At 40.5% G+C, this 72089-nt stretch overlaps 1 long non-coding RNA gene across 1 annotated transcript; it reads left to right on the forward strand.

Annotated features, from left to right (window-relative positions):
• Window positions 1-7359: 7359 nt before the first annotated feature.
• Window positions 7360-56265, forward strand: LOC116447665. The gene is made up of 3 exons (XR_004241650.1): window positions 7360-7715; window positions 55049-55189; window positions 56101-56265. It is a non-coding gene; the product is annotated as an uncharacterized LOC116447665 (long non-coding RNA).
• Window positions 56266-72089: the final 15824 nt, after the last annotated feature.

Here is a 72089-nt window from a genome sequence, read left to right on the forward strand (position 1 = left end):
GGAAACCTCTGCAACAGCGAAATCACCCACTGGGGAGCAGAGATGACAAATTTTTGGTAATTCCCTGAGGGGCAGCACTCTGCAGTTTCTGACCATACTGTTTCCCACTGGGACTGGGGATGCTGGATTTTTGATTTTTAATTAAAAAATGGGGGATTTCCCCCTCATTTCTATCAGAGTGAAGAAGGACTGCTCCGCACCTTACTGGAAAGCAATGGAGTGGAACAAGTGTTTTGATCAGTTTTGACAGGGAAATCTTTGAGACCCTGTGGCTGGACTGGTACAGCAATACTTTTTTCTGGGAAATTTGTTGACTTAAATGTATATCTGCAAATTTTATTACAAGACAGGGACTTGAAATACTTATTTTTTCTCGTAAGAGCTTCTAAATAAGCCAAAGCAAACTTACCTTGTCTCTGTCTCATAAACGAGTGCTATTATCTGTGGCTGTCTTAAATCACGTTTTCAAAAGTGGCAGAATACATCAAAACCCTGAGCAGCTCACAGAAAAGCATTAAGTTCTGATACTTGTCGCAGTGACCGCTGCTGTCCACTGGCTAGCTCCAGCGGTGTGCGGCAGGAATGGGGAGCAGCCGGAGGCACGGAGCTTTAAAGCTGCTCCTCTGAAGCCTCAGCTCTACCCAGGGGAGCACAGGCTCCAGGCACTGTGGCAGTCAGCAGCCCTGGACAAAGGGAAAGATAGAAAATAGCAGGGAGGCGTGCCACTGGAGGCAACCCAGCCTCATCGACAGGGATCCACGGCGAACAAGCGAGACTTACAGTGCTGGTACACCTTATAAAGGGGGTTGAACAAGGGGTGCAACCCAACTAGGGGCCAATAGGCGGATCAGGAGGGGGGGACGCTGGATGGAAGGACTCACATCTGGTCCAATGGTCTTGCTGGGTGGAGGGAGAGGGGTCACATGCCCCAATGGGGCATCGAGGTTTAGGGGATCTCCAAGAGGGGCGGTATCAAGGGGGGCAGGGTCTCGGGGGATTGATGGGGACCATATTAGGGTAATTAGGGAGGGCTCCGGTGACAGACACAGAACAGTCCAGAACTCCAGGAGGGGTTTGGGTGATTGATAGGGAAGGTGCCAGAACAAGGGGAGGGGATAACCATTTTTGGGAGCACCGGGGGAACGGCTTGAATCTGGGACAGGCCAACTGAGAGTAGAAGTGGGGGAAGTAGGGACGAATCATTAGGGTACAAAGAACATACAAAAATACAATAAAAACATCGCATCACCACAGATACTGTCCTAACACAGTAGCTCAGCAGACAGGAGTTACAGAATATTTGTAGTTGGAAGGCACCCACAAGGATCATCAAGTCCAACTCTTAAGTAAATGGCCCACCCAGGGATCAAACCCACAACCATGCTCTAATCAGTTGAGCTAATCTTAGGGATGGATTTTCAGTATTTGTTTTTTGCCTTGTCATGGTATTCAATGAAGGTTTCTGCCTATATTATTTAAGTCAAATTCAGCATGACCTTCACCCTCTGCTGTAAATTGGGATTGAAGATATCTTTGTGTTATTCCTTCCTCCCACATGGAAGTTTATCTCCCCCCTGCAAAGAAGAAACTCTACCTCATTTGTTAATATACTTAAATCTTTTAATAATCAGCATTTAATTTGGGTTTAATCTAGACTCTCTTATTTCCTCTGCTGTAATAGCATAGGCAAGGTCCTTAACCTGTGCCCACCTTCCGTTTTTCACGTCAAAATGTTTATCTAAATAGCAGCCTACTTATATTGTTAAGGATCAATTAATTTATTAAGTAATTAACTGAAAGCACTCTGAAAATATAATGTGCTACAGATGTAATTATTGTCATTAACACTGCTTCAACACTGCTAATGCTAAAACATTCATTGGCAAAGTCTAGTGGGTACTGAAAAACTATTACATCAATTAAAAATGGGAAGGTGTGTTATCTGGATACGTGTGAAGGCCATTACAATACTGAGAGTGGAAATGTCCTGATTCTGGGCTTCTCTCATGCCAGCTCCAGTCAGGGAAAATACCTTTTGTTAATACTGATGTACTCTAGTGTAAGTCTGGTGAGAAGTATATGAACAGTTGGGGCTGATTTTCAGCAGATATAGATTTATATTATGTAATAATGTTAAAGTTTATTCCTAGTTTATGGTTTGTTTGTATTTTCCCTCTGATCCTATTTTGGGCTGCTTATTTGACAACGTGAAAGAATTAGCAGGAAGTAGAATTTGTTTCTCAGTATTAATTGCTTCAATATGTGGTGCTCCTTTGCATGTCTGCCTTCTTCAAAGTTTGCTCCTGCTCAAAGTGTGTGCTTCCTGCTACGTTGTGTTAAAGGGCTTTTAGCAAAGGAACTGCGGCATGCTCGATGATGGGGAGGATGTCACTCTTTGATCAGCAGCTTTTGTGCCTACTGAACACCCTTGCTCTGATCTGAATGCTGTCTGCAACCCTCTGGATTCTTGATCTGTGTGGCTTGCTTGCTGTAGTTCTTGTCACAGTATTATGCAAAGCTTGCTAAAATGCTGACGCTTCCCTCCGCCCTCGTATTATTTTTCCTGTGTTATTTTTGTGACCTCTGGCTGAGGCATAGCCCCTGTACACCTCATCTACTAATTTGCTGCTGTTTAAATCAGAAATAGGATGCTCTAACTTGTTAACTACGTCTATCTAGGTTATGAAAATATATATTCAGCAAATACATCCTCTCAGTTTTGTTGCTTTTTTGCTTTCTCTTCAGTGCTTAAGTACAACTCAGACTGACCAAATCCTGCAATAGCTGCCTACCCCTGGCAGATTTTAACCCTTACAACGAAGCACCAAATTTCTTAACCTTGATGTCTCTGAAGCCTGTATACACACCCAGAGGACAATATTCACTACAAAACAAAACTTCATTGCATTGCATCCAAACTAGGCGATGATGCCTAGATAGCCAACGTGTATCCCTGGGCAACAGGGAGAAACCAGCATTTTTTCTTACCCTGTTGAAGCGGATTTTGTGGGACAGAAGTGCTTGCCACATGAGTAATTTTATGCTGTTTGAGGACAGGCCCCAGATGTCTTTTCCAAGGTGCTGAATGTTGCCAGCATTAATTTTTTTAACCCCACAGTATATGTCACACTTTCATGATCTTGAAGAAAACATAAGATACCTTAGTTTTACCCTAAGATAAATTTAATGAGATAAGGGACAGCATGGACCTCATGTAATTTATCTGCAATAAAATATAAATGGGAATCACCTTGAGATCTAGGCTGTAAGAAAGCAGGTGTTTATTACTTTTGATATATATTTGCAACAAAAGATCCATTTGCATGTAAAATGTATTGCCAAGATTGATCTGGATCTACGGTATTGGCAGCAGTGATAAGGCACTTGATCACATGGTGTGGTTTGCCAGTCACAGAGAAATTGCTGCTCTATTCACCTCTTAACCTTTGCAGACACAAGATCAAGGTAGTGAATGACACAACAGTAGATCTGACTCTTTTGCAGAATCACAAACTCCATGTTTGCTCTTATTTGCCAAATACACAAGAAGCAGATTTTATAATTTTCTGAGCATCTCAGTAAAAGAATAAAACGGGAACTTTTATCTACCCTTTATATGCCATGTACTGCATTCGTTGCCCTTTGCTGCAGCTGAGCCACCTTGTGGTACAAAGAATAAATGTTCTGCCTTTACCCTTAAATCCTGTTGGTAGCAATAGTGACCCTGATTCTACTCTCACACCAGTGTCATTCTGAGTGCAGGTCATGGGAAAAACACTGTCTTTAGAAAGTCTTACCTACTTTATTAATCTTAAACTTTTATGTATTACGTCACTAAAAGTCCCTCTTTCTGTGAGTTGAAATAAATCCTAACAGTGTATGAGCATAAAGAGCTAGCAAAGAGTCTGAATAGTTTTACATTTGCAGCATAAACTCTAGCCGTTTCTTATGCAAGAGGTTTGGGGTACAATAACATGGACTAAAGTGATTTGAGAAAGGAAAACTCATCGTTCTTAGGGAAATCTGTTCTAATTACTTCATCCTTACACACACTACTTGAACTTGGCTGTGGAAATACTGCAGGGTGCTCATTCCTGTGGTCTAAATCAGCAGCGTGGGAGCTGGCTGCTCTGCAACTGCAGCTCAAGAGACAATGTTTGCTTTTCCAGCTCTGTAGCTATGTAGAGGGGGACTCCAGAACTGTAAAATCACATCTCGTGTGCAAACAAAATTTAAAAAAACCCCAACCACTAGCATAAATGCTATTTCTTTTAAAATGGGATCAAGAGAACATAAGTAACCCTCTTCTGCCTGCTTCTGTTACTGTAGTAGGACTCTGGTATTAGTTTTATAAGGCTGTTCAGACATATAAACACTCTTTCCTTTGCAACCTCAAATTATTCCACAGTTCCACTGGAAGAGATTTCTTGTGCAAAGAGATATTCCCAAATCCCCTAATAAAGGAGCCAGGTGGATTAAAAAAAAAGAATAGAGATAACCCCTCTGCCTTAAGGCAGCTGGATATTTAGCCTATTACATTTTTTTTTTTTAAAGCCTTATCTTCCCACAGGTCTCCTTTCCTCCTCCCTTTCCTTCCTTTTTTCATATGAAAAGCTCAGTAAGACTTAGGCAGCTGGCAACCTCCATGTCACTTGGATGCCATTGCTGTCTCAAAATTATCTCCTTGATGTGAGCAAGATTATTTTTTTTTTCCTCAGGAGAGAATCTGGTCCTTTTCAATCTCATCTGTTAATGCTGACTCTTCCTTCTATCTTGGAGTCTGTAAGAGCATTAATTGGGACCTAGCACATGCAGCTAAGGTGGGTACAACATAGGTGACACTCTCTGGGTGCAGAGAGATGTGGAAGGCTGGTGGAGATGTAATGTGCTCGTTATTTAAGGCTCACTAATAATCACAGTAGTTATGTCTTGGTTGCCAGTTTTTAGATTTGTGTGTTGAAACATCTTGAACAAAATGTTAGTGAGAGCAATTCTGCAGCATCCTGCTGACTGAATTCAAGGTGCTGCCTCGTTTGCCATCTGCCTGCAAGCTCACAGTAGTAATTATAGCGAGTCTCGCAAGTGCTGGAACAAGAGGTATGTCAAATGCATTTTCCTTCCATTTGAAGGTAATTTTCATTTTCTCAACTCATTTGAAACTACATATGATTATGAGCTGCAGGTGTGAGAGCCACACAGAAGAAGACAGACATGTGTACACACCCACAGAGCACGATATCAACTCCTAGAGTGTCCAGAACAGCTTACGTACTTAGCTCGGCACTTTTAAATCAAATGCAGTCCTGGAGAAAACTCCCTTGTTATTACTGCTCCTATCCTTGCGCATAGAATCTTAACATCTCTTATTAGTGTGACAATATATATGTAAAAAAAGCATGTTTGATTTTGCAGAGCATCACTGGAATAACAACACACATAAAAACTGCTGAAAGTGAAAGTCACTTGCAGTTTGTTGAAGCTTCCATGGGTTTCTAGTTTTAGATGAGTTGCTGCTGTTACTTGCAGGTCGTCTCAGATCCTTGCAGGGTTAAAAGGGATTGTGGATAGCAGGGAGCAGTAACTGCAGTAGATGTTACTAACAGCATTCCGCAGGTTGCTGTAGGCATTTAATTTAGCTGCTATTCAGAGCACCCAACTGGATTCAGTACAGTCAGTGGAGGAAAAAGGAAAGTCTGGAAACTCATCCAGAAGACTTAAGTTGAATGTGTGTTGCAGTGGGGATACTGCAACACGCATATATCAAACCAGGAGTCCCGTGGAAAGGAAATATATATGGACAGACAGATTCTTGCTAGATGTTTCAGAGATGTTTATTTCTCCAGCCGCATGGCCGGAGCTCTGCCCAGGAACTGTTCCAGTCACGGGACCAAGGGTCCTTCTGCCCGCGCAGGGAACACAAACCAACCCATGGGAACGAGGCTGAGCAGGGGCAGGGAAACCCCATGTCTGTGCCCTCAGGGCCCCTCTCCCAGGGCTACACGGCGGGGGAGGGACCCCAACAGATGTGTGTATTCCGTGCATGGTTGCTGGGAGCATGATGTACAGTGATATGTACTGGATCCTTGACCATCCTTGAACTAGTGCTAAAGCTGTGTTCTTCACAGAGCAGAAGGGAGAGTAGTGGCTTATGGACACAGCCACAGTGAGGATAAGCAGGGTGAAAATGTAAAATTGGCACTATGTGATGAACAAATTCATTTGGTGCTTGAATTCTGCTGAGAGCTGGGGTCCTGGAACTGACTTTTGTTTGGAAAGTGATTGAAGACCCAGTGCATTTGAGCACTGGTCACATGGGAGGAGGAGGTTTGCATCTGGTATAACACATGGGAGCAAGGCAGAACCAGGGACCTGCTCCAGTTCTTTAGGTATCTGCCTGTCTTCATGTCAGGGTGTTACAGGGAACCATCTTTCAGAGCTGTATCTGAAATTCATTTTGAAGCAGTGGAAGAGTAAGCAGGCAGAAGGAAGACTTGTCTTTACATACCATCTATACTGATCCACCAAAGAAAACTGAGGGAAAAGGAGAATGACCAGACGTTTGCTTTTCCTGGATTTCCTGGTGGGACCGGCTTGGTGTCACCCACTGGAGGAAACAGCATTCATACATCCAAGCTGCACATTCTCCTAAAGGTGTCTGTGTGACTCTCTGAACCGTTTCCTGCTCTGCTTACCCACATGAGATTGGAAAGATAAGGGCTGTGCAGGCAAAGAGCAACTGACGCTGATGGGCTCCGTGAGGAAGACTTACACGTCATCCAGGCCATGAATAGGTTTTAAGGAATATAAAGAAGGGTTCTTTAGGAGATTATGAGCACCAGATCTCTCTCAACCTACTTAAACAGGACATTCATGCATGCCTTGAAGTAATGCCTCTACATTTGTACTTGCAGGTTCAAGAGTCAGGCATGCTCAGCAGATTTGTGGCTTGGGTTGGTATTTTTAGAATCACAGAACAACCTGAGTTGTATGTTGAAGGCAAGAGCAGATTTAAGCTTTTCTCATTATATGCTTTAACTAAAAGCACCACATTATGGTCATCTTTCTTGTTCAAGATTGAAACTAATTCTGGGCCAGTGGAATATCCTGTACTTTTCAGACAAGAATTTCTATAAGCATCTGGACCAATGAAGTCTTGTTTCCCATGGATTTGTGTTTCATGGGAATTCATGAGCTCTGAATGACAACATTTCCATGACTGGGGTATGTACCATCATCTTTCCTCACCTTAGTCTGTGGCCTCAGTCAGCAGACTCTCAGGTGGCTAATGCAGGCTGAGCTGATCCAGTTCCACAAAATGAAAGAGGCCACCATTCTGTCAGAAGCAGCTGAAATTATCCAATGGGGTAAAACTTTATTGAGGAGCATATACAAAATGTGATCACATAAGTCACGTTTCCATAGGAACCGACTAAAAATACATCTGTATGAACACTCAGCGTCTATCGTGATGAACTATTATGTAAGCAGGATTTTTTTTCCTCAGTAAGAACATTGCAGATGCTTGTTAATAATTTCTGGCAGAGTTTACAGACAAGTTTACAAGTCATCATGTGTGCAATCGGCTGTGTGCTTATTACATCGTTTGCTTTCACTCCTGCTGGCTAAAATGGGAAATTAACAGAGCATCCTTTCTCAAGGCTTAAAAAGATCCAGAAGATTAAAAATAGCCTGAGGCTTAAAAACTTCTTCACCTGGTAAGACAAACAGAGTTCTGTACTAACAGTCATCTAAATACGAGTGCTGTAACTATAAGTGCTGTATGTGTAAGGTAGAGAGGAAGGCTTGGAGGCCTGTACCTCATGGAAAATGTGCCATATTGCACCAAGGAAATGTGTGAATGTTTGCTATTTGCAAGTAATGAGTCTCTGCAGAGCAGGAAATTGTCACCAAATAAATTATTCAAATTATAAATACATTTGTACCTTGGGATAAATGTTGTTAGGATCCAGATTTTTGTGGAGCGGTGATTTAGGTTGTATGGGATGACACAGAGGAGGTATTTTTACCATGAGGTCATATATATCATAACACCACACATCCTTTATGATTAAGTTGAATTTCTGTGTTTGTAACTGCTTTTGTCTTTGTTTCCAGAAGCCACTTAGAAATTGTCTATTGTGCCAACTAAGACATGGGACTGGATGGTGGATTGTTAGGAAAAAAACCACTGACAATATCTGGCCTGAAGAATTGCATAGAAGTGTCCACCACTGGACTTCTCAAAATCATTCTGTAGCCTGTTACAATACTTTTTATCAAGTTCCAGAATTTATTTTCTAAATATCTGGAAGCAATTTTTATCCTGTTCTAATTTTCTATTTCATTTTCCTTCAAAATCACAGCAGGGTTAAACAGAAAAGCTTAGCATCAGGGTGGGTTTTAACAATAAGACAATCTAAGACTGTATATGTAATAATAAAATTTTAAAAGTGTACATGATACTGTACTATGCATATGGCTCCAAAGAGGGAGGAGGAAAGAGTCCATATGTCCTCTGAGCCTCAGAAAATAGCATGCCACTGGACAAATTATGAATTGTGATTATTAGCAAATGATGAATAACTTACAGACCTATAGTTAATCATCAAATGTATTATTTAAATTAAAAATGAATTCAAGAATTTAACATTCTGTCTGTGGACAATTCATTGATAGAAAAGAAAAAAGGATGAAATTAATCAAATAAATAATTTATTGTAAATCATGTGGTTCTAATTATAACAAGGTGCTAAAAAATAGATCAGCTTCTCAAAGCATGGCTGAGTTCTGCTATGCATCCCTATCACCACAAATGCAGCTGTCAAAGTATAATCCCTGCTTTAATTGCTTTTGGTTCAGGACAATAGTCAGGTACAGGAGTGGTAACAAAAGCATTGACCTACCCCATTTATTAAAAGCTGTTTTGTTTGCTTGCTTGCATGACAGAGCAGCCTGAGCTAGTGCTTCTGCAATGAGAAAAAGACCAGCCTGCCCTTCCCAAATCCTCAAAGCAAAAGTCTGCATGAAAGTGAGGTTTTATGACCTTCTCTCTCACTGACTGCCAGCTCAGAGGTCTGTACCTCTCTCTACTGAGGGGCTGGTTAATAAAAAGGGTGAAGAGCAGGCCTTTCCTGGCTCTCTTCTTGCCCCTCATGAAGCAGCTCTTGCTGATGCTCCTGTGGGACACTGGCTGGCTCCGGGTGGAGCAGCCTGCAGGGAGGATCCCTTCGCTGGCTGATGCAGGAACCTGGTCAGGAGCATTGCTCAGCAATCCACGTGCTGCTGAATTTTAGATGGAGGATGGAGAGGCAGCACAGGAACAAATGAAACCTGTGTGAGTACATTTGGTCTGAGACCTCTAGAACAGTCGATCACCAGGCACTTCAGCTTCCTGACGTCTTTGATAGCTGAGACCTGGGTTTAGCAAGCCATACTAGTCCCACTGTGGTTCTGCCAGTGGGTTGGATCAGATGATCCTTGAGGTTCTTTCCACCATGGTATTGCATTCTGTGATTCATTCCCCCATCCAACTGAGCTACCAGCACCAAAAAAACCCCTGTACCATGAATAGGCAGCATCCAGCATTTATTACTCTTTTTTTTTAGCTTTGGCTTGTCTTCCTCCCTATCAGTAGAATGATGAAGTCTTCTTCCTTGAGACTTTTTTTTTGTGTTTGTAAAGCAAGTCAGGGTTGGATGGTGCTCATTTGCAAGAACTGTGTTATCTAGCCAAGGACAAATCCAGTGCTGTGCCCTGCACTCACAGAGGTCCTGGTTCAGTTGCTATTAAAAGAAGGGCTAGCAGCAGTTGCAGTGAGAAGATGAGAGTATTTTTCATGAAATACCTGTATAGATTTTGAACAAAACAGCTTTTATTGCCTTAACAACTTTTAGGGCAAAACCCAAATATTTCTCTCCTGGAACAAAGGCAGGAGAGAAATCCTGAGTGCAAAATAGCTGACACGTGAACTGGAGCATCCACTTAAGTACAAGCGGTACTTTTTCTAGAAAGCTAAAAAGTCCCAGTTCTGTCAAAACTGGACTGATGGTTGGAAATTTGACATGCTTCATGATGGTGGGTTCAGTATTTTTGAGTATTTGTTCAGTCTATTGTGTTTGTTTCTTCATAAGGTCAGGCAACAGCTGGTTGTCTGATCCTGTGACCATGCTGCAAAAACATCCAGTCCTTTAACCATCATAAGTTGCTGACGATGCTAGTTTTCTCTGCAGCCAAATAATAAAGCAGAACTCACCTTGTGTACAGTACCTGTAAGATGGTTGAAAAGCGAGGTGGAAGAGCAAGATGAATATAAAGAGGGTTAAAGTTGCCTTTATGTCATCTGTGCTATACCATATTAGTAAAACTAAAATCATTAGAACAACACAATCTCACAAATATTTTTGCATCAGCATTTTGTCCTCTGAAAATATATTAGAAGCAGCTTTTGCACTGTCCTAGTAAAATCTGCAGTGGCAGAAAATTGCTTACCATTAGTATACAATAAGTCTTCCTTTCTTCTCCTTAAATTTCAGATCCCTAAATACTACACAATAAGCCCCCAATATGGTGGTGATGCTGGGATTTTTCTAAGGTTAGCAATTTTGAATATACTCACTATTTTTTTGCCTTAGTGATATGAAAGCAATCAGCACAGAAGAACAGGAGAAAAAGAATTAAGGGACCAATACCATGTATTAGTCAGACTCAAAACATGACAAAATTCAGATTACCCCATGCTGAATACAAATGTGGTAGAAATGTTCAGAAACTGCAATCAAATAGCTTTGAATGTCAAACGAAATTACTTTGGGAGTCTTCTAAGCCCTTTTCTTACAGCACACTGGAACATAAATCCCCTACTTTCATTTGATTAGTCCAAAAGGCTATAGGATGTATTACTAAATCTAGAAAACATGACCAGAGTCTTAGTCATTAGCGTCACTGAACACACAAATTCCTTTAGGTCTTTATTTTTTCTTGCTCTGTATCTTCTGAATGGAGCATGATCAGTGAACTTTTAAAATCAAAATATACCTGAAACTCACAGTTATAAATAATTTATTTTTTAAAGAAAATGCTTTGAGAGGTTTTTAATCTGCTCAATTTGAGTGCCACAGCAAAATAAATACATATTATGTTATTAGTGAATATTAGAAGCTGTGGATGAAGATATTTTGTTCGTCATCGATTATAAGAATCTTTGGTTGACAAACTCCCCTGCAGTACAGGGGAGCTATAATCAGCTTGGCAACAACGCTTTGATGTAATTAAGTCACAGAAGTCTGCCCTTAATGAATAGTTGCAACAGTGTGCACATTTTGCTTTTTTTACACCTGAAAAAACGATAACAGAGAGTGAAGACAACCGTGCAAAGACATTGATATAAATAATAATAACAAGACCTCCAGTCCCAGAAAACACCTCAATTTAAGAAAGGATTTATGCTTGTGCCTTAGGTCTATTAACTTGAAGAATGAGCTGAGAACGAAGCATGTAGTTAAACGCTCTCCTTGCAGACTCTTGAGTCTGCAAGAAATCTCTGCTTTCCTCTCACGGCTCCTTTTTGAAAGAAGTTTAACTGATCATTAACATGACTGCATTGGACCATGTGGCACAGTGTCTTGCACTGGGCAGACATACAGGATATGCAAACCACGTAAGTATAGGGTGTTTAGTCCTGCTTGCTGGCAAACTCTTCCAGCCTCTAGTGGTTTGAGGTCCTCAGCATGGCACGCTGTCATGATGTTTGAGAGCCTTTGATGGATTTATTCATTAATTTATTTTTCCCTCCATGAATTTTTTCTGAGCAGTTTTTTACAAATGTGCATTTTTAGCATTCCACAAGTTTGATAACAACTTCTGAAGCTGAGCTGTGCATTCTTTGTTTTGAAGGTACTTTCTGAAAACTTTGTTTGGTGCCTACTAGTTCTTGTACTAGAAAAAAAAGAGCAATTTTTTCCTGTTCTTTTTATGCCTTTTGTGATTTTTCCAATGCCTCCTAATCTCCATCTTCATGATCACTTTTTTTTTCAGATTGAGGAATTGCAATGGTTTAGTTTTTTCTTGTTTGGAATCTGTGCCAAAATCTGCACCTTTATTATGTTTCTTTATGTCTCTTCTAGCTCAACAGATGTTCTTTCTGAGTGGCTCTTAATTGAACACAGGAATTAAGATGTGGGCATAATGATGGGTTTTGGTTTTGTTCTCTATTTCTTTTCTTTCCTAGTAATTCCTAACATTCTTGTTGCTTTTTTTGACAACTACTGAGCACCAGGCTGGCATGTTCATGATGCTATTGATTACAACTCCAACATCTCTGTCCAAAGTGGTAATAGCTAGTTCAGAGCCCATCACTAGACCTTTAATATTAGTAATCTTCTTTTTTTTCCCCTCTTTATGTATTTTTTGTTGTTGCTTTCATACCTGACACAGAAAGTAGTAGTGACCCCTTTGCTAGTGTTTGTTATTGTACAAACAGGAGGCCAGAGTTTGAACAGAGTCAAATGCATCTCGGTCTTGAGGACTTCAATGGAGCCACGGCCCTTTGCCTTGACAGACAAGCCATCTGCTGCTTGGAGTCCCTTTAACTTCTTGGCTAAACCAATAGTTTAAATGACATGTGATAATTGAATATAAAATGGAAAAACTGGTCTGTGTGGCAGACAAAACGGGAAGATATTCTGGTATATCACACATTGCCTCATGATTCTCACCAGAGGATGTGATGTCCCTTTTGGTTACCAAGTCCACAGTGCATTGTCACTGACTGCTAATTTTACACCTGTGCGGGGTGCAGCTGTATATCAGCTGATGCTGTGGAAGGAAGGGGCTTGAACATTAGCTTCGGGATCAGACCCTGCAGTTGTTGGTCTTATAAGCATAAAGGAATGCACCTTCTTGAACAAGTCTTCAGGCATGCATTTTCTTGACATGCATTACTAAAGGCCCCCCTTAAAGATCTACCTCTGTGTGGATGTCTTACAGAAGTCTAATGTTAGAGTTAAGGTGTAATTTCTGTATTATTTTGCACACGGATTCTTTATTGAGGAAGCTTATTTTTGGTTTAACATACTCCATTTACATCTGCATCTTTGTTGAGGCTGTGACTATACAGCAATAATAAGCCATCGATTCTATGGAGTGGTTAAAAAAAGGTCAGTGATGGGCTCTTTCCACAAATACTTTTTTTTTTTTTTGTGGAAAAATAGTCCATATCTTCAGGAGCGAGAAATTATCTAGCCTCAGCAAAGGGTACTATTATTATTCCTAGCTGGAATACAAACACAATATTTTATGCAACACTCTTCTTATGTTTGCACATAAGTATTAGGATGAAAAGGAAAAATAATAGCGTCCAGACATGGGCCTGGTTCTGTCTGAAGATGCTACAGATTCCTTTATTTCAGTTTATTTGTACTCAGAACACAGGTTCTCTTTGTGGAAAAAGATTAAATCAGCACTTTTCCTCCAACCAAGATTTATGTGTATTTTGCAATTACAGCAACAGAATATGTCCCCAATTCTAGAAAATTTTAAGTTTAAAGTTGCAAGTGTGTGTACACCTCTACAATATTTGATATCTGCTTGAACATACAGATATTTGTTTTGACACTGTGACAGTAGCAGAATTTTTTTTTTTTTTTTTGAAATGCATCAGTGCAATAAGATGACCTTAATTCTGATTTGCCAGTTAGAGAGATTTTGAAATTAAGGATTTTCTGATTTATTTCTGACTATTTTCTCAAGTCCACACCGGTTGCTTCTGAAACCTGTGGTATTTCTGTAAGGTGCAAATTTTATTCACTAACCTGCTCAGCCCCTCTTCCCTTACTGCCTCCCCTTCACACCTTTCAAAGTCAGGACTTCATTGTTTCCTGCTATTTATTTACTGATTAGTGAAGGATATATGATCTCAAGAAGTCTTACACTCCAAAATACAAGATGACCTTTGTCTTAGTGTCTGAGTCTGTATAAACATGCTATAAAGCCCTCAAGTGCCTACTCCTTTCCAAGCATGCTAGATGTGCTTCCACGCCACACAGCTTAAATCACATTAAGTCCATCCATGAGCCCTATGATTTTCCAGTGCTTACATCAATTTTTGCCTAGAAGGGCATGCACAATGCCATGCAAAGCCACAAAACAGAAGAGGATTTTCCACAGCTAACCCAACTATGTTATGACCGTAAGATGCAGCCTTTCCTATGTGTTTTCTATATAAACTTGTCTGTCTCATATTATGCCTCTTGTGCTGTTATGCCTCCTGTGCTGTTAGTGAGCTGTAACCTGATGGTGTTCTCTATAAATTACTGTGAATCATTTCAATTTTTTTACCTTGTCTCCAAGTTCCTGGTATTGTTTATTTCTCCTGATTTTGCTTGGTGATTTCAGGAATTCCATTCAAAATGTGCCGGTTCCTCACGGTTGTGATGAAAAGATGATTTTCTGCTGTTCGTAACCTTCAGCATTTTGCACTGCTCCTGTAGTCATGGACATCTCATGGATAGTTCCCTCCTTCTTACAGATCTTTTTTCTTTCTCAAAAAATAATCTCTCTCTTACTAGAATCTGTTTTGAACAGCAAGGAAGACCTGAATAACATCATGGCAAAAGGCAAAGGCAGACAGAGACATGTCAGAGATAAGTACAGTTCTGGAAAGGTTCTAGAAGCAAAGTTAGGAGTTAAGGTCATTTGTGATGTCAGGGGGAAAATATCTTTTCTTACACAAGTTTGGCATTATAGGATTATTAGTGGATAATTCTGCTCAGACTTGAGTCTTGAATTCTTTTTTACTTGCCTTGTAGTATTCTGCAGCATCTTGGTGCTCCAGAGCTCTGGCCAAGTCTTAAAGGAGAGTCTCACAAGGTGTAGATTTTTTGGACCTGGACACAGGAATAGTTAAGACACTTTGGAAAGTTCGAGTCTTTGTTGAACTGTTTGGATGAAACAGTTCATCTTTCCAAACTGTGTAATGCTCTTTCCCTTTGCTCTGTTTGGTTTGCAAGTTCTTTGAGGCCAGTCTGTACGTGTGTTTGTGTAGCGAGTGGCACAGAGGGCTGTAGGGTCAGTTGGGTTCCTACTTCAGCAATTCACAATTAATCTCACTATTTCTTTAAAAATGCGATGAATACTCAGTCCCCCGAAAGTGCACTATCAAATTGGTGCCTTACAGCAGACATGTGAATCTCTTTACTAAATTCTTCCAGCCAGGTATTGTGGTTATAAGAAAAATAGGGTTTCTAGTTTACATTATTTTGTGACAGACCTGGGACAAAATTGCCCACTTCTAGGGATTTTTTCAAACCACTGTTTTTTCTGACTCTTAGAAAGGGAAGCAGGAGAGGTATGTTTAAGAAGCTATTTTACATGTAGCTGCAGAACATCTGTTCTTCCTCCTTCTGCAGCCTCCACTCCTGCTGCTGTTCCTTCCTATACTCTGACGGGGCAGCATTTTCACGGGACTTGTGTCCTGTGGATGTAGCAGCTAAGGTGCACAGTCATGGTAGTTCCATACACCAAGGTGGCATTAGATCATGGTGTAGAGAATATGGAAGGATAATGTGCTTGCTTAAATATGCTTACTGAGGATTTGATAAAAGTAAACTTTTCTGTCTCTGTTCAGCACTGGTGAGCCCCCACCTGGAGTGGGGTCCACTCCTGGGCTCCCTAGTTCAAGAGAGACATGGGCACACTAGAATAAAGTCAATGAAAGACCACAGAGATGATTGAGGAGTTGGGGTATCTCTTTTACATGAAGAAACTGGGAGAGTTGGGGTTGTTCAGTCTTAGAAGACAAGATTTAGGGGGACCTCTTCAGTATGTGTATTAATGCCTGAGGGGGGGAGTAAGGAAGGGAGAGCCAGACTATCCCAATTGTACCCTATGACAGGACAAGAGATAATGGGCACAGGTTGAGTTACAAGAGATTTCATCTAAGTGTAACTTTTTTCTCTGTGAGCACTGGCACAGGTTGCTCAGAGAGGTTGTAGAGTCTCCATCCCTGGAGGTATTCAAAACCGGACTAGACATGGTCCTGGGCATTCTGCTGTAGCTGACTTTGACTGAAAAGGACTGGACTAGATGATCTTCAGAGGTTCCTTCACCCCTCAACCATGATGAGATTCTGTTCTTCATATTGACTTTAAGTTATCATAGAATCAGAGAATATGCCAAGTTGGAAGGCACCCTCAAGGATCATTGAGTCCAACTCCTGGTCCTGCCCACGAGTCACACCATGTGCCCGAGAGCATTGTCCAAACACTTCTTGAACTCTGTCAGGCTTGGTGCTGTGACCACTTCCCTGAGGAGCCTGTTCTAGAGCCCAACAACCCTCTAGGAGAAGAACTTTTTCCTAATATCCAACCTAAACCTCTCGTGACCCAGCTTCATCCCATTCCCCCAGGTCCTGTCACTGGTCCTGAGAGCAAAGGGATCGGTACCTGCACCTTCACTTCCCCTCACAAGGCAATTGATGCTACAAAGTGCTAAAAGATCTCCCCTCATTCTCCTCTTCTCCAGGCTGAAAGACCAAGTGACCTCAGCCACTCCTCATATGGCTTCCCCTCAAGGCCCTTCACCATCCTCATGGCCCTTCTTTGGGGGCCCTTTAATAGCTTAATGTCTATTTTTATAACATGGTGCCCAAAACTGCACACAGTTGTCCTTAAATGGCTTATTAAATAAAACTTGGCTATTATAAAGGGAAAATAGAGGTCTGTGTTGCTTCCAATGGTTATAATGTACTACCAAGTGAAAGGCTCAGTTCTAGTGAATGTGATTTATTTGCTGCTGTAACTTTCATCCTTTTTGTGAGGACTTTCTTTTCCCTCTTTAATTCTTTTGAGAAATTAGGGAAGGCTTTCAGTAGAAGACTAAAATTCTTTTCTCTGCTCTAGGGGAAGAATCCTGGGTCCAAGTGCTCATAAATTTTGTATGATGATACCCAGATATACATTTAGGGCTATTAAAAAGAATAATTCAAATAACAGAATTGTTCAGTAACAGAGTAATAGAGTGCATTTTACTCTTGTGCTCCAAGTAAACTTCTTCCTGTATGGAGAGAGGAAAGTGTTACAGTCCCACCACAGGTTCATTTTATTCTTTTAGCTCAAAATTTACCAGCCCTATTTCAGTTATATAAATGTTTATTAAAATGGTTACTTCCACAAAGCCAAGTATTCAGCTTTTCAACATTTTATAGTGCTTCAGGTATATTCACTGATTAAGCCTCTCGACATCCCTATGATGGGGATGAGTTGGTATATATTGCAAATTAATAGCTAAGGAAGTTAATAATTCAGTCACACAGCTTTTTTATTTAAGCTTTAGTCCTTTGACTTCTAATTACATGCTGTAGCAACCACACTATGTTTCCCTGGTAGGGAAAGTCCTTTAATGAAGAGCTTTATTCCAGGAAATATCTTGTTCCCCTCCTGCTGATCAGGAGAGCTCTGCTGGATGGATTTCTGTATCAGTGTGGTAAAAATGATGGATTTTACTCTGAGACAAACTTTGGAAGGCACACTTGAAGTTTGATTGGCAGAAAGAAAGGATTTGGGTACATGTGGCATTAAATGAGGGCAGAAGTTGGTTAAAGTGTATGAAGCACTGTCAGTCATTTACTAAAGACCTACTCATGTAACAAGAAAATATGCTGGTAGTAGCACCTGGGTAATCTTTCCTCTTGCTTCCCCTCAAATCCAGGATTGGATATATTCAGGAGCCTTTTGGCTCTGTCTTCTGGAGAAGATCATCTGCACCCATGGCTTTCTTTCTGTGTGAGGAAGGATTTGAGCTGTGGAAAAGGAAATCCTGACAGTAGGTCTGATAAGGGCAAGTGTGCAATATTAAGCTGGCTGGTTTAGCTCTAGGAATGATTCAAAGAAGCCTTAAGATTATTCTAATATTTTCCAGGTCAACACTGGCTCCAAGCAGCTGTTCCAGCAGCTGGAGAGCTGCAGTTGTGAGCTGCTGCTGACATTTGCCTACATCACCTCCACAGGGAGGAAGAACGATATGGAGTCGGTGTTTCTGACTTTGCTGTGCATGAATTCCCCATGCAAGGAGAGTCTCTTGCTTGCCAGCCAGTGTGGCTTTACGGCTCCTTTGGGCTGCTGCAGAGGTGTTCATCAGAGCCACGATCTGTGCTGAAATAAAACAGGAGATGGTTGCTACTACCTGTAAGGGCACAGCTAATTCTTTTCACCCATTTCCATCCTTGCTTGAACTCTAAAAAGCAGCCTACTATGTCAGTTCCACATTTTGCACTCTCTGTAAAGATACATGGCTGAGAAATATTTCCAGGTGCTCTTCCAAGAATCTTGCAGCATCGGTGAAGTTGTATATAAGAGTGCTCAGATATGATTTTCATCACTGTTCCTTGTAAAAGGTGGTCAGGTGTGAGATCTGTATTGATATAGATGTTTATACTGGGTGGTGATGATGGGGCAGGACCTGGGTCAGAAAGGCGAAGACCTGTACAGTTTCCTTGATGCCCAGACTCCAGATTTTTCTCCAGTGCCAGATGTATCAAACACTAAATCAAAATTTGAATACTTCCGTGCCTGCTTTTCTCTCAGAATGCCGACAGGACACTTTCTGATGTCAGTGTGGCTGCAGTTTATGTGATGCAAATTCTCAATCTCTGCTGTCAGGCAATGACTCTCAGGGGACCTATTTCATATTAAAAGACTGGCCTCTGCTCTCAGTAACCTCGGTATAAATCTAGAATAAATTTTATTTTGTCAACAACAATTATACGTGCCATTCAGGGCACAAGTTATGGATGCGGGTCCTGCCCGAAAGTTGATTCAAAGCTGTGTGATGATTAGAATGTTTCTCTCACTGCTTGGTACAGATATTTCCCATCAGCTTAATTTTTGGCATGGGCTCATTCTTTCCTTTGGATCCATGTTTTCATTCTGTGGTGCAAAACCAAACTTGCGTATGAGTGCTAAGTATGACCTGGCCATGCTCATTTCCATCCATTTTCTTGGATTTGAGCAGACTGTCCATCAATAACTGTGACATTCAGCACTTTATTTCTTCACCTGACTACATTCACCTTGGGTGGCATATGTTGGGCGCATGAATACTGCTTTGGATGGCTCTTATTTTACCCATAGATCGGGAGTGAAGTTGTCTAGCCTCTCTTTCAAACTCTACTTTTTGTCCAATTAATTTGAAAACAAACAGTCCTTTCTTAAAAGAAGAATGGCCACCAAAAATGAGCAACAAAGAAACTTAGAGCCATACAAGACTGCAAAATAAGATTCATGAAAAATGTAACAAGCACAAGCAGAAACTGTTTCAAGTTTGCAGGTGCTGTGATATCCCGCCAGGTTTTTATGTCAGCCAAGGTTACTACCAAGCTGTAAGAGTTCACTGAATAAACCACTGAACACGGTGAATTCTCCCACTATATCACAATTACAGAAGTAGAGGCACCAGGTAAGTTTATGCCGATCCTCTGGGAACATTTTTAAAAAGTTTAATAGCCCTTAAAATTTCTCATTTCTAACCTGTCATAGGTTTACCTCATGACTGCTCATTTACTGTGTTGTAAAAGCAGATAGAAAATTAGATTTCAGGCTCAAGATCTCACTAAAACCATCATTCCTGTTTAAGTCAGCAATAGTCACATAACATTTAAGCCTGGATAGTAATTTCTTTCTACATCCACTGCAGCAACAGAGCAACACATTGCATGACTTGAAATGCTTCTGGTCTAATTAGAAGAGCTTACAAAATCCTGTGGAAAGATTATCTGAAAAGATCACTGGAAATAATAAATAAGAGGAGTCTAATTTCCCATTCTGGGTATCTCACAAATGAGAAAGGAATCTTTTAAATATGGATTCTGTTGATAAGATCATTAAATAGCTGCAATGATTACATGGGCTTTGAACCCCAATGAGGAACTTCTGCTATAATTCACAGAAAAAGGGGGTTTTTAACTGTCTGATACACTTCCCATCTAGTAGCTCCAAGTATCTGGATCCTGTCCAAGTGCACCTGAGCACAGCACCTGTTGTGGCAAAGAGCTTAACAATGCACATAACTTCAAGTACATTAATTATCCCCCCTTAATAGAGAGCATTACTCAATTGAGGGAAGTGTCCTTGAAATGAAGGACATTCATCCAGCCCTGCCGGATCGGAACAGAAGCACCCAACATATTACGGGATCGCATTTGTGGATTAAGGACTCATTCATAGTTTCTTTACATACGTGACTGAAAACACAAACTCTTATTAGTGTATTCAGTAGTCAGTGGAGAAATTTGGAAACTAGCCTATAAAATCATTCCTGTTGGGACATTAAACAGCTATTAAAATTGAATTGATTAAGGGTTCAGTATAGTTCTAGAGAAAGGTTGTTAAAGACTTACATATCTGCCTTCTCAATAGGTTGACAAATCAAAAGAAGGGAGAGCTGCTGGGAAGCTGCATTCAGAGAGTGCATTTTTACTTTTAAAAATTGAATGTATTGTCAAATATATCAGCAAATTGAGCTCACAAATGGAGTTTATTTCTCTGTGATTATTTTCCCTTCTTTGTTCTGTACCTCTTGGGTGTCTCCTGTCCAACTGAAGCAAAATGCATGTGCAGAAGAACAGGGAAGCTGGGAAAAGGCAGAGATCCTTTTAGGATGAGCAGAGTACTACTCAGTATGAGCCCCAGTTTGGGGCACAAACTGAACGTGCTGTAAGGGAATGGTTGGTTTTGGTTTGATATTTTTGGTGGGGTAGAAGAAGAGTTTCAGGTCAACTGTCTCTCAGCAAAGCCTCTGTCACCACTCCAGGAATCCAGCAGTAGATGGCCTTTATTCTTTTTCAAATATCCAATGCGGCTTTGCACTGTTCCTCCTAGAGTGGATGAGCCACCCTTTAAACCATGCCAGAAGCTGAGTCCCCACGACTGTAGCTGTGGTAGGTGGTATGGTAGTCTGATTGGCAGGTCTAGATTTAAAAACTGGTCATTAAGTCTCACTTCTACAAGGAGACACGATCTGGTACAAATCTCTGCTTACCTGGAATGCTAGGGCCTACCTGAAGTTCTGGATGTACCCAGGAATCTGCTCTTCTTCATTTAAGTAGGAGATTCTATCTGATGAAAACAAAAAGCTAACACACAATTTGCATTGTTGGCTGAGTATTTTACACCTGTAGGGGATAAAAACTGAAGCAAAAATTTCATGCGGTCCCTTAAAATACCATCCTCTCTCATAATTTCATAAATTCTTACTACATTTCTTTGAGACTGCAAGTCAAGGACATATCTTTGGCCTGGAGGTTCCTTATAACCTGCTCCTGATGATGCTCTGGTTGACCTATAAAGGTCCTTCCAACCAAAACTGTTCTACGATGTTCTGGAGTGACTTCTGCATGGAAAATAGCCTGTAACCTTAACTGAACAGAATCATAATTAATTAACCAAGGGTTAAAATTCAGCCATATTTAGACCAAAGAGGAATCAAAAGTGGACAAGATAGAGGAAGCAGTGATGAAGAGTTGTTAGAGTTCTTAGAACATGTTTCTTGGCTATTTTAAGTCCCCACTTTTCCAGGATGGGCTGTGGGGAGCCAGGGTCTTTTTGAGGTGCTGGTGGCACACAGTTTGTGGGAAGGGACAGTTTTGGATGGGAAGCTCCTCCCACTCAAATTCTGTGTTGGTGTGTCTCTGCCAGCTTTAGCATGGCTTCTTCTGGTGAAAAACCTCTGCCTTGTCTCACATTTTCTCTTCCTCTGCTATCCCTTGAAATCTGAGATCTGTGTGCTTTAAGATTTTTCTTAATCTGTGTTTTTTTTCTATTCTGTTAGTTATTGTACCCAAACCATAGCCAGCAATGGGGAATGGTTTTCACTTACATATATTTCCTTACTCATCTGAGAAGGAGTGGATTCATGACCAACGCAGGTATCCTACTTGAGAAAAAAGGTCTCAGTTTCGTTCAGTGCTGATGTTAAGAGTGTCCATCCACGATATAACCAGCACTCACTGGCACTCCTGTAAGTCAGAGTATTCTTGGTGCCAAAAAAATTGAGAAATTATTTCTTGCTTCTGAAATGTAAAAAAAAACCATGAAAGCAACTTACTCCCAGAATAATCCATAATACCAAAGGCCTTTCTGGCCATAAGTCAGACTGAAAAAGAAGCCTTATACAGTAGTGTTGGGTAAAGACACACTGCAAGCAATAATAATACGACACTGAACCCTGCCTTCACTGAAAGGTTTTAAAAAATATCAAACTCTTCTCACAAGGTCTTCCAAGCCATTAATAAACAACTTTTCAGCTGTTATCTGCTTAGATTAGTACTTATACGTTAGAAGATTCTGTACATGTAACATCACAGATTATGTAAAATAAATCTTTGTAGAATTGCTATAATCTGGTGATATATAAAGCTTCGTGGATTGAATAATTTTTAACAATCTTTTTTGGCCTGTTTGTTTCTTTGCTTTTTTAGAGGAAAAGTACATCCATTCCTGCTATGGTGTTTTATTTTCTGGTAACAAGCATATTTTTTAGCAGGATTAAAGTCTTAATTTCACCTGTTTGATTTATACCAGTACTCTATCAGGTTACTTCAGGTACTCATAGCAGTATTTATACTTCAGATGGTTCAGAAAGAAGGGCTGAAAAAGCTACATAAAAAGGAAAGAATATCCTTTTTGAGCTCTTAAACATCCACAGATTTCAGAACACTGGCTAAGTCCAGCTACTGATACTTGAGTTGGGAATGCAAATGGGGGAACAGGAAGGAAATATTATTTTTTTAAGAGCAATGCACAGAGATATGGAACTGGAAAGGTCCACCTGGGCTGTTTTGCAAGTACTCAGGTCAAATAATCATGCTAGGAAGAGGATCACATTGCACCCTAAAACTACAAGGAGATTTTGTTCCTTTTTGAGTTTGTTTTACTACTTTCCCACAGGAAGAGGGCTCTTCTGCCCATCTTCTGATCTGTGTCTTAATCTGTGATCATGACAAATTGATGATTTTCAATGCATGCGTTGTCCTTTAGCTCTTCATGTTTCCTAGAAGGTGTTTATTCTCTGTTATCCTTGTGGACACCATTCATAGCTCCTGAAGCCTTTGTTTCACTTCTGTTCGCAGCCTTTTGGAAGATGAAGCTGTTCATTTCCTTAATTATCCTGATTACCTTGCTTGTGATTCAAATTTTTTTTTCTGTACAAACAAGACTGCCTGGAAGTGTGCTGCAGTTGGTACCTCTGTGACGCCTATCAGCTCTATAATGGCACTAACACTTCCCTGTTTCTACCAGAAACGTTTTTTACCTGATAACAACAAGGACTGTATTTACACTTTCCGTCATGGCTGTCATCCTGTCTTCCATAAATAACCCTCAGGCCTTTTTCCCTGTCTGTCGTCACTGACTAATGAGTTCTCAGCTCAGAGAAAAGCTTCTTGTTTCTAGTTTGTAAGTGCAAGCTGATGCCACTTTTGTACTAGATAATTTGATTCCATTTCCACTACTCCTGTTCTTGAATGTCGCAGGTACTTCCCACGCAATATGCTAATGCTCATCTTTACCAATGATATCCCTCAGTAAATGTCATAGTTCAGTCCTGTTTCTAACTTAAGTCATTGTATGAAAATACGAAATGTGAACGGTTCACACTGATTTTTCAGCTACAGCAACAGTCAGTGGAGGGGTTTTCAGCCACTGGGAGCTGGCAGAAGGGGGTTTTACCCCTTGCGTGCCAACACAAACAAGCCCGGAGGTCAACGCTGAAACCCCTCTGGAAGGCGGCACTCAGTGCCCAACACACAATGAAAACGGGGTAGAGCTCCTCACCCAAAAGGCGCTGTATCCTTCTGTCACTGTTAAGCAGGCACGCAGGCAAAGGCAAAGAAGTACAGAGAGGGGACTCTCCCTCTGTGTTCCGTGCAGGTCTACTCCGGTAAAAAGACAGGGACGCAGAAGCCAAGTAGTGGGAGGGTCCAGGGGTCTTATACTGGGTACAGAATAGGTGGGGAAAGGGATCTCAGCCAGTGGGATAGAGACAAGCAGGTGGGATTGACAGGAAGGGAACCAATGGGAACAACACATAGGAGGGACTCAGGGAAGGAGCCAATGGGGGGCGTCGAGGAACAAAGAACTTTCTAGAACTGGTACATATTAAACAAGGGAAATGAATATACATAACTTCATACATAAAACAGGAAGGGGAAAACATTAACCAATTGGGAGAAAACATGCAAAAAGCAGAACAAAGGACTCATGGGTTCTCACCGTGACTGAAAGTTACATGCTAAACTTGGGTTGCTGACCGCCACAGCTGGTTGTCTGAGCTCTTCTCAGGAGACAGGGTTGCCTGCACTGCCTTAGGTTAGTTCCATCTTTCCCAAGAACTTCCATTTCCAATCCATACCACTATATTTCTTCTGCTAATCTCTGTCTTTTCCTGCTTAATAAGTATTTTCCCACAAGACATTTCATCAAATGCTTTTCTCATGTCAGATTTGATGAAGGCCCTGCATTTTTTTCATCTGGAAAGTCACCTATAAAATAAAACTGGTAATTTTATTTTGTGTTGTCATCCAAGCCATGCACCCAATCATTAACTCTTCCATGGGCTCTTTTTTTCATTTGTCTGCTGCTGCTGTTGGCAATATACATAGACATAAATGTCTCCTGGCAAGACAACTCAATTCCCTCATTCAAAAAAATCCCTTGTTCATTTTTAAAAAACTTACAGTGATGTCTTTTTGTTCCCTTTAAAAATCCAGTTTCTTTCCTTTTATATTCTGATGAAGGTTTGCCATCAAATCCAGGTTGCGGGAAGACTAGAAGTCATGATCCTTTACGATAGAAATGTTTTAGGACATAAAAGTCAATTTATCTCATCTTCAAAGTTTTAGGCTTATTTAGACTGCCAGATGAAGTATTCTTTGTTGATTTCTACTACTGCCAGATGGATATTTTTCTGCACCTATGTGCCTCAGACAGCTAGAAGGACATTAGCTAATTATCACTAGATAGATTAGCTAAAGGACTCCTAGTTGCGAAATAGATGAGTTTTTTTCCTTGTTTTTGTGTTCTGATAAGTTTTAAAGTGAAACATAGAGGCAGAAGAATAAGTTTGAAATAGCGTCTGCCCAGGCTATGTTTGGTTTTATCCAGGGCTCTACACACCAGCCTTCCTGAGCTGCTAAATTCATTCTTTATTGCGAAAGAATGAATGTTAACACTACCTTTAGTTTCAGTCTTGGCATTTCAGCAATTTTACCTCTCTGAATCACTAACTGAACTCAACAAAAGGTTTTTATCTGCTGATAACTTTCCATTGGAGAGCTTTAAAGTGCCAGATGACATTAGCTCTAGCTCAATGATGTTATTAAATTCTCACCTTAAATCTCACATACAGAAAGCTCTTGTCAGGTCACATGAATGAGATGATTACATTAGTCATACTACAAGAGTGATACTCATTCTACTAAGTTCACCGTACTCAGACTGAAGTTTCATCTCTGAGAGGGTGCTTCATATCTAATATGATGTCGTTTCTTTATGTTGCGGTGTTTCTACTAGTTACATTCTTGTCAATGCAATTCGTACCCTCTTTGCTCTGTAGTATGCAATCCTCAGTGTATTTGCTGCTTTTGTTCAACTGTAATCTACTACAATAAAAAGAAAGACCCCGTGGTTAGTTTACTCAAGACATTTCTTCTGTTCATAATTCAGCTTGAAACTAACTCTACACTTTTGAAGTACAGTGTCCCTGAACTGGCCTCTGAATTGCAAAAACTAAATTAGCATGAATGGCATTTTGCATGTGGGAATTTATGCAAGGATCTACTTGTGAAAAGTTTAAACACACCAGCTGAAACATTGATGAATTATGAATGATTATAATTAAATGGTTTTATTTCTCCATTGTTTTTATTTCTTTTCCTCTTTTTTTCTGGCTTCTCTTAACCCAGTAATATCCAGATGGCTTGGGATAGCAAGATTTCTGTGTGCGTACACTGATCTTGAAGGAAACCAGTGCCATTGACTAGATATGGGGATTAAAATGAATTTATCTATGGATTAAGAACTCCATATGCCAGTTTCAGTGAGTGTTATGAAATAGGAATCAGCTAGCTACAGAATTCCTAATACACTTATGTACTTTTATAGCTTAAATCATCTTAGTATCAGAGCTCTTCAGCAACTTGAATGCACCTACAACACCCATGTGAGTTAAAAGGGTTATCTCCCGATTCTCCTAATGGGATAACTGAAGTGCAGAAAGATTAAACAGCTAAGCCAAAGCCAGTAAGAAATTTGTAGCAGTCTCAGAGCTAAAAGACAGTTCTCTGGGTTCCAGGTCATTGCCTTGAACAGAAAGTTGTTTCTCCCTCCTTGCAAAACAACCTTACTGAAACCAGCAGTGCACCTCCCAAAGTGTTCTGTGCAGGAGAGCTCCTTAGTCAGGGCAGAGCAGGGAGGCAAATGCCTGTCCTCCCTGTTTTCAGACCTGTAAATCTGTCGGTGGCTTCTTTTGTGGAAAAACACAGGATGCTTTACAGACTTGAATTGTGCCTTCCAGCCCTTCTGGTAATTACAGGAGGTTTGTAAGTATCAATGTTTTATAGCTGGTGAAAAGGGAAGATGTAGTACTTGGTCATTTTATTGCTGTAAAATGAAGCTGTGTGTGAGCCAGGCAGAGATTTTTGCCTTCCTGAGATTGTCCTGTGCCTCAGCTGCCAGACCCAGTGTCATCACTGGAGGAGACCCCACTCCACTGGTCATGCCAAGGAAACAGCAGCAATGCTCAGCAACGCAGCAGGAATCTTGTAGTTAATTAAGATTTGTAGATGGTTTAAGAGCAGATTTTTAAGTAACATTGGGGTATCTGTGTTGCATATAAGTCTCATGGAATTGTGATGGCACTGTTTCCCTGTGTTCCTTAAATCAGTTGCCCCAGCCTCCTGTTAGCATGTGTGCCACACCAGCTTGTAGTACAGCCTTATTTCCTGTGACTCAAAAGCATGAAAACTGTATACCTCCATATACCTGTGTCACATTTGTGTAGTGAAAATGTCGTTGGAATTCTGTGCCGACCAAAACCAGATATGCTTATTTTGCTGTCTTTTTTTTTATGTCACAAGTTCCAAACAAACACCACAAGGAAATTTCTGGGAGTCCCAGGGCACACCTTTCTGGTGCTGGGGCTAAATGCCTTCTTCAACGAAGACTATTTTGTATTCAGCCTTTCTTATCATCTTATCTTTTCTTTTGCTGTTTAAATATTTTCCCCTTGCTCTTTTCTTTTTCCAATTTCTTTCCGAGATATATCAATAATAACAATAGTAATAATAATAACAATAATAATAATAATAATAAATCATTTTGATGCACACCACTGGCTTATTCAGTATATTTTCCATCAGCCCTGGGACTGTTGCTTCTGAGTTTCAGTCCTCAGCTAGAGTACTTCTCTATGTCCCACAAGTGCGGGTTTCACTCTCTACTGACAGCCCAAGCTCTATTTTCTGCTTTAATCTGCGGCAGGACAGGGCAGTGAAAGACCTAATTTTTGATACAGTTTTCCATCAGTGTTACCACACAAAGCTGGAATTAGCCTGGGTTTTCTTGGTTTCTCACCAGCTGTAGCTGAATGGGGGCTGTCCTAATCTGTGGACCCATATTGCTGCTGAGGAGCTTCCCTCTCTTGAAGTGCAGTGCTGAGACCAGGGGGTGACTGGGACCATACTATGGGCTGGTTCCTGCAACACCCTCCACATTCCATGAGCCCAGGACCGTGCCTTTGCACCGAGCTCCAACAAGAGCAGCCAATTCTGAGTGCTCCAAAATATCCATGCAAGCAGGATTAAATGGCTGCTGCTGCCTCCAGAGCAGTGGTGCAATGGTGCCGGGCCCCACAGTATGCCATTTCTCCTTCAGCCTGCTTTGGCTATGTGGACTGTGAGCCAAATGGGTGAGGTTTAACCTTTGTAGATGAACAACTTTATTCTCAGGATAGAGCCAAATCTCTGCCCCGTGGTGGTGCATGAAGTGGCATAGGCTGTGGTGTGATGTGTCACCAGTCTCCTGTGGGTAAACTTTGTGCTTTCAAGCTTTTTGGCCTTCCTGGTTGCCAACAGTGACACTCTCTCAAGCTTTTTCAGCTTAGTGTACTGGCATTTATTTACAGCTCTGCCTTGACTGAGTTTTATGTTATTCTTTCATGGGGAAACATGTTGTTCACAAAAGCAAGGGACTAATAGCAGACTAGAGCTAAACCTAGTAAAAGCAGGTGTTATGCAATTTGTCACTGCATGACTCTGCTAATGCATCTTTAGTCCAGGACTGCGGTACCCCTGCCATGTTTTAAAGTGCAGAAAGATAAGCGTACGCTGTACCCTGGAGTGCCTTAGTCTATAAATGTAATTCAGAAATATGGGAAACAGTTCTCTGAATCTCATGGCCTTTTCTGACACAATTACAGGAGCAGCGTGAGGTGCTGAACATTTGCAGCAAGGGTGCACACAGCAAACGGGAAGTTGGATGTACAGGCTGTTAATTCAAGCCTAGATAAGCTTCTGACTAAGAGGGTTTTAATTTGTTTTTTACCCTAATATGATGCTTGTATGATAGCAGTTTTACTGAGAAGAGCCTATTACAACCTGTGCTCATCTATAGAGCCACATTTAATGAGGAGGATACCTCACAGCTTTTAATGGGCCTCCACAGACTTCAAGGATATGAATCTAAAAAAGCCTTGAAAATCAAAATGTTTTTATTTGGCTGCAGATGAAGACACTTTAAACTGGAAAAAACTGTGTGCGGTTTGAAATGAAAAGGGAAACAGATAAAAAAGAGTATTTTCTCTTGAAATAGAGAGAGACGGAGACAGACAAGGCATTTGATCCCTTAGTGCCTTGTTTGTGTCTGTGCTTTCAGGATCACTTTCAGGGAATGCAGCAGGAATATCCCTCCAATACTCAGTGTTCCTGCTGAATGAATGGGGATTGAAGACTTTCAGTACTGTAGAAGGAGAAGCGTAATTCCAGGGCTCACAGGTAGGAAAGCATATGCCTGGGCTGCAACCTCCAGATGCACACCCTCAGTCTTAAATCATATTGGCAAAACTAGCCAGGCAAGGTTGTGCTGGCCACTAACAATTTTTCAAATGGCTGAACAGCAACAAATCATTCCTCTAGTTACCCACTGAGACCTCAATGAATAATCAGAGCCTGCAATAAAGCCTGGAAATCAATAATCCCTGGCTCATGAATAGTTAAGAACTAGACAGAGGATGGGCAAAGCAAGCATCAGCAGGTACCCTTACCGGGAAGGCACAGTCTCCATGATTTCATGTGTGTAGAACCAGAGGAAGCTTTTTTCTAATTTCACTCAGCAACAGGTGGTTAGCTGGTGCATGTAACAAGTCGAGCTTACTGGTGTATTTGGCTTTCTGTTTCTTCAGGGTATAGAAGCAGATTGTGTGAACAGGTAGATTGAGAAATCAGTTTCTCATACGTGGTTCTCTTTGATCCTACATGTTGGAAGTATATGATGTCTAAGCAATTTTCGTGGCAATGAGTTATGACACCATCTGAGGAGAAGCTTTTGGGGTAGGGTAGAGTCCTTTGATCTACGTGTGTGTGCAAATAAGTGTTCATACAGCAGGATGGCAGCTCTTTAAAGTAGTCTCATTGGAGAAACACAATGCCCTTGCTCATGGTATATATGTGAATCATTCTTTTAGTAATAATACTTTGAGAATTTTTGCTCCCCCTGCATTTTGTATTCAGCAGAGTGTGTGAGAAGTAAGATATTTTCTTTGCATTCTGATGGGGAAAAATTCTCAGGACTGCTTACCTTTCAAGTGTTTATCAGTAGCAGATGCTGGACCTGATATTATTGCGCTTTGCTGCCTTTTTTCTGATTGTGCAGGTAGTGTATCTCCCAGCACTGTGAGTGCTTGACCAGGCACTTTTTTCTATGAAGAGCAGAGGTTGTATTCCCTGGAAGAAATCTCATCATCAGCCCCAAGTGTTGCTCTGTAATTTTCTCAGCTGTAAGGGATGTGGTCCTTCCAGGCACTGCTACCAAGCATGGCAGGTTGTGTCCCTTTTCCCCTCGTGCACTTGTGTTGCTAAGCCTTCATCAGGAATACTTATTCCTGACGTCTCTTGCATAAAGAAGTAACAGACATGCACTGAGGCAAGCAGAAACACCATGTGGCCCTCAGCATGACCAAACCCAAGGTCTAGCTCCTCTTCAGAAACACTGAACCTAGATGGGCTGTGTCTGTCTTGAATTTTGCTAATATTTTGGCCCAGGTTTGGATGATGCTTTAAAGATATTTCTGCAAGAAAAGCTGAACCTGCTAACTTTTGCCCTTCCTCAGCATTGTGGGCCATGCAGAAATAGGGGTTCACACAGTCATTTGTCCTGGCTGTGGCTCTTTCTACACAGCATAAGGCTTGAGCCTATGCTAGTGACACACATGCAAAGGAGAAGGGATGTGCCTGTTGCTGGAAAAGGAAGCTCCTGCCTCTGAGGATATCCTCTGTACATTTCTGCTTCAATCAATCGTTCAGATACTGCCCTAAAGATTATTTGCCTTCTTTTGCTATGCCAGGTAATCCCAGTGTTTAACAATGAAGTATGCTCTTCCTGGCTGTTACTAATTAATATATTTTAACCTGTCAATAATTAATGCGGAAATTGGGAAGACTAATACCATGGAGGCTACAGCCTGAGATCTGCTGCCTGGCAACTGTGGTTGTGCATATCCGTTATATCAGGAAATTAGAAACTGGAGCAAGAACTGATCTGTCTGAAATTTTGTGAAATGATATAAATGGGCCCACTCAACAAACACTAGATTTATGTGAGGGTATGAGTGATATGTGTCTGGGGAAAAGATATTATCTCTCTTATGAAGGTACAGTTAATACCAGACATCAATTAAGTATAGTTCATTAAAGCCTCTGGGTAATATTATTTTTGGATGAGATCAGAGGAGCAACTTAAAAGGACTGACAGAGGGGTTATCTTGGTAATAATCTCCACTTTTGCATCTAGCATCTCATAGGATGAGCTAAGTGAAGCAGCATCTAGACTGTAACAACAATAACCTTTTCAGATGGAGAGACTGTGCAGTGAAATATAATAGTGGCTTACTGTGTTTGAAGTAGTTGCATTAGATAGGTTTATTGAGATATGCCTGCAGTAGTGATACGATAATGGTTGGTTTATGTGCTCACTCCCCATCCTCAGAGTGGTAGATTTGCCATGTTCATGGGATGTAGCTTTATCTAAAACATTTCATTTGTACTGATGGAGTGACTGGAGGCAGGGAAAATTATGGTACTCTTAAAGATAAGAGGGTGATATTTTATTGCTTCCTCGTATTTTGGTTAAAATATTCCTTTATATATTGAGAGATACAGTGCTTTAATGGAATCAGTTTGAGCATAGTTTTCTTGAATTTGACCTATTGTCTCCACGTTTTGAACCCCAAGTGTAACGCACTGGTTGCAGGAAATAAAGTAAGTGTTCAATAGGTGAGGTGCCAATGGCAATTGAGATCCAACATCTTATTTCCAGTTAGTGATGTGGCTGTCAGGCAAAGGGACAGAGGAAACAAATTTCTTCAACACACCTGGAAGAAACAGGGTAAAGCTTGGCATGGAGCCTAAATTTGCAGGGCAAACTTCTGAGAATGTCTCGCTTTCCTAGGTTCTGCTGCCAAAACAGGCTCCACACTTGCATTTTGACATTAAAACTAACCACTTCTGGAAATGATTCCTCTTTTCTATTTTTCTGGTCTTTCTTGTGAAATCTTCTGTGTCTCCTTGCTTCTGCTTAATTTGTGTCACAGCTGCTCCTGTGGAATGAAGCATGAGGATTGTTTGCAGAGCGGGCTTGGGGCTGCAGGAGGCAGCGAGGGGACTGAGCATCGCTGGAGGCACAGGGCAACAAAGACCCCCAGGGGGCTGCTGGAAGGTGTCAGGAGGGAGAGAGAAGTAAGGATGGCCTGCGTGCCTGTGGCAAAGCTGGGCTCTCTGGGGTCATCCTTTCACCAGGGAGAGACAGCTAAAAAGGAGAGAATAGAGAAACACTCCTCAGGATAGGGTTGTGATTTTAAGTCTCTAGATGCTAAGACAAACAGTGTGCTGCCTTTCAGAAAGTAGCTTGCTGAAACTGCAGCTCTTTAAGTGGGATGATTTTTCCATGCCACTTTTTACTTCTTTGTTTAAAGTTAAAGCTGTATCAGTGCTTAGCATTACCAGCACTGGTGCTTTAACTTGCAGACCCTATTTTCAGGGGAGAAAAACCATCTTCATTCTCCTCAGATACCCCACCCCCTTGAGGTGAGAGGTTATTGGAGGGATTCTTACCAAAAGCTGCCATCCATGCAGCCCACAGGGCCCTGCAGAGGACCAGTGCTGCCAGGCACTTCTCGTTAAATGCTGTGCCATTGTCATCCACCTCTTCCTGACTCACCACCTCCTTCCTATTCCCTTCTCCCTGCAGCAGGGAGCCTCAGCCTTGCTTGCTCTGGGTATAATAACGTCTACAGCTCTCCAGAGCTTGACACAACGTAAAGTAGGCTAGGTTTATGGCACTGTATTTCAGCTAATCCTTGTTCATATCTGGGGTTTTCTGTTTCAGAGAAAAGTCATGTCAAATACCGTATAATGAGAGAAAACTGGAAATGCTGTCTTACTGGAAGGATTATTTCCCATGGGCTGTTCGTACCATCATGCATGGTGTTCGAGTTTTCTGCTTCCCACAACTCTCCCCAAAGCTTTTGGGATCCTCAGAAATCTTTTTCTAGTAATTATTCTTTTTTGAGGATTTGGGTCTTTTCCACTACCTGTGTTAATTGGACAAACAATCGCACACCACATCCAGAGGAAAGAGATAATCCATGGAAGTTCTTAGACTTGAGGGGGATATTCAGAATAGCATAAAAGCAAATCTGGTGATACAAAATGAGGCAAAGCAGAGTCATTTCCCAAAAAACCCAGCTTGAAACATCCCTATTAACAAAGTTTCTGCACTCTACTTAAAGAGCTGGCAGTAATATAGCCTGCTTCAAAAGCACTCAGTTTTACAGTATTACCTGCCTTGCTGCACTATAACCAGCAGAGTTCTTTGTCGGGCCATGCTGTGCCTCAGTCTGAAGCACCCATCATCTCCTATGGAAGAGAAGATAAGAGAGAAACGTATTTCATGGTGCCAGACTCTGGCCGATGCCCAGCTTGCCCTCATTTTCAGGGCAGCCCTGACGCAGATGTCTGCTGTGGGGTTTTGAAGTAACAGTGCTGGAAAAAAAGGTGTCTGTGGGGCTGCTTCACCCTTTCAGAGCACAAAGATACTCACAGCTTCCTGAAATAGAAGGATTTTAATTAGCTAATCTACCCTTCTCTCTCCCCCTCTCTGCCCTTTTCTTCCAGCTTTTCAGAAAGTAACTTGCTGAAAGTGCTTTTCTGTTGTGGTCTTACCCGATGTTGTTTTTCAGGTTTATTTGCTTCTGTCTACATATGTGAACCTGATGTTTTCCTTGCCAGAGTGCTGTCCTTCACATGAGAGCAGACTAAGCAGGCTTTGCTGAGCTGGGTGAGGCAGAAGGACTCTGTATCTCTTCCTGACGCCTCTACTTTAAGCTTAGCCTTGGCTGCTGCTGTTACTTCTTACCACCTGAGGTCCCACTGAAGCCTGAATTCCTCTTCCCTGCAATGTACAATTAAATTAAGTCAGCATTGTTCCCCAGAGTGTGCATGGTGCAGAAGGAGGAAGAACAGGAAAGGTTAGATGGTGAGCTAGTTATCCTTTCTATTTATGCTCTTAACGAGATGAATCAAGAAAGGCACATTTAATAGCGAATCTCACTACAGCTTTTTCTGAAACATCTTTTCTGTGAGGCTGAGAGAGACTTCTGAGGTTGATATTCTCATTAGACAGTGTGCTACTGAAGGGCAGCTAATTAGCAAAGGCACAGTATTTTGGCTGTTACGGTAGGTTCAATCACATATTGCAAAAATATGGGAGAAATGAGCATCTCCCAGTCTGTTTTCAAAATGCTTCCTTTTCTTCAGGCTGGCTAAATACATAATTTCAGGGTTTACTCCAGTTCATATCAATATCCCAAATTCTCACAAAATATATATGTAATAATTTGCTGTTCCAGCACAATTTCTGTAAACATTTAATCTCCCACGGTTTTTGTGTGTATGTGTTGCCTTTTTCCCCACTGCTTGCATTCACTGGACATCTATTAATGCTCCATAACCAATGGAAAGAAATAATATTTTGAAGTCGTGGCACTGGAGGCAGGAGCTTAGAATGACATAAAATTGTCGTGATGATTTTTTTAAAATGATTAAAATTTTTCCAGATTAGTTTTTCAGTTTATGTGTTTGAACCAATTATAAAAACAACAAGAAAACAACCAAACACACCAAATAAACAATCCCCCTCAAGACTCCTGCAACCAAACCTCCATAAAATAAATGAGTATGAAAATATGATACATTCATTAAAAGACCCACAGACCTTTATATCTTCATCAAAACTTTGTGCAGGTATGTTGAGCATGGTGAGTTCATCTCCTTACACTGCCTTTCCAGATTTCTTCTTAATACATTATTTTTTTCAACCACAGTTCATCAAGATTTTCTCCTCTGTAATGTCAGAATCCAGATGATGACTGTCCAGCACATGGTCTGTAAGACCCTTTATGATCTTACGTTTCTCATCTAGTCCTGTTGCATATCTTAGGGGTCTCAACAAGCCTTGGAATAAAAAGTAGGAGCATATGACAGCAAACCCCATTTCTATGGAAGGCATAAACCAGAAAAGACTTCACAAGAAGTATCTGCATCCCTTTTACTGGGTGGGTCATTGAGACACAGCAAAATGCTCCAGCCTTGGTCACCCAGAAGGTGAACAGCAGAGCCAGGATGAAGACGCATGTATTCTGAGCTCTGATTTAACCTACATCCCACTGGACAACCCTGACTTTGAGGCCCTGTCATCTGGAGAATGTTGTTTTTTCCCTTAGTAAGCAGCAGACCCCCACAGAGATCTGTGAGAGCAATCCTACTGAAAGCAATGAGGATGACTTAGGTCTTATTTTCTTCCCCCAGTAGTAAAGACAGAAAAAAACTTTGAATCCCCCTATTCCAAATAGAGTTAATAGATGGAAGTGTAAAAAGATACTGTCTTACACAAAGAGTGAAAGATACATGAGCCAAGAAGCAGCAATGAATTGTATGTTGATGTTAAGTATCCTGCTCATAGTAGTGTAACTTTGTGGATCAGGAAATTCCTGCCCTGAATATGTGTGCTGATTCACCAAGAAAATGTGCAGTGTTAAATCACTGTGTCATATTTCTTACCCACGCTGGGGTTAGACCAGAGGTTGCAAACTGGGTTGTCAAAGCAGCACATACGGGATTTCACCTGTGAAATCTGGCTCTTTTAAACACCCATTCAAAATCTATCTTCACTTAAAGAAGCTAGAAGGTGGGAAGATATGCCAGCAGAAGGATCACCCTGCTGCGTGTGTGTTTTACAGCTCTATTTCCCCCATCATCTTCTTCTGGCAGCCATCTGAAAGCAGGCTACAGATGAAGTGAACCTCTGGAGTGAACCTAAGGAGCCATCCATATATTTTTATGTGATGTTTCAAGGACCCAAAGAAATAAGCAGTGAACATCCACAGCTCTAGAGCTTGTAAAAGCAACACTGTTGTATTTAACATGTCCTCTGCAGAGTACTTCAGCATTACTGTAAAAGTAATAGCAGATTATGCCCACAATGTGCAGTAGACAATTTCCTTTGATATCTTTTGGGATAGAGTCAAGGAGAGGAATTTTCACTGCTATCATAACCCACACGGCTCTCGTGATTCTCAGTGTATTTTGTTCTAAAGAGGAAATAATATGATTGAAGAAAATGACACTGTTGTGATGTCTTCAACTGTTTTCCTTTTTTTAAAGACGGCTTGGTATCAAAATGTAAATGAAGACTATTAGCAGAACCTAGAGTTAGGAACTCGCCTGATGGTTTGTTGAACATGGACCTCAGACTTCTGTAGCTTTTTTGTTTTTTGATTTTGTTTTTCCTCAGAAGCATTTACCATGAATAACATTAGGTATATAGATGCAATTTCTCTTGAGGGATAACCTATATTTAATGAAAAATGATTGAAGGCTACTTATTTTGGAAGAATTGGGTTAAGTACAATTGGTCTGCTACAAGGCATTTGCCCTCTGACATACTGATTAGAATATTCACAACCTGAGCAGAAATAGCTGTTTAAAAAGCACTGAAGGAATTATCAGTGATCTCATTGAATTTTCAAAATCTTAATTTTCCCAAAGTCAACATTGAGAAAGATGCCTCCACTCTTCTATCTTACTGTTAATGTGAAAATTTGATAAGCACCAAGATTGTACTCTTTCAACTGAAGACTGGTGCATGTCACCGAAATGATGTGATATGATTTGCAATATCCTCTCTTCCGAGGCTTGATTTGGCAGCTTGCATTGGTGCTGTGAGGCTCAAGTAGAAGGTGCTGCATTTGACATTTCTGTGACCTCTTGCTGTCTCTTTTGTAAGTACTTCATTGGAGTTTTGTTGCTGGTCTTGCAGATTCAAGTAGTAGTTGTCTAGGTATTTTTAAAAAGATTTATATTCCAATTTATACTTCAGGTCTTGTTCCTCATTGCAGGCAAATGCATATTAATAGCAGGAATATTATATGTTTGGCAAATTATATCAGAGTTGAAATCTTCACACGCAGTACAAAACAGCTATTTGTGCTGAGATGGATGTATGATTATTACCTCTTTGTTTTCTTTTTCATTATCCTTTTGAATTAAAATCTCCTTGTAAAGCCATTATCCTTGCTTTAACAGCTCTCTATATTGAATATGTCTCTGCATCTTCTACACTTTTTCCCCCCCCTTTGCTTAGATTGAGTTTTAATTTTCTGTGATTTCTGAGCTCTAATTTCCTTGTTGTTTCATATTTGTACAATGTCCTGTTCAAAAATTTAGTATGTGCATACTCAATTTTGTTTCTCAAATGCATGTAGGACAAAAAGTAGCAGGAACCTTCTCTAAAAATTATATTTACAGCTCTAGTGGCAAGCACTCTCCTCCTACACTGGAAAGTGTGAAAAACTGTCAAGATGTGAGTGTGCATAACAATGCTTCTGACGACTGGAGCTGATTTATTTTTTAACCATAGCTTCATTTTGTCAGTTACATCAAATAGAACAGGAAAGAAGCTCTTCCAATCAAACCCAGCAAAACACAGACTACACAACTACTTAAAATTACAGCATCTCAAACTGCTCCACCCTATTCTGTAGTGCTGCATAGACTGAACACAGGTACAATCATACCAAGAAAGACTAGTTGTGACTAGGTATAATTCACTTTTCCAGTTCCAAAATAATCAGAAGTGGTCTCCCTATGTGTGACAGTACTTGATGACCTCCAAAATTCTTCCTACTACCTACAAGACTCACTTGAGGACAAGAGCAGAAGAGGACCTCAAAATTGCCACCTGCTACAGGAAGGAAAGAAGAATGACTGTGGTTGTCATTGGTGTCATAGATCCTTGCAATGGCATTAGGTGCACTCCTTAAAAGATGACAGTGTCTTAACACGGAGGAAAGCAAATAACTTCTCTACCCCCTGTTGGTTTCTTTCCAACATGAGCAGGAAAGAAACATCCCTTCCTGTCCTTAATTTAATGGTTGATTTCACCCTAATCTTCTGATACATAGGTTTCATCCTGTGCATCAGCCAGGCACCTTTGACAATGTGAGGATAGTAAGGAGGCTAACTTTCCATAGCTTCCTCATTACGAGCCACGTCCTGATACTTCTCCTTGTGCTCAACACTATTTTACCAAGGGCTGATTCGAAATGTGAAGTCAATGCAACCCTTGGCTGTGATTACAGCATATTTGGAGTTAGGCTGTAAATGAATGGTCCTGTTAGAGGCAATTGGAGTTCTTGTGAAATAGTGTCATTAATTGAAGTAAAAGTGTTGTAATGTGGCTTTGTGTCACCTGCATGAATAACAAAATTATTTCAATTCTGTGTATGTAACATTTTCCTGCAATGTAGCATTTTCTTTTTCTGCGGGGTTTTCTGTACTTAGATACATAAAACTGTGTCCCCGTTCTAAAGGGAAATATCAAGATACAAGAAATGACTGGTTTAGTCTTCAGTTTGTTTAAGAACTTTAGCTGACTATCCAATGGAAATTTTAAAAAAATCTAATACTTGCGAGAAAAAAACATAAAGCCTTTGGCTACAACCCTGGTTTATTTTCTCCATTTCATGGTCTTAAACTACTGGTAGTATTAAGGCTGAATCCTCTAAAAACCCATCTTATCTCAAAAGGAACTAGTATGAAATGGAGATAGGAGAAATCTAATACTGAGCTTCTGTCAAAAAGATGCAGGTGTGATGCCTGTTTCCTGCAGATTTCTGTGATAACTATTTCTCCCTTGTGACATGTTCTCTCCTAGCCTTCAGGTGGGTTGGTTTTTTTGTTTTGTTCCATGAAACTTGTTTTTGGAGGTTTGGGGGCATTTTAATGGAAGTGCTGATTTGATTTTGCAAAGGTGTCCCGGTATTAAAACAAAGCTTCTTGAGCTTATTAGATGAGATATCTTTCCTTGGTTAAAAGAGCTGCCAGGATGGTACCTGCTTGGTACAATTGGGAAGAAAACCTACCTGACTTTTCAGCAGAGGATTAAGCCCTCTTAAGCCTTCTGTCTGGTTTGTGAAATATCCCCATGGTTGGTCTTTCAGTGACTGATTTCTTAGGTGCTTACTGTGTGCATTGAACACAGGCCTGCATTCAGCCTCTTCTCATGGGGCGTTATCCACCATTCTTCTCCTCTTGGGTTTCTCCAGCTCTGGAAATGACAACAAAGTGGGTGTCCAGCACAGGAACTGGGAAAAAGGAAAAAAAAAATGTAGAAAATCTCCAACAAGGAAACAGCATCAAGAAATGGTAGCTACTACCTCCTTTGCTAGGCAAATGATGAATGGGAAAGAAGGTTCATGGAAGGGTGAAGAAGTGCTAGATTCAGGTGTTTGGAAACTTGGGAGACGGAAAATAATGTCTGAGCACTTGGGTGGGCAGAAATCAGAGGTGGGATAAGAAAGAGCAAGACCAGTAAGGGCTGAAAGGGGCACCAAGGGGAAAGAGACAAAAATTTAAAGTGAAGAACAGACATAAGCAAAAGAGATGGAGGTTATTCAGAGGCATATTTTCTTATGCAGTGTAGGAGAGTACTGGCTCTGAGGAAGCTTGTGCTGGAGAAAGGATAAGGAAAAGGGAAAGATGGGAGTAGGAGGAGGGAACAGGTTTTCCACTGTCAGCTTCTGTAGGCCTGACAAATAAAACACCTTTTGCTTATCTGGGGAGCACGTACAGTTTGTATAGACAAGTGTCATTGTTTATTTTCAGTGGATAAATAAGTTTGCTATGGTAGGTGGGCATAGCTGCTTGAAAGTCTGTTATAGGGACATTGCTCAACACCCCTTATCACCCCTGTCCTTCATGTTTTGAGTGGGTTACGTCTTCAGCAAGGACATCTTGTTTTTCTAGACCTTAATTGAAAAACTTGGCGGAGCATTTTAGAACTGATTTAGGAACTGCAAATGAGCGTCACACCAGACTGGTATATTCATGTGCTGACACAGTTCTCCAAACACTTCTAGGTGGTCTGTTGTAGGATTTGTTGTTATGAGAAAAGATTCTGTCAGAAAAAGTGCAGGGCACAGGCAGTTGGGTACTGACCCATCAGATCAATAGATTAGCAAGAAAACACACAAAGATACTTCTGAAATTTTCAGGCTATGGTCTCACTGAATCACTAAGAATAAGAAAAATAATAATTTATTGGTAGCTTGCATTTGCTATAGTTAGACTATGGGGCACTCTCAGGGTGCACAGAGACAGATGCCTATGTGAAAGATGCAAGAAATATTTTCACAGTCAATTAAGGATGAGTTTCTCAGTAAACTTTTCTTCTAAATTTCAGCAGCAGCTAGTTCATGTCCTGGGGCACAGCACAACCTTTTACTCTTTGTGTAAGCATTGCTTCGCTTACATAGTGTAATAAGAGATTAATATCTTGGTGTCCCTTTAACTTAAAAAGTCTGGATAAAAATTGCTTATTTCCTCCTATTTCTGGTCTTTACTCTTTCATAAGTGTGAAAGTCAGTCTTGCTTTGTACACAGCAGTCAGTAGCGTGTGGCCCTGTTATTCATGTTCTGCTAGTCCACTAGTCCATTAATGGAGAACAGCACTGAATGTGGGATGCCTGTGTGATCAACAAATTGCTCTGGCTAATCCTCCGTGCACTGCCTTTTAACAAAAAATAACAGTCAGTCAAGAAATGAGCAAGACAGCCACAGGAATTCTGGCTTTTTTCCTCATTTTACAGATTTTAGGAGGTGGGGATTTTTTTGTTCTTTTTGCATACAACCTTCATTTTGCTGCACAGCTTGAAATGATGATGTTTCAATATAAGAAATACTGACTTTTGAACCAAATATAGAATTTTCTGAAACTTGTTTTGGGGCGTGGACATCACATCATCCATCAGGGAAATCAAGCTTAACTCAGTCCTCAAATTTGTCTTAGCTCAAAAATGAGAAAGATCAGTGGACCTAAGAAGATATTTATTTGCCTTATTGAGTGGCTGAGCAGTTGATAGACCTGAGAAATTGGTATGCCGCAGGGAGGAAAGGACCAATACATTTTCTGGTTGGAAGTTTTGTTGTAAGTAGGAACAAGTTTTAGAAAATCTCATGCGTTTTAGGGTAATATACACCCCCTACAACAGTGGTTTTATGAATGAAGGACAATGATAATAATTCTAAAGCCTTTCTATCTTGACATGGATCAGTTAGCAGAATCTGGAGATTGAAAGGACTTACAGGAGGGTCCTCTGTCCTTTATTCCCTAACTTCTACAGTTACTCTAACTTCAGTGATAGTTTCTGAAGTGCCCTAGCTAAGTGCCCTAGCTTCAACATGGAAGGTTTATATTATTTGTGTCTGAAACGCATCTTACATAAAAACTGTGTCACAACATTGATATACATTGAATTGACATGATATTCTTGGATTTTTCAGCTTGTTGCCCCTTGGTTATCAGCAGAAAGAGAGAATTATAAAGTAGCTATGCAAAACATTTGAGCCTTTACTGTTTAATATTAGGTTACCTAGCTTCATGCTTGCTGATCTTCTGTATGAAAATAAAAATGTTTGGTGACCTCCAGCTAAGTAGAAGATATCTTTTCCTCTTGGACAATGAGGTGATCACTCCTGCTTCTAACTGCCAGGTCTGACTGATTATTTTCTTCAGTGCTGAAAGGAACATTCCCCAAATTTGCCAATGGAACCTTGGCTGTCCCTTTGTGTTTCCAGTTTACTTTTTTTTTAAAAACATGTGGGCAGTGTTTCCAACCAACTGGGGATTTGGTTTTAAGGGAAGGGAGGTGCTCAAGCAGAGCTGCACAGTGCTGATGTAATGCAACAAGGAGAGGTATTCAAACCAGCCTTGAAGAATAGTTTTGAAAAATCCTTTTGGGATACATGCTCTAGTATCAGAAGAGCTGTGTGCCTATCCCCTGCCTTCCATAGGTATAAGACCCCAGGACCCCAACAAAACCTGCATGTTCTCAGACCACATAATTCAATATCTTGGAGACCTCAGTTTGTGAAGTCAGAGACCTCTGTTTGTAAAGTCTCTGTCAGTCATTGCTGTGCAGAGTACAGCTACATAAATACCTTTGTTTTCTATCCTCACCGCTTCACACTTGCCTGTTTAGTTTCTGTTGGATTGGTAGCAGAACACTTCACGTCTGGGAAGTCACACCTAGCCAAAAAAGAGTTGTGGTCCCTGCAGGACTTCTCAAAAAACTTTGGAATGTGTTTCTTACATGAAGCTCAGGGAGGGGTTTCTCTTGTGAGATGGCAATAATAATCCCTTCTTTGGTCTGTCTTCTAGACATGTCATGTAGTAAAGAGCTGGGCTAATGTTCTCTCCCCCCGACCCCCTGAATGCTTTACTCTCTACTGGTGTTTCTCCTGGTTTTCAGTTCTTAATGTGCCAAAGAGAACAGCTCGCTTTTGACAGTGAAATCACATTTGCAGGGATTGAAAAAAGAAAACATTTGTCCTTATCTTGTTCCTGAAGACACCAACTGCCCCAAAATGTGCCATCCTCTATATTAGTTTTCTCAGTTGTCCTGTCTCATGTTGTGGATGGATTCTCTTTACACCCTCACATCAATTTCCTCCTGTCCCTGGCATGGGACAAAGAGGAACAGTTCAGAAAGATACACCACTTGCATTGTTTATTTATAGCTGAGAGGAAAACAAATGGAGAACTAAGCAAATAATGAAAGCAGATTTTCTGCCACACACAAAACAGACTGGAGCTGTTAACACAGCCAACATGCTTAAATCCAAAAGGCATAGCATTTCAGTGAAGGACTGGGATCAGATTAGGGAAGAAAAACATTCAGGTCTAAAGCTTAGCTAAAATGTCTGGTAGAAAAGGGAGCTGACATGGATTCCTCCTCTGCAGACAGCTACACCAGAAAAGAGAAAGATAGTGTGGTGTGAGCAGGTGATTCAGGTGTCAGAGAGGGCACTGATTCTTCTGCAGACAACTAAACCAGCACTAGTGCTGCCTTGGAGGGACAGACAACATGAAGAGATATTTAGACCTGAAGTGAAACATAATCTCTACTTAGAGATGGAGATATTTATGTAGACTGGCCAAAAGGGTGTTAAGATTGAACCGAAGCTATGTTATTTTCTGAAATACTGCCTTCAGCTGTCTCAAAAATCTCAAGGCAGTGACAGGAATGAGCAATTTATTTTGTCCTCTACCAAACAAAATCTGGGGATGAAGAATTGCATCGCATTTTGGAAACTATATGGGAAAAGGAGCGTAGGTGCAGGATGACAGAAAAGAATGCAAGAAAAGCAGCTGTGTAAAAGTGAAGCAGATACTGGAGAGCATAAATGACAGGTTAACAGACTAGAAAGACAGTGAAGCACAAAGGAGATACCAAAGACAGATACATGATACATAAAAAAAGTTAAACCAGATTAGAAAATACATTTTAAAACAGAACAGAAAAAATTGGCATTGCCTTAAATTCTTACCTCCATACTCTGTTTGGCTTGTGATTGTGATTTAAGTAACAAATTTGTATGGTGGGCAGGTAGCTGCAAACACAAACCCCAGTTTCTAAATATTTTTGTGATTTGTGATGATTAATGTGTCCTTTAGGGTACATAGTCTTTCTTTTGTTCCCTCCTCCAAGTTCCTTCTTTCCTTTCTTTCTTGAAAGAAATTTTCTGCATTATCTGCTTTCTTAGCAGTATCAGTGAGACACATATTGTTTATCTATCATGAGGAATTAGCAGAATAGCCAAGTACTGTTACAAGATCCCATGACTTTACTCGTGGTTACATGTATGCATAATCTATGTGTAGATTCCCAGTGCCTGCAGAAGGAATATACAAACCATTAGTCCACATTGGTCCTAGAATTGTCACTGAAATGAACTCTTTCTTGTAAAAGTTTATTATGTTAAAAGCAGAAACAGGGAGAAATTTCACCCTGTTCTCCTGAAAATAGATTCTCCTAGCAAAATGAGAAGTATTTAAACATGGATTTCTCATAAGAAAACAAGTATTTGCAAACTTACTGCTGGATTTTTCATAGGGGTACAGTCCATCATTTAGTCCCCCTGGGCAGCTAATCCTCACCCTTTGAAAGATATGAATAAATCAATTTAATTTTACAATCTTACAGGTGGCTAAACTGAAGCAAAGCCTTCACTCCTTGGACAGCATAGATGTAGTCAGTGCTGTAGATATGCAGTCTTCGATCATGATAAAACACCTATTTCAGTCCTGAAGGAGGCTGGAGCATTTGTGGTGTAACTGCAGAGAGCAATGCAAGAAAGTGTGTACAGAGTAGTTCATCTATTTTAGAGCTGATTAAGAATTAGACAAAGAATTTATTTTTTGGAGCATGAGTCATTTTGATTGAATAGTAAACTGTAAAATCAATCTTCTGATGTTCTAGTCATTATTCCAGAGGAATGGAGATTTATTTATGGTCTCTTTCATTAAATGCCTTTACTGTCCTTTCCACAGGTTACAGTAACTTTATGCATGAACCAATATTTCTTCTCAAACACATGCAAAATATCTTTACTTTCATGATCTATGAACTGGACCATGGGACTGTGAATCAGGAAGTCCCATTTCTTGTTCTTGATGTTGTCTTAGGCTATAGAGCCTTGGGCAAATCATGTTAAAATTTGTTGTATCTCTCTGGCTTTTGTGAGGAGGTAGATTTGTGGAAGAGACAGGCTTTTGTTAGAATAAGCTTGAAAAAATAAATTGGTCTTTTATTTATATAAGTGCTCATTATACTGGTGATAGCATAAACTTCAGGACTGTTGTGGAGAATCCTTAATCATTATGTGGCTACAGTAGTGGTGATACCCATGACATTTTCTTCTTCTGAAAGGTTTAAAGGAAGTCATGTTTCGGGAAAGATTGTTGTTAAGCTGTGAAAAAGAGGACTCTAGTCCCTGACCATGATCAGGCTGTAGAAAACATGTTGCTAGTGTCCACAAATCTCCATCAGGGTTTTTATCTCAGGTTCAACATACAGTGAAAATCTAAACTGGGATGTGTACATTATGTTTACTGAGTAGATCAAAATGGAGTTCTTTCTTCTGCCAAACTGAAGATCTTTGCTTCTGCAGCTCTTGTGAGAGAAATATGCATTAGCCTCTGCAGGCGCATCATTGTCTGTTGGTTTGTACATGTGCAACTGATTGCGAAACTGAGATGTATATCCCAGAAACAGAACACTTTTTTTATGGATAAGGTGGGAGACTGAGTGTTGACTGCCCACTCTGTCGATTGTACATATGCAAATCTGAGTTGGAGAGTAATGTTTGGTCTGGGGAATTTTGCTTGAATTTAACACCCAAACATGGCATCAGGGAAGCATACTGAGAGGATGTTGTTTATTAAACATATGCTCTGTGTGTGTGTTTGTGCATATGTATTCTATGGTGGTGTTACATATACATTTTATATATTAGCTAGATGTGGATGAAAAGAATGCTTTTTTGAAAGGTTTAATTTCTGGTGTGTTGAGAGAGAAAGAATGGATCAATTTACAAAAAGAACATACAGCAACAGCAAATCAAACTGACAGTTAAAAACCCTATAAAATTTCTAGCGCATTAGGAAAGCATTATGTATCTCATTACATTCAGACTATGGGAACAGAGCAAAGAAAAGATGGCTAATTACACATGCTCAAACACAGCACTTCATGCAGATTGGCTAGGATCATGAAATTAATCAAGTATACACATTGAATGAGCCTTCAAAGGTCAGAGAAAAATAAGCAGGACATGTGTAAAACTGATCTTCCCCCAAAAGCAAATACACTGTACAAATTCATGTCTGCATCAAGACACTTTGTTAGCAGTTGACAAGACTTTCACACATGCTCCTGTCTCCTTAGGTGCATTAAATCTCCCTTTTTCAGAAAGAAATTATGGAGTGGGGAAAGAAGCATGTGATCCCTTACAAAGGACATTTGGAAGTCAACCAAAGAGACCTTGTTATGAGTCTTTTTGATAAAATGTTCAATCCTCTCCCACATGCCCTGTCTATTAAGAAAATGACATGATAGGGAACTTGGCAGAATATTGAATCTGAATGTGTGTGAGACTGCAACACCCCCAACAGCTAAACTACCTCTGCTGCTGAGAAGCCAGCAAAAGTCTCTCCTCCATTTTTATCTATGGGAGTTTAAAAAAATTTTTGGACGAATGTGCTTTTTTGCTTTTGTTACTGACTCAGAAAGTATCTGCTGCCTTAATTTGATTACAAAGGGAAGATTTTTTTGTAACTTCTCAAATTATATATCTTGCACACATAATTTTACATCTTTTCTCAAAAGATCCTCTGCTAATGCAAAGGACCTCTATTTTGTCACAAAGGGCGCTTTGCAAAAGTCACGTTTCTATAACAACCAAGTACACCTTTTCAATCCAGAAAACATGCTCTTATTCTGGTCTTCCTCTTTCTTTTAGAATCATAGAATCATTTAGGTTGGAAAGGACCTTTAAGGCTGTAGAGTAAAATCATTATACTAACATTGCAAAGTCCACTGTGTTTATATAAATGCTGCATCTACATGTCTTTTAAATACTTCCACTCCACCATTTCCCTGGGCAGCCTGTTCCAAAATGCTGGATAACATAGACAGATACCCTCACGGATGAACACCAGGTTTACAAAGACTTAAAAAGTTTCACAGTTTGTACATATATTTGAGAGACATGCAATGTTATGCAGACATATTGCTTTCCTCATCTCTTCAACTAATCTAGAAATGAAGGCAAGAATAGAGGAAGAAATCTGCTTTAGAATGCCTACATTCTTTTTAATATGATTCTTCTGAAAAGCCAGTGGAGAATATTAAGTAGGATCATCATTGGATGAACTGTGTTATTTACCTGTGTGGCTGGGATCCCACTGTGCCTCTCCTTTCCCTTTCTGTGCTGGGGCTTCTCGAAGCTGCTGGCAGCTGATGGAAGAAGAGCAGTCTTCAGGCAACTTTATATATGTTAGGGGACTAACTGAGGCAATTTTCAAACCAGAGACATGGGTGAAATTGTGTAAATTTTCTTCTCCCCATTTTCCTCACAAATTTCTCTCTAGAGTCCTTAAAAGTACTCAGAATTTGACCCGCTAACTCAAATAAGAAGGCACAGTGTAGTACAATTTAGTTTGTGACCTATCTGTTTGCTAAGTCCTGTTACCTTTTTAACTTTATAATTCACTGTCTGAAAAAATACCAATGGTCTTAGAATTGCATTGTCAAAAATGGAAAACTAGCACAGATGAATGCACACAAAAAGCCGCAGCATGCAACTCAGCCTTGACCCTCTCCACTTCCATCTGTTCTCCCCAAGTAAATTATTACCGTGTGGGCTCTCTACTTAAAGTGCTGCTGCTTGTGAAAGAAAACAAGCTGGGGTAAGCTATTAAGAAAATAACACTATTTTGGCTTTAAGGCTAAAGTGGGGAAAAAATAACTTCATTTAGGCTACTCAGAGACTTTTAAACCTGGAGCTGGTCTTCACTGGTGTCTGTTAAATGAATAAACCCCCAGCTTTTCTCCAGAAATCTGTCAGAACTTCAGATGAACAGCTTTTGATGTATGCCATAATGATTGCTTTGGAAGTTGTTGAAGGCAGCAGGAGTGAAAATGCTGAGGAAAAAGTCTGTCCTCCAGAGCTAGAGTGTGCTGGAGAGAATCTGCTGCAAACAACCGTTGTGGTAAAGGAATCGTCCCATCTCTCCTAAAGTGCAGATTGAGACTTGAAAAGCAAAAGTGCCTTTATATGTGCATCACAACATTTTGGGTGAGTTCTTCCATGTTGCTCTGTGTACCTTAGTCAAGCTGGGTTGTGGCCTTCCTTTGTAGATGCAAGCAAGGGATTTGGAGGAGGAGATGACAGGTGAAAGAAGGAAGAGATGGAAAAGGATAGCTAAGAGTTGATCTTTTTGCTTTGGTGCGCTGCTAGAGGTCTGAAAGAGAAGCCTATTGCCAGTGGTCAGTCAAGTGAGAGCACACTTAGCAGTGTACTTTGCAAAACAGAAGCAAAACATCTGGCAGCATTTAAGGTTTTAGGTCTGTCAAGATACTGCATTTCCTGACTACTGCACAGAAGAGGAAGAAGTAAGGACAAGTCCACGTACTGAGTTGACAAAGGAGGTGGGATTGAAAAAAGGAAATCAGTAGTATAACCCAGTTGAGATTCTTGCCTGGGATAATGCAGAAACAGAGAAAGAGAAGAGCTGATAGACATATCCAACATTAGTGATCCCAACAAGACTGTAACAAGCATCATAATGGAAATGAAGAAGTAGTAGAAGTCCTTGATCAAGATGCAGGATCCACATATGTTGCTGTTGTACCAGGCACGGCGAGAAGAACGACACGGAATTCAAGTCCAGGATAAATGGCATTATTTAACTAATTATCACCTCATTTATATAACTTGGTTCGCAATAGAGGAATGACATTATTGGGTGCTTGACCATACACCTCCCAGAGTGATTGGCTGAATGCTATGACACCCATTTCAAAATATTTTCTTCAGTGTGGAAAACAAGACTGTGCATAACAAGTTTGCACCTGTGAGATAAAGTCTTGGTTTACAAAAGCCTCTACACTGTTTACAGCTAGCTTGCGTGAGGAAGGAGACTCTCACAAGCAGCTGTAAAAAGCAAGAAAATTTCTCTGCTAACCTTTCCAGCATCTACACACATATGCTATTCCCTACAGAATTGCAGTGAGACACCGGGGTCCTACTTTGAGAAAGGCGTTGTGATTCTGGGTTTGGTTGGGAGAGAAATTTCCAATACAGAAGGGAAAGGGCTAATCCTTCTCTGCAATGGATGTGGAAGTCCGTGTGCTCTTCTGATCACCCCTACTCAAGAAAGATAATTCAAACTGGAAAAGATAGGAAGGAAGGCTACTAGAGTAACTGAGAGAATAGAGATCCTTATCTTGCAAACAGAGATGAAAGGCATATGCTTTCTTTAGTTTAGCAGTATTAAGGATGAGCAGGGATGGGTGCCATCCACACACACATCAGGAGAGTAAACACTATGGAGGGATAAAAAACACATTAAGACAAAGAATGATGATAAATGAACAAAAGATCTGTCCTATCTGTTAATGACAAAAATTTAGAAATTAGAATAAAGTTTTCAACTGTCAGGACAATGCGGAAAACCCCTCCGTGAAGGTTTTAAAAAAGGAGTTTGATAGGTTTATGAAAGGAATTATTTGGTGCCTTGGTTAAGACTTAGAGTGCTGTCCCTGATGGAGCGGACTTGCCTGCCTCATCGCATGTTCCTGGAGTGAATAGATGTGCGTTACCAAGCTGAGATCTCTGCTCTCCTTTCATGACTTTGGAAACAAAATTGACTGACTAGTTAAAACCAAGGAAAATCATTTGTATGACCACTGACATCCGTTTACAGGAGAGATTCCAGAAAATCTTGTCTAGCCTTAGAAAAAAGCAGGCAAATAACAGGAGAAGATCAACTGTACAGAAAAGAAAATAAAAAGGGATCAAATGAGCATGTAGTGGAAAACAAGGATAAGGTCTTTAGATAAAAGTTTAATGGTAGGAGACAGAGTATCTGAGAATGCAGAAGTCTTGCTCTCAAGCGTGAGTGCTAGGGAAAGTGATGGAGTGAGTAAGGCCACTCCTTAAGAGTCCATAAAATGGGAAACAGGACAACTTTATGAACTGTGGCTACTACTACTCCAGAAAGAAAAAAGCAGGAGAGCATAGAAAGAATTGATGGTGATGTGAGTGTGGCCCTGTAGCTGTGCTCAAGCTGAAACTTCCCTTATGTAAGAGCTGTTAGATGACAACTTGTGCTCAGGTGAAAACTGAATGAGTTTTATAGCATAGATGGAGAAAAAGCTCCAGATTGGGCTATTTTCTTCATACGGGCTGAGATGTTGCATGGAGTTTTCTTAACTGAAGTTGACTTCAGAAATAGATAATCCACCTTTGCAGTGGCAGCAGTTGGCTAATGTTGAGTTGGTAAACTGGCCACAAAAGTCGCCCTAGAAGGTATTACGTTGTATTTGGCACGAGAAGACTTCGGTGGTGAGTAGTCATGGAATAACACTAACATTCCATTTGAGCTACAGGTGTCCTGACTCCCTGACCTGCACTCCTTAGATATCACAGAGACATCCATGCAAGAAAAGGTATTTAGAGAACTTGCATCTCTGGCAGGCCCAAAGGGTCTTAGTGGAGCTGCTGGATGAAGGAGGAGCCAACAGAAACTATGGAGAGCATTGCATCAGTGACCAGATGGACTTCATCTGCCCTGTGGCCCAGCCTCAGTATGATCCTGGCAGTGCTGATAAGCAGCAGACCTACGTCAGAGAAAAGTGAGTAGATCCCACTGCTGTGGAAGAAGACCATTTAGAGGCTAGTAGCATATGCAAGATGCTGGCAAGACAAGCAGTGGAGTATCTTGCCAAGATAAGCCAGTACATTAAAAGATCCCGAGCTGAACACGATCAAACATCTACTGTGTGTGTTGCCAAGACCTCAGTATGTTGAAAGGAAGATAAATGATACCAGGAAAAGACATTACTGATGGAAGGTAGCAGCAGCTGGAAATAACTGTCTGAGTACTAGAGGTAGCTATGTGGAGGAAGAAAGACAGCATAGTTTATTGCATTTTTGTCAGGAATATGCCAGTGGTCCACAAAAGTACTGAGCAGGATGTGTTACAGTGGGCAGTTGAAAGATTCATCTTGCAATCATGAATAGACCTCAAAAAGTAAGCAGCACAGGAGATTATATTGTACGATTAGCTGTGGGTACAGAGTGGGATTATTTTAAAGGGGTGAATGTGAATTTCAGCGGGGTTAGGAGTTAAAAGTTCATTAGTGGATTAGAGTTTAGTAAGATAGAAACTTCTAAAAATTTGGTGTGACTCAAACTATTAATTTCTTTCTTTCTTTGCCCAGGAGTTTGGTTTGATGGCTGCATTGAAAAAAAAAATCCACTTCATGCCCAAATTTGAACTTGGAGAATACTTTGATAGGGGCTGAGATCAGGCAGCTGGAAAAGTTAGATGCAGCAGAAATGAGACGAGCTTGAGAACCTTTATCTGGGAGATTTCTGAACTCTCATTTAACAGAGTGAGATAGGGTTTAAATAACTCAGATGAAACTTGGTTAGATGCTGTATACATTACAGCTAGTCTCAGATGAATTCTTTATACTGGAGGGTCATATTTATAAAAAAATTCCTACTTATAGGAATGAAATGGAAGAGACAGGGATTTTTAAAATTGATTGACATCTTCATGGTACAATTCTGCAAATCTGGCTGCATATTTTGGTCTTTACATGACAATAGATCTCTTCTGAAAATCTGTCTTTAAATATATGTTTCAAAGACAAAGATGTTATAGTTCTTGTAAACAAACTTATTCAGTGCCTAATCTCTTGTTACTGAAGTCTTACAGACTCAGGAGTTTGTAAACTCTGGAGTCTCACAGACTCCAGGATAAGGTAGCTATATGCAACCTCCCCCAACATATGTCACAAAGTGGGCTTGGGGACCCTTTGAGAGCTTGTGTGTGGGCAAAAGGCAATCCCTGTCCAGTGCCTGTGAACCTTCAGAGACTCTCTTTAATGCACTCACAGGGACGTAGTCCAAGAGGCTTGGAGTTGCTGGTGTAGTTTTGGATCAGTTCTTGCACTTTAAAGCTCAAAATTATGGTCTACCCCAAAACAAAATAAAAAATTCAGGATTGTAGCCCTGTATACAGCTGCAGGAGAAGAAAACCCAGAAAGCTTTAATAAATATATTAGATGCTTAATTGTTCAATTTAGTGCTTGCTTGGTAACAAAATCAGACACATATGGTAATAAGGCTGTTTTTTTACTATTATAAGACACTTTGGGACATTTTGAATGTGCAGGGTGCAATGGTATATTAAACCAAATTGTAGTTCTGTATTTGACAATTTGGCTTTGTTAGCATAATACAATTTGTTTTTATTGCAGCAGTGAAGAGGGAAACGTTTTGATAATAATTTGCTTTCATTATCCATTTATATTGCTTCTTCCCACTCAATATTTTATTTTTATTTTTTAAGCAGAACAGAAAAACTTTACAACCAAAGGAGCTGATTGAAGAAAAAAAAAAGAATTCCCAGTCTGATTAGTTCTGTTTTCGATAATTAATAAGGAGATTGTTGATGTAAAAATACAGCTATAATATCCATCAACTCTTCACATATTCCAAGTATGTTTACAGGAAAGACTAAATATTATATTTTAAAATAAGCATGGTAATAAAAAGTTATTTCACTTGTGATTCTCTCAGGATGTTAGAGGGAGATGGTTTGGAAGAAATTGTATCTTTTATTAGGTCAACTGCTATAATTGAAAAAAAAAAAAGAGGAGAAGCATATATGAGATCTGCTTGGTTTTTTCCCACCTGTATCTGCCTTGTCTAATAAAAGGTATTGTTTCTTTCTTCCAATCTTGCCTCCTTTAAATATCTCCATTCAAAATCTTGCTAAGATACCATTTGCATCTTGCTAAAATATCATTTGCATCTCGTGTCCCCCAGTCTTTTCCATTATATTCAGCTAACCCTAGATCTGTTAATTTTCTTTCAGAGCCCAGACCTTCCTTATGCAGATGGATTTTGGCCATCTGCATGGGTGGCCATGGATAGCTCTGCCACTCCCTGTTCTGTTCAGCCACTCCCTGTTCAGCACATTCTGTTGCTGATGCCTTGTCTTTCTTTTCTCACAATCAGCTTGCTCTTATTTTTTCCCAGTGTCAGCCTCAGCAAAAAAAAATCCTTTTCCTTTACAGGTGGTCTGCTGACCCACTACCTTCTCTGTATTTTGTCTCTAATCTGAAGGTGGGAGACACACCAGGAGCAGGGTGAAATGTCCTTTTGGTTATCTAGACCTACACCCCAAATGTGCATTATGCTCCTACTGTGGGCTCACTGTTTCCCGTAGGGGCAATCATAAGGACATGGCATCCTGCTAAATCTGTGTCCAGGAGATACCTGTATAGTGGTCTTGTCCATACTTATTGTGTCTGATGGGGGGTCCTACCTGCCCACAAGGAAGGAACAATTTAAGTGTGACTTAAAATCTGTGGCTGTGCATCCTTTGCTTCCTTCAAAAGGAGAGAATATCTGGATTTTGGTATCCAACATTAACCAGCATTTTTGATTCCCATCTCATGGCTTTGAGTTGCTCTTTTTGCAATGTATGCATAGTCTGCTCCTGCTCTTAGCTGTGGTCAGTCATTAAATAAGATGGCGTTATTCAGCTAATTAAAAAAAAGTCTAGCAGGAGAATGGAATGTAGACTTCTGCAGGATGTACAATTAACCTTAAGTGAGTGAGGAAAGGAAACATCAAATTAACAATCCAGCTGCCGTTATTCTGTCACCATGCTCGGCTTTCCTCTCTGTGTTAATCAGACAGATTGTTACATGCTTTGAGAAGTTTAGCGGACTTGCCGTATCAGCACAAAGCAGAATCTCACTGAGGAGACCACATAGCGTTTCCAAAAGCATCTGAAGGAATTTATAGCTTGTGAATTACAAAAGCAACCCTAATTAGTCCCAAGAGGCAGTTGCATAAGAAAAACTGAGAAGACTGCCTCGTCATACTTGCTGCCTCCTTGTGATTTTCATAGAAGATTCTGATAATGAATGTTTACTAACAACTGGAGCTCAGAGACTCTACGCCTAATAACACTCCTGAGTAAACAGCATCCTGTATTTGCAGTCCCACAAAGATAGGTCAGATACTGGTGCTTTTGCTATGTGTCAATATTGCCACAGGAGCTCAGAGGTTTCAGCTGGAAGATTCTGTAGCCACCTGGGAAATGCCTGAAGGGAAATGCACGTCCTGGCAGTCTAGCAGCAGCCAAACTGCTTGGCAATGTGTCATTCCTCAGGATGTTTTTATTTTTTTTTTTTGAGGTGGAGGTTTTGTTCTAAGCTCTGGAGGTATGAATTCTTCTCGGTGCTTTTCTAATGGGGTATGTTCCTACATTTCGGAAATCAAAGAAGTTTTGCTATGGTATGGGTGATTTCAGAGAGTCAGGAGCAGGGATATTGGTGAAGGCTAATCGTCACTCCTGAATACTTTTTAGGTCTTATAATTCTTTACCATTCCCTGCCCCATTCTCAGATTTTGAAATGATGCAAACCTGCTGCCTGCAAAAATCTAGGGTGCCTGAATTTAGAAATTCCCCTTTTGTGGGATCAGATGTATAGGGATGATAAGGTGAGGCCCATTGAGAAATGGCAGTCTGAGCACTCCCTAATCTGTGACAAAGTTATGAGTTTCAGTCTAGTAACAATTTTCTTGCTGTATGCTTCAAAAACAAATGTGAAATCATGCAGTGGCTGCCTTAGGCTTTGCAGACCTATATGCCTTGGTTTACCAGTCACTAGGAACACTTTTACACTTTTATTTGCTATTTATCTGAAATCCCTCAGGTCAATATGCATTAATCAGTGGCACCATGAATCAATAGGTTTGACATTATATGAGATATAAGAAGTTATCTTCTTAATCCTATAATTTACAGTCGTCAGCACAGTTTTGATATTTTTAATTTCTTATATTGGGGTGGAAGTTTCTCAGAATAGTTTTTCCCAAGTAGATATTTTCAAATGTGAATACCCACAGTTAGGCATTGTGTATAAGTACTCAATTTTTCACTAGCAATGAAGAAAACAAAGTGACTGGGGAAATCCATGGGGATTGCTGGAAGTTCTGTACTTTTTTTAAATTGTGTTGTTTATTTGGTTACTTATGTATGGATTTATGTGCTTGTCATTAAGCACCCAAGTACAAAACTCTTGGCCTCGGGTAGTTTGGGATTTTGCTTCTATTTATCTTGATTAGTGGATGATTGCAAATCCCTTACAGGAAAGTGAAGAACATGTTAATTCTCTTCACTAGTAAAAAAGAAATATTTGAATTAACAGCCTGATGATTAAAGAGTTTTATTAGTTTTAAAGGTGAAAATGTACCTCAGAGGTTCAGGGGAGAAAAGTAGGGAAAGAAAAAGAAAAGATATGCACAGTAGGAAGACAAATCTGAAAATCATAAAATGAGATTAATGAGAGTATTTCTCATTTAAGGTTTGTGTTTGATCATGAATTAAAGGCTTTGTAATCAAAATATTCTGCCTTTTTAGATTGTTAGTTTTCTTTTTAATTATAAATTCAGTGGCAGGATTCCTGATCAGCATTCGGGTGTAGTATTCAACAAGACAAATTGGGTTTTCTGAAAAGATGTGTGCAGAGCTATAATACTTCCTGTTTCTCAGTCTTGGTCTTTGTTATGTATGAGGTGGTCTCCGACTGACTGAAACACAGAACAGGGACACCTGAGAGATCGCACTTCTGAGGTGTGCTGAACACCACTGAAGCTCATTGACTCCTTGAATCAGCACCTCACGCAAACACACCTCAAAAGATCAAAAAGCACCAGGTAAGTAACAATTCATTGAAAAACTTGCACTCTACTGCACCAATAGATTTATTTGATAGGACAATTGTCTGTGCTGTGCATTTCTTTAAATACAAATGACAAGAGTATTAGCACAGTATCTTTGCTCTTACTCTAGTAAAGGATAAGTGGTGCTTTTGCAATGGTATTTGTTCATTAAGTGATCAGGAAAGGTGATCTATTTTTCCACTGCATGAAGTTGTAACAATAATGTAGTCCTCAGACATTAATTCTGCAGTCTTATATGCTAAAAAGCATATTTTCTAGGCCATTAAATAAAATACGTAAAATGTTGAATGGCTTTGAATATCTAATTAAAAGCCTTTCAGCCCCATATTCCATTGTCAGTGAAATGCCATCCTAACATCTCTCTATCAGATTAAAACACAACAACTCAGAGTCTGCACCTGCTGTGCTGAGAGAACTGCAGCAGGACCTGTTTGATCACTGAAGTAGGACAGAAAGGACCATGATAAAGTCTTGATCTTTGATCCCTGAAACCATGTTGGCTAATTGATCAGTTCAGCAGTATGCACAGGTCCTAGTAAGAGAGAGAAGTATATCAGGAGTTACGGAGAGAATGACCCTTCAGGTAGACCCTGTGATTTTGGCTTACTTGCTTCTGCCAACACGCTGCCCAATTGGCACTTCCCAGGTGATGACCTTGCAGAAGATGCAACAAAAAAAGCAATGCTGCTAGCAAAAGAAAAAATTTGTTGAGAGAGATGATATTTTGAAGTGCCTTGAGTGCTCCACAGAAAGACTTAAGGACCCTCTGGTCTTTCCAGCCTGTTAGCAAATAAGTTTAATGGCTGAGAGTCAGTCAAATGATGAATTGAGACAGTGGTTATCTACAAACGACTTATTTACTGTACCTTTTATCTTTGAGGCAGTGATCTTTCCGAGAGGATCTGCAGATGGCTGCCATTTATCTAGACAGATGAACTCATTTACAGGAAAAGGAGAGGCAGAGACACACAGACTGACATTTCTACCGTGTGGTTTGAAGCTGCAGTGTAAAGCCCAGGGTCTCTACTGTCCTTGGAATGCTCATCTTCGAAGGTGAGTAAAACGCTAAATGGATCTAGAGGAAAAATGACTGCAAAGGACAGATAAGGACTACGTTCCTGGGAATCCATTTCTATGCAGAGATGAAAAGAGGGTGAATACCAGAGGACTGCTGACATGCCATGCCATGCCAGTCACCTTTGAAAGTGAGATTAATTGGCAGCAGACCTACTTTGAAGGGATCTCGATGGCTGGGTATGAATCAGGACCGTGTGGGTGGCAGTCTGTGGGCATCTGTTGGCAGCTCCTGGCTGCATGTGGATTCTGTGGGGCACAGCTGGGTCTGCAAAACAGGCCCTTCTCAGGTAAAGATCGGGAAGGACATTCAGAGAGAATGATGAGGGGAGGTGGAGAACCTAAAGAAAGGGTAGGAAAAGGATGGAGGGAGAGATGTTGGAGAAAGGTTGAGAAGCGAGGTGGGAGCAGTGCTAACTTAACATGCAGGCAGTCTGCAGCCTTGAAAATGAGAGCTAGCCAAGAGATTTATAATCACTTAATTGAGGGAATGACAGTGATTATCCAGGAGAGCTGGCATGTACCAATTAGATTGAACAGAGTGAGGGAGGGAGTGTTTATGTTAAAGAACAGCACCCAAATGCTCCCTAAATTGGAGGGAGATACACAAGAAGAAAAATGTTTGCGATGACTTCTCTAAATCATTGGCAATGTTCCTCCAGGTCATTTCTGCACTGCTCAGAACTCTGAGTCCTTTATTTGTTTCTCCATTCAGTCTTTTTGTTTTCCTTTATTAGCAGTTTTTGGCCTGATCATGCAGGTTTTTTTCAAGTAGATTTCCCTTTCAGACTCAAGTTAGTGAGGGTTTTGCCTAAGTAATGGCTGAAGTATTTGGTTCTTCAAGCTACTCTTTCAGTATTGTAAAGCCATTATTCATCAGTAGTCAATTTGTGTGTGTACCTGACGTGTCCTACCTGAATAAAAAAAAGGACACTGCAAGAAACTGTAAGACAAAGACTTGAGCAATGTCAATGCACAGTGATTCCTAAGAAATAATTTCTACTGATGAACAAAATATAATTAATTCTAACTGTATTTCTAATGTTTATAAAAGTGGTAACCTAAGTCAAGAGAATTGTGCTTAATTGAGCAAAAATATACTTGTTTTGGGTTTTTTTAGTAGTTTCACAGTTGATAGAAAATTCAAAAAGAAGTACTTCAAATTCTGAACAGGTATATTCAAACTTTTTCTGTGATAAAAGGTATAAATGCTGAAGACATCTGAAGTGACTTTTGGTGGGTTTCTACAAAAATCAGAACATTTTTTGAACTCTTTATCATTGTGATGCGAAGGAAGTTTTGCTTTGCTTTGCTTTGCTTTGCTCTGTGCTTGGATGTCTACATTTCTGCTGCCCTTAGCATGTGAAGTTCTCCTCATGACTGTGTCCTTTGCTGAACTTTTCAACTGTGCCACTGGCATCGAAATACATTTTAGATTTTCCTCTGACTCTCTGCCAGCAAATATCCTTCTATGCTCACCTGATAACAAGGGGATGAATATCTCTCCGTGGGTTGCATAGTTCATTGCAGAGTCTCTGTAATTTAGAATGCATTTTTACTTTTAACTTTTTTATTTTATGATGACTTTGGCTTTTTTTTTTCACATTTTCCCAACTTTTTTCATAGCTGTGTTCATTTACCTTAAACCTGAGTTAACTTTCCTCTACTTTATCTGTATTTGTTTTAGAAAACAAAAAAAGCCCTGTGATGTTACATGTGCTGTGTGATTGGCAAGAACATTCTTGCAACCTGTATTTTTTTGAAAAAATGACTGGAGACTATTTTTTCACTTTAGACTTTTGTTCTTCAAGAGAAGTGAATCTGCATTCTGGCTCAGAAGCTCATTACTAGGAGCAGGGACTATGTTTACTCACTTATCTATTTTCATTGTTTGGTACCATCTGGAGGTGACTTATTTTGTGGAAAAAGAAAATGAATCCATCTTTGCAATGACAGAGGACCCCAGGAACTTTGATTATTATCCAAAATATTTTGAAGCTAATAAAAGCAGACAACGTGCCATACCTTGATGATATCTCTCCTCTTCACACATTCTTTCAGAGCTAATCCAGTGCTCTGAGAAAGGGTTCTTGTGTGTGATAAAAGGAGTCCTTCATTGTCACAAGCCTTAGCATACTGCTCTGGTACACGTGCCCATGGAACACATTTCATGCCTCATCTGTTACCTAAATGAGATGTGAAAGCAGTTCACACCTCGTTTACATTTGTGCAGTTTTATGGAACAGCATAGATGCGGTTCCACTGAAAGTAACGAAATGAGGTCACCAACCCCCTTCTCTCTCCTCGTATTGCATCCACACGGCCTGATCCTTTCAGTTCACTAAACTGGAAATGAATCTATTTCTCTGCAGAAAGTTACTACAAAAAGCCAGCATCCTCCAGTGTGTGGCAGTCACTGGCATTTTACAGAGATGTAAGCTGTCCACGCTGAAAATAAAAATGTAAGCTATGCATTTACATGAGATATGTGAACCCAGAGTGATTTCTCCCGCACTGAGCAGAATATAACCAAGGTGAATAAACAGGAAAATTGACTAAACTGATATGGAAATAACACCACAAAAAAGGCAATAAGAAGTCCGTGCACCTGCGCTACCCCCTCTTTGGTTGAGTTTGCAGCAGAACACTGCCAAGAGTTCGTCCAAGGTGTCAATGGCAGCTGAAAGTCAAGGCAGTTCCATGGCTCTGGAAATCCTAGGTGCTAGTTCAGGTCAGTACTGCAGGGATTTTAACTCCAATGCCTAGGTCCTTGCTCCCTTTTATTTTACACCAGAAGAGAAAAGTAAAAATTCCTTCATTTTTTAAAAAAATGTGTGATTTTTGAACATTTTTATAAATAGCTGTGTAACAGAGGACAGTGACAGTCCAAGAATGTAATGATACAAATTCAGCCACTTCTGTTCCTTCGTCAGCTAAGCTCCCACTGTTGAAAATAGTGGAAATATAAAGCTTACAAGGTGCCATCTCCATTTGTCATCTTGCTGTTTCAGAAGACGCAAACTGAAAATACTAACTTTCTTTGCAAGGAAACCCCTGTTTTTCTTCTACTGCTCTGTGTTTTTTATGTGATCAGGATGCATTGGCAGGACTCCACCTCACGTAACTCTGAGAGTACGAAATAACCATTTACATCTGAGCAGTCAGCCTTGACTGCTGCTGTGAATGGAAAGAGACCACATTTCAATAACATGGCTATTCTCATAGGAGATGGTGGAGTGTGATATAAAGCATGATAAAAGGCAAGAGCCTTTTACTTTCTGTGTCTACAAAGGAAGTCTAAGTTGCATGTGTGTGTACTGATAGGTGAGATGAATCTCTCTCCTTTGTCTACTAATGTAAGGAATAGATTAGGATAGAGGAGAAAATTCTCATATTTTCCTGAGCGAAGGTCATGCACACCTTTTCAGTGTCCTGCTCCAGAGATGCTAATGGTTCTCACTTCATTTGATAGCTACAGGAAAGGCAGATCAGGAATGCCAGTGCATAAACAAGCAAACAAACCAAAGCAGTCTTGGCTTCTACTTTGTGACAGCAGAAATATTTGCCAAGTGGAAGAAGACAAAGTCCTTTGAGGAAGAGGTGCTATTTCCAAGCTTTATAAGAGGAATCACACACATTAAGAGTGGATGAACTGGAAAATACTAAATACTGGTTGTGTTTGCAAAAATAGCAAGAGGGAATGTAGTGGACCTGGTGGAGACATGTGAAAATAATGTGCTGAAATGCTTGTCTTACAAGGCTCTGGGTTTAAATCACTATATGAACATGAAAATTTAATGAGTAGGTTTCTTTTAATGGCTGCCTCTTTGGCTCAGTTCTGTATGGTCTTGTGGCCCCTCAGGCACCTCTGGTGGAGGTGCTTGGAGTGATTCACAGAATCCCTCTCTTTGTGTTCAGGTGTAATGAAACAGGGAAAATTGTTTGGTTTGCTCCATCATTCAAGGATGTACCTAGAAATAGTGTTAATGCTTTTCTCTCTCTCTGCTCAATGACACTTCTATGTTTTTCTCTTTTTATGTGCCTATTTTTTCTGTAGCTCTCAGGCAGAGCCAGTTTGTGAGGTGTCTGGCCTGTGCTACAAGGCATTTGCATACATGGATTAACACAGTTCAAAGCAGATTTGAAGTACATTTCTGTTGTGTGGGCAAGTGTCGGCTGCTTCACTGGGGAGCAGCACCATGCTGGCTACATTCCCAACAAAATACCTTCGTCTTATTTTGCAGCTTGCCACACCGTTGTGGGATACAGAAAAATCCCAGCCCAGCTCTTTTTCTAGCCACTGTAATGCTAGAAGTGTCAGGTGTATATTTTGTTTCCCATTTTTGTTGTATTTTGCTTTGCTTTCCTCTGGCTGCAACATATTGGAGGATTTAAGTCATGATTCCACCCTCGCTTTTCTTCTGCAAGGAAACCTTCCTGGGAAACACCCTGGGAACAGGATGCTCCTTCAATTCATGTCTGGAGACACAGAAAAGAAGAAGCAGTATACTCATTGATGAGGGAAAATGTCTCCAAGGCTAAATTACTGTGTGTGAATGGACTGGAAATATTTACAGTGAACCCTGCCAGACCTGAGGTATCAGGCGCAGTGCCTAGTTTTACAGTGAGAAATCTGACCAACTTTGAAAGTACTAGGGATATTTATTCACAAACTCCTGGAAATCCTGTGTTTGAAGTTTTTTCAGATCAATGTAAATGGGCCAAGCAGTTAAATGGGGAAAGTGACTTGGCACCAAAGTCCTGCTAGTGATCTAAATTGTAAAGCTCGATGTTACGAAAGAACTTCACTGAGCATATTCTTCAGGTTAATGTAAAGGTCAAAAGTAAGTATCCTTGAAGGGTTCATACTGATCTGGGGTAAAATGTTTCCTGGCTGTAGCTCTGCAGTTTCCAGTGCTGATCTCAAATCTGCCAGACCTCTGCACCAGTTGCTTGTAGTGAAGGAGGGTTTGCACAGGAATTCTCCATACTCTGAGCTTCTGAGCAATAAAAAAAATCAGACTTGAGATCTATTCATATCTTTATGTGTTGAAAACAACAAATGAAGGCCTCTTAGAGCAGTCTTGGACCACCATGGCTCTCCTACAGACTAAGCTGATACCACCACAAATGCTAAAATAGCAGCTTCTGTGGAGCAGAAGAGAGGGGAGAGAGGAAATGTAAGGGGAAAAATATGGAAGAGAACTTCTCCTAAGTGTATAAAAGGATAAATGAAGAAGAAGTGGAGATGTAAAAAACTTTGAAAAGGGTAAGGGGAAGCCTTGTGTTGTTTAACTAAGGCCAAATAATTCTGATTTTGCCTAGCAAAGCACCACTTCCCTGGAATAATGAAATTTTTTGCACAAACATCTGCATTGGAAAGATGCATTGTTTCTTGAATGGCTAAAACTGCAGTTTTAACAAAACTCTCTTATGTGACATACAGACTTCTGTGAAGAACATTGCATCTGATGTGAAGCAGAAGACTCCTGACCCTTGACTCACCTGGCTAGGTGAAACATTCAGTTTCTCCTGCTTAGATTAGCCTTTTCAAAGAAACTGCTGGGTACTTGATTTGGAAATGCTTTCCTGTTATTCTGCAAAATATTAAAGGCATAAGGCAGTGCTGTTAGAAAGTGCCACTTAGGTTCCCTTTATATTCTAGCCTAACACAGGGGCAGAAGTTGTACTGCTTACGAGGGACAGGGGAGAAGGGAGAAAGCTTGTAAATACATGGATATTTACAAAATTTGGATTCCTTTTCAACCTATCTGGAACTTCATGATCTCACTCTAAGGGTTGCGGAGTGAAAAGCTAGTGAAAGTCAGGGGCCTGAAGAAATATTTTGTTTTTTTCCATCTGTCCATTTTTCAGCAACTATGTCTCGTGTAGGCAGAGCCCCAACTAAATTGTGAAATGTTGCATCCATTATCGCGGCATTTAGTTTTTAGATGAACATCTTAAGCTGCCAGAATATTCAACAGTGGAGCCCTTAGTGAAAATATAGTGTGCTCCATCAAGAACTTGGCTGTTCTTACAAGTCAAGTGTTTTTCAGAAAGATAGTGCTTTATTTTTGGCTTTGTTTAGAAGAACATGGAAGTGTCAACAATTTATTCACAGTGTGAGACAAACAGATATTAATAGAATTTTAATGAAGGCCTGTTTTAATGAAGGCCTGCGTTCCTGTTAATACTGGGAGAGTGAAAAATGCAGGCATCATAGGACAAGTATGGAAACACCTTCCAGAGACAGTAAGAAAGAATAAAGTAAGGAGACAATTTCAGCTGGACAGTACCAGAGGCTCTGTCATCACCAAAGCCAAGGCAATTATTTCCAGATTTCCTTACAAATTATCATGTAATGGAGTGAACAGACTTGGGGACACTTGAAATGCATTTTCACATATTCCAAGGCAGAAGGGGCTTTCTTGTTTTGACTTCATCTTGTGTCTCTCTTTAAAAAGTTGCTTCTCAGTTCTGCCTTTTTAATATATGTATTTTATAACAGCTGCTACCTGCTAGTACTCCCTTTAAAGCCTGTGTTTTTAAATATACAGAGGCACAGTTTCAGGCCTCTGGCTTCCCATCCTTATACCTCAGTGACCTTAATAATGCCTCTGCCTACTGAAGTGATAAAGAGGGGATGTACTTCTGTTGGGCCCTGCTCTCTAAAGTGAAATATTGAAACTTTCATTTTGTTAGTGAGAAAATCATTACTATGAACTCACTCATGTCTGACCCCGTATTTTGTTACTGTACTGTAATCTTTTCGGGCTAACGCTAGCGCTAATGCAAACTTTTTGTAGGGAGGGCAGGATGTATCTACAGAAGGCAGCTTCCCAAAGACTGAATGTCCTTCCCTGACAAAAGACCCTTTCATTAGTGGACAAGAACATAAAGGTCTGCTATCACCAAGTGCATGGTACCAACCATCTGAATGCAATAAGGATGCTTGGGACTTCTACTGTGTTTATCCATAGATCAGCTTTATAATTACCAGTTTCGGTTTCAACACAGCACGTTGCTGAAGGGCACAGCTTCAGATGCAAATGAACACTCCATGCCTTCTAAATCTTTCTGCCTTTATATTGTCAGAAACGTTACCTGCTCTTAATGTAGAGTATGGCTCAGTCATATTTCCTTTGCTCTCTGCAATTAATTTAGACAGTTTGGTGGCTTTCACCCAGGCCTTTGCTTGGGAGGTGAGTACTTGAAAAGGCGTAAGATGCTGGGGGCGATGTGGGTGCGTGCTTATTCAGGGTCCCAGAAAAAGAAACCAGATTGGCAGCAGTGATTTGGTGGGATGTCTAGGTCTAGGACTAATTAACTTAAATCTTAGTGTGTATCAAAACAAAGACCTGTAACTGCAGAAAATTTTTTTGTCAATCCCTGGACAGATTTCTCACATGGCGCTGCCGCCTACACTTGACCTATTAGACTTGGGCTTTCAGTATGGAGGCTACAGGCAATCAAAGCCTAAAAACCTTGCTCTTATATAAGGCTTTTAAAGGAGCTTAGTTTCAGCTAAATAGTAATCATACTGAAAATAGTTTACTAACCTCTTCAGGAAGCCAACTAAACTCCTAGGTTTAATTCGAAGGGCTTTGCTGAAGTCAATAGAAAAAAATTAGCATCCCTCTCTCCAGCATTCAAGGGCCTCAGGGTATGAAGCCATGACTGCAAAATACTGTGGTGATATCCTAAAGGGAAAAACAAACACAGCAGCTCCAGTTTGGTTTGCTCTAACAGCTTGTGCTCTTAGGAGCAGCTTCCATTTCAGTTTTTAAACTTTTATCTTGGAGAGCAGGGCAAGTTCACTGCTCACACCTAGCAGGAGCTGCTGCCAAAAGTACAGTTTGGTTTGATTCCTGACACTGCACAGAAGCAACAGAAAAGAGGAAAAAGGGATTCACTGGTTATGAGGGAGCCTGTGTTTGCAGAAACCCTTCTTCTTTCTCCCTCTCCTATTATTACTTTCACTCTATACAATCACAGCTTGTTTTGCCAAGATTTCAGCCTATGAAATTCCTGACTAGTTTTACAGTCTTTTATACATGTTCACCTGCATCAGGACAACAAAAGCTACAAAATATTTCAGCTGCGTCTTGGGGGAAATGCATTACAGTCACAAGAGACACCAGACAGATCCTTTTCCCCATTAGACTCTAACAATCACTCCTGCACCTGCTCATGCTATCAAACACCCGTGGTCCCCCTGGCAGTGTGCGAGATGCAGCTTCTTTCCCCCAGTCTTCAGTGCCCCCATCTCCTACCCGCTAGTTCCATTTATTATGCAAGCCTCATGGGTAATTGCCCAGTCGTTCCAGCCTCCTGTGTGCATGACCTTGCCCTTAAGATTTAATTCTGAAGGCACTTAAAAAAATAATCTATTTTCTCTTCCTGCTTTCCTCCCTTTTATTTATTTTTCTATGCGTGTGTCTCATGTGCTGAATATTAAGCAGGAAAACAAAGATGTATATCATCTGGAGCACAGGTGCACCTACCAGGCAGTGAGCGAAAACAAAACAATTCATTTAAAGGGTTTTGATTCACTATTGTCTGCTCACACTTTATTCGACAGCCTGATATGACACCTTGAGTCCGCCCACCCCTGCATGCAGCTTGGAATGGAGATGTTTTCTTGGCTCCTGCCCGTTGTAAATTTTTGCCATGGCTCTGCTTGATGTTGCTTGGCACGGGTACTTTGCTAAGTATACTGAGGTGGCAGAGGATAGGGAGGGGATGAGAGAAGAGTGAGGGGTGAAAGAGGAAAAAACATAAAAGAAAAAAGCATGAAATGAAAATAGTATCTCATATAGTATCTTATTTCTTTCCCAAATTTTCTAGTCTCACTCCTACTGCCCATAGGCAAAGTTTGCATTCATTTTCCAGGTCTGGGGTTTTGGTGTGTGTTGTACAATCCTTTGTCTAGCAGGACATGCGAGCAGAGATCAACTCTGGGTGACTCAAGCTGGAGGCTTGAGCGGCAAGAACAGAAAAGCAACCTCTCTGTAGAAGTCTCTTTTTACTTACCAGCTTAAGTTTTTTGGTTTTTAGAGGAACAAGTGGTTACTCAAGTTCCCCTAATGTTTTATTATTTTCTTGTTAGAGTAGGCATTAAAAATGACTCTTACATGTCTTAGAGATGGAGCTGCCTCTCCTGGTTTTGCTCTGGCTTGACCTTGTGAGGTCACTTCATGTGCTTTTCCTTTCCTTTCTTTGTCTCCTAAGACTTTAAGCTCTTCTTGAGTCAAAATGTTGTCTTTGATGTGTTTGTTTTATATCTTCCACACAGGAATTGGTGAACTCTGTGGCAGTGGTGGCATGTGGGTGGAATCTGCTCAGTCTTGTCTCACCTGATAGAGAAGGAGATGGGATGTGAATTGTCCTGATACCCATGTCTGTGGCCTCACCCCATTCTACTGTAAATTCATGGTTGGATTCAGTCATTTGTTTCACTCTGCATCTTGAGCTAGAGAGCAAGCCCCACTTCTAGCCCTTTTTAGGATGCTGTAAGTGCACACTGGAGAAATGGAGAGTTAGAAATGCAGTGACTCCCACGTTATTTCTGCTGTAGCTCTGACACTGCAGGCTGTGGAAAGATGTGTATATAGGGGGAAAAAACCCCAGCATCAGGTTATTTGTTTATGGACTCTGAGCTAACTGTTGCCCCCAGGAGCAACAGTTTTGACAGATCCTTCAAATCAGAAGCAGGTTTTTTTTTTTAGTGGAAAACCAATTAAAATGTTAGGAATTGCCAAGAAAGGATTAAAGAACAAAGCAGAAAATAACCTTGGTTCACTCCTATTATTAATACCATATGCATTTCTTACCTCCTTGTCTCTGGAAGAATGTAGTGGAACTAGAAAGGATTCAAAGGCAATGGGGGTGGGCAAAAATGCCTAAATAAACTAAGATTCTTCAGTCTGGAAAAGACATGATGAAATCTTGAAAGGCACTGAGTAAAGCCTATAAGAATAGGCTGTACATTGTTTGTGCCAGGGGGAGAGCTAAGGTACATGGAGTGAGGCTCAAGAAAGCAAGGCTCAAACAAAAAAAAAAGCCGTGGGGGATTGCTCATGCAATTGTCACATCTGTGCAGCTCTGTGCTGGACGAGGGAAACTGCATAAATTTATCCAGTCTGTCAATTGCTTTAGCTTCAAGATGGTTAAAGTGTTTCACAACAGTGAAAAAGATAATGGCCAGGGGAGGAGCCTAAGATTGGTGAATGCTGGATGGATTCTGAGCTATCACTTTCCCTAAGGACTACTGGAATGAGCACTAGTTGGAGTGAGTCGTGATACCTAACCCTTTTACCAAAATCTTCAAACGAAAGGTCAAGGATATGAAATAGTTATAGGGACTGTCAGAATAAGATATTTCCCTAGGGCAGGAAGAGGAGGCAGTGAGGAATAAAGGACAGAGTGGCATATTAGGACTGGAAAGGAAAACCTGGAAGAGGCTTCTGTGTGTATTAACAAGATATGTTAATAAAGGTTTTGCCATGCTGCCTGACAGGACAGTGACACACATGTTTCATAATCTGCTGTGCCAGCCCTGGACCTGGCGCATGGCCATCTCTGAGCCAGGAAAGATACACCGGTTTGGAAAGGCACTTAATGGATGGGCTGCTAGGGGAAAATCACAACCCATTTGCAGAGAAAGATAAAAAGCACAATAAAACTTTGGATCTGGCCGTACTCAAGTCACCAAGAGAAAAACAGGATGCTGTTTCCTGTAAAAAGAATTAATTCTCTTCACTGGGGATGTCCGTCCGTCCCTGGCAGTGTTCAAGGCCAGGTTGGATGGGGCTCTGAGTCTAGTGGAAGGTGTCCCTGCCCATGGCAGGAGTGTTGGAACCAGGTGATCTTTAAGGTCCCTTAAAACCCAAGCCATTCTATGATTCTTTGATGGCACATGGAGGCCTTTAAGAAATTTGCCTAAAATGGTGGGTCAAAAATGGAGGAGTGTGGAGTGCAGACTAGCTGGCTGTAGGTGTCTTCAGTGGGTTAAATGAGAGAATGACTAAAGAAAAAATCATTATTGAAAACCATCCTGTGCATGGAAAGAGCATGCCTAGTTGACAATGGTGGTGCAGCATAACCCTAAAAGAAACAGCAGAAGCCACAGCTCAAGAGAGTAGGAGCTAATCAGGTATTCTTCTGAAGGATAAAGTTCTGGAAAAATTATACTAGGTTAAAATATGCTTGAGCTGTAGAAAGCACCCGGGTAGGAACTGGAAGAAAATATACAGTCACCATATGTATAGTTTAATTCATAAAGAACTCATGGTGAGCCACATGACTGGTTACCTCCGACCCTGGTCCTGTGTTTGTAGAGGTGCAGCCACTGAAGGCTGAGGTAACAGTGGATGGGTTCCCATGTTGATTTATGCCTGCAGTTATCAGGTTATTGTGATCAAGTTTCAGCGTGCCTTGGTTGTTTCACAAAGTTTTCCGACAATTCCAGACAAGCAAGTTCTGGCTACGCCAGTGCAAAGCTTGTCCATCCACATGAGGGCCCTCAGGAAAGGCAAATGTGATTGTACTTTAAACTGGGTCTGTTCCATTGCATTAAGCATTGAAGATGGTGTTTGTATTCCAATGTAAAGAAGTTTTATTTCAAGTTTCTTTATTCTAATACTAAAACAGAACCTAGAAAAGGAGGAGTTGCATTTCTCTCCAGGAAGTCAATAAAAAGCGGTCAGGAAGGAATTCTAAAGGATGCCCTTTTGTGAGAAGGCCTTTATACCCTTTAAAGAAATCAAACAATGTGTTCTTGCAGAGTGAATAAGTGAGAGCTTGCCCTTCTGTACTACTTTCCAAGCATCTGCACAGGAGGAATAGAACAGAGTAAGCACATAATTCTGGGTGAAAAGAAGCACCTATACCTTTCCATTTCTGTTCTCTGTCTTGATTCCACTGTGCATGGAGGGAAAATTGACAGCTCCAGGCACTTGACCAACTGTGTTTACCAAGCAGTGCTTAACCAGCTTGATAACGATTGCTAATTCTGAGTCAAACAGATTTATCTATGTAACTCAGTCTTTTTGTGTGCAATAACCTTTCTGCTTGAGTTGCTTTTCCAAGATGGTTGGCAAAATGAAGTTGGATGCCATTTCATTTTTACATCTGCTACTACTGTTTTTATTTACTTGAGCTGCTGAATTGTTGTGCAGCTTACAATACAGACAGTGTTTTATTGGGGGTTTGAAGAAGAAATGTCGCATCTATGGAGATAAGCAGAGAAGAAGAGGCAGCCAGTGGACATTTTTCCAAATTCACAAGGAAGAAATGGAATGATTTGCACAACTTCAGAAGATACATGTGCCAATGTACTGCCACTGCAGAGCATGAATTTGCAGACTGGCCTTCTGAAACCTGCCCAGAGCCATTGTCACTTTCCAGTTTTGAAAGCTGCCCACTTGGAAGAGAAGCACTTAAATCTCGAATGCTTGTGATGATACATGCCAAGTGCATTTCAATGGAGTTTTCTGTAATGACTGATTTTCACAAATCAGCTGTGGCCTTGGAGTGTAACTCTGCCACCTAAAAACATGGTTACCTGGAAAATGCTGGTAGTGGAACGTGCAAGAATTTTGTATTTCTCACATTGGTATTGTCCAATTATGATAGGATTATTTTGGACATTTAAGCAAGAGAATGGGACAGAATTCTCTTTTATGAGTCTGTTTTGCAAGTGATAAATTAAACTTCTGTACCATAAGAAAACCATATCTATACTAGAAAGCTTCCCAAATGCCCACATGCATCACAAAAATGGTAGACATTCTGTTCAAACAGAAGTGTTCTTGGTATAAAAAGATTAGCAACTGGTAAAAGACCAGATACAGACTTATTTTAAGTGTTACAAAGGGATTTATTCTTGAACTGGAATTGTCAGAAGGTACTACTTTGCTGCTGAGCTGTGAAGCATTGTATGACAAAATAGACATGACAAAATGAATGATTTCTTATTCCAGCAGATTTCTAGCTCTCTAGAAATACCAACCAGATTTTGAACTATCACTGGAACTGCTTGAGAACATTTGGTTAGACCTGGAAAGAGCTGAATAGATTTAACCCACTTATTTGTCTGCTGGAGAGCGAGTCCAGGGAGGAGATACTGACGACCTTCTGACAGCAACAAAGATAAGGCAGTGAGTGTATGGTGATTTCATGAAGGACAGAGTAATGCTTTTGAAACTGACCCTTCCCCAGTGAAATATGACCAGATGGCCATTATGGGAGCAGAAATCACTGATGAAGATCTTAGAAAATGAACTTGTGCAGAACATGTTCTGATTTTTTTTGGTAAATGTTGTTGTTCAAAGATGGAGCAAAGTGTTCAATAGGATCTGTCCTCTGGGCACTGGTGTGGTTCAATGAGTCAGTATAGAAACCACACAAAGAAAGAGAGACATGGTACAGACTGCAAGTGCTGCTGAAAATGCCCTCTTGCCATGTGGTTGGGATGAGACAGCTGCAGAGAATAAATGGTAGTAACAGAGGAATTTCACAGCTTATGGACCATGCCTGGTTGTCAGCACTGTGTGAAGAAGAAGAAAATCCTGCAGAACTGGTGTAACTTTTAAAGTTTAGCAGGAGATATCAGTAAAAACTGCTCATAGATGCAAAGTAGATCCAAGGCAAACATTTTTTCAAGAACCTAGCAGCAAGATCCACACCTAGTAACACTTCTTTTTCAGTGGGTCAATAAAGTCAAGCCTAACTAGACCCTTGAACAAAGAATATGAGAAAAACAATCACATTAAAGAGAAAAGTTTCAATGATGTGCAAGAGTTCCTATGTAACATGATCGCCAAGGAGCACTGTGTGGAAATTGAACTCAAACTTATCTCAGAAGCATGAATAAGCAACATGTGTTTAGTGACTCAGATGATAACTGCACATCAGTTATAACCCACGAAATAATCAAAATATTGATTCTAAGGAGGAGAATGATGTGCACTATCATATCAACAGAGATTCTGAAAAGTAGAATTAAGATACTATAAATTTGAGAAACAGTAGTGTCTTCAAAGAGATTTACAGCCAGTCTACATGCTTTCATTGACAAAAAGCATGTACTTACTTTTCTAACATTTGAAAAATTATTTTTGCTTCTAGTTCCTTATCTAGGTTTGATAATACATATGAAAAGTGTCATAATATAAAATAGATATGTCAGCATTTAGGAAGGTACTGCTGGTAAGAATATAATCATATGCACTAAGTTACCAATGAGCAAAGATTATTATAATTATTGTGACCCTAGAGACAAAGACATCTGAAAAATAAAATCAAGGAAAAAATCTCAAGTGACAATAATAATGTATTCATTTCTGTGTTTCCTTGAATTTTAGGAGAACTTGAGGTAATCCAGATTGTTCTCATGGCTTATTGTGAGGCATTGATGGTAAGACTGTTACAGACTAGAGCTGGATAAAATTATTAGTGAAGAGGTGAGGTATTACTGGCTAGAGTTGAAGTAAAATAGAAATCAGATAAGACTTTGATCAAAGAAAAAATATTGTGCTGTGCAACCAGAATAATTTTGTGTGACTTGGGATAAAACATTTTTTTTTTAATATTGCCATTATTTTGTAAATTTTTTTACACCTACTGTTAAATATTATTAACTTTTTAAAAAAGAGTATGCAGCTTTGCAGTAAAGATCCAAACCTTTAATGAGAGAATGATACGGGAAGGGTTTCCTCAGCTTTTTCTCTCTCTTGTCTCCCTCTCTCCCCCCTGAAGTGATGAAATGCAGAACAGGAGACAGCAGCTGAGGCAGCCAGTTGACGGGAAACCCTTCACATGCCTCTTCTGCTGAAGGCAATTCTTTGTCGCCTTTGATCACAGGGAGGAAGTGGCCAGAAAAAAAGTTGAGTCCTGCCTGCGTGTGGCTGAGGTGTTCCTACAAGTTCTTTGATTTCTGGATGAGGTGTCTTCCTACAGTGCCTCCTCTGCCTGGCTGCTCTGGCCTCCCTGGTGGACAGCACCGTCATTGCTGCATGTTAGAGATGCTTCACCTCCTTGTCAGAGGGAAACACTAACAGGAATGAGCTCGAGATCTCTTTGTTCAAATGAAGGGTGCTGACAGCTGGCCTGCTGGGCAGTGAGGGGAGCGCAGCTGGGCCCTGCTGGAGGAGTTGGAGCAGGCAGTGCAATGGGAGTGCAGGAGCGGGCTGGGGTCTCTGCTGGACTCCCACTGTGGCCAGGCGTAGCAAAGGGCTGAGCAGTCGGGCTGGCTGATGGGGTGAGCTCTCTGCTGTTTTACAGTTGGGGTTATATGCCGAATTGTGTTCTGGGGTCTTTTCTGCAGTGATGTCCTTGACAGGTGGCCATCGCTAAAGTGGAGGGAGCTGTGGTACTTGGCAAAACAGATCCCTGAAGTGACAGCATAAGGATGTATATCTTTCCCTGGATGTATGTTTCTGTTTTATGGAGCTGCAGGAAATCACTTTTCTTCCTTTCACAGAATCACAAAATTATTTAGGCTGGAAAAGACCTTCAAGACCATTGAGTCCACACTTTGACCAATCACCACCTTATCAACTAGGCCATAGCACTAAATGGTCTGGTCATTTCTTAAACACCTCTAGGGATGGTGGTAAAATAGTTCACACAAACCCAGAAGACAGGCCAGAACCAGATGATTTAGATGTGGATCTAGGTTTCAAAAACTCCAAAAATCAAAATTTTCAGCAGATCTGAAGTTGCAGCTCATTAGGAAAATGAAGTTCAGCTGGAAAAACTCTGCATGGAGATCCATTTCACAGCCTAAAATGTGGGC

This window comes from Corvus moneduloides, chromosome 1 (genome assembly GCF_009650955.1).
Source record: "Corvus moneduloides isolate bCorMon1 chromosome 1, bCorMon1.pri, whole genome shotgun sequence".
Classification (NCBI taxonomy): Eukaryota; Metazoa; Chordata; class Aves; order Passeriformes; family Corvidae; genus Corvus; species Corvus moneduloides.